This window comes from Chiloscyllium punctatum, chromosome 20, assembly GCF_047496795.1.
Source record: "Chiloscyllium punctatum isolate Juve2018m chromosome 20, sChiPun1.3, whole genome shotgun sequence".
Classification (NCBI taxonomy): Eukaryota; Metazoa; Chordata; class Chondrichthyes; order Orectolobiformes; family Hemiscylliidae; genus Chiloscyllium; species Chiloscyllium punctatum.
In genome coordinates, this window is record NC_092758.1 from 73305239 (window position 1) to 73377327 (window position 72089).

Here is a 72089-nt window from a genome sequence, read left to right on the forward strand (position 1 = left end):
CTCCCCCATTCTCCCCTCCCCCTTGCCCATTCTCCCCTCCCCTACCCCCTCGCCCATTCTCCCCTCCCCTACCCCCTCGCCCATTCTCCCCTCCCCTTTCCCTCGCCCATTCTCCCCTCCCCTTTCACTCGCCCATTCTCCCCTCCCCTTTCCCTCGCCCATTCTCCCCTCCCCTTTCCCTCGCCCATTCTCCCCTCCCCTTTCCCTCGCCCATTCTCCTCTCCCCTTTCCCTCGCTTATTCTCCCCTCCCCTTTCCCTCGCCCATTCTCCTCTCCCCTTTCCCTCGCCCATTCTCCCCTCCCCTTTCCCTCGCCCATTCTCCTCTCCCCTTTCCCTCCCCCATTCTCCCCTCCCCTTTCCCTCGCCCATTCTCCCCTCCCCCTCCCCATTCTCCCCTCCCCCTCCCCCTCCCCCATTCTCCCCTCCCCTCCCCCTCCCCCCCCCTCCCCCTCCCCCATTCTCCCCTCCCCCTCCCCCCATTCTCCCCTCCCACCTTCTCCTCTCCCCCTCCCCCATTCTCCCCTCACCCCATTCTCCCCTCCCCCATTCTCCCCATTTCCCCCTCCCCATTCTCCCCTCCCCCTCCCCCATTCTCCACGCTCCCCCTCCCCATTCTCCACCCCCCTCCCCATTCTCCACCCTACCCCTCCCCATTCTCCCCCCTCCCCCTCCACATTCACCCCCTCCCCATTCTCCCCCCTCCCCCTCCCCAATCTCCCCCCTCCCCCTCCCCCATTCTCACCCTCCCCCCTTCCCATTCTCCCCCCTGCCCATTCTCCCCCTCCCCCATTCTCCCCTCCCCCTCCCCCATTCTCCCCTCCCCCTCCCCCATTCTCCACGCTCCCCCTCCCCATTCTCCACCCCCCCATTCTCCACGCTCCCCCTCCCCATTCTCCCCCTCCCCCTCCCCCTCCCCCTCCCTATTCTCCCCCTCCCCAATCTCCCCCTCCCCCTCCCCATTCTCCACCCCTCCCCCTCCCCATTCTCCACCCCTCCCCCTCCCCATTCTCCACCCCTCCCCCTCCCCATTCTCCCCCTCCCCTTCCCCATTCCCCCCCGCTCCCCCACCCCATTCCCCCCATTCTCCCCCTCCCCATTCTCCCCGCTCCCCCTCCCTATTCTCCCCCTCCCTATTCTCCCCACTCCCCCTCCCTATTCTCCCCCTCCCTATTCTCCCCCTCCCCATTCTCCCCCTCCCCATTCTCCGCCCTCCCCCTCCCCCTCCTCCCCATTCTCCCCCCTCCCCCCCATTCTCCCCCCTCCCCTCCCCATTCTCCCCCCTCCGCATTCTCCCCCTCCCCCTCCCCATTTTCCCCCTCCCCATTTTCCCCCTCCCCATTTTCCCCCTCCCCATTCTCCACCCTCCCCATTCTCCACCCTCCCCATTCTCCGCCCTCCCCATTCGCCCCCTCCCCATTCTCTGCCCTCCCCATTCGCCCCCTCCCCTTCCCTATTTGCCCCCTCCCCCTCCCCATTCTCACCTCCCCCTCCCACCCCACATTCTACCATCCCCTATTCTCCGCTCCCCCACCCCCATTCTCCCATCCCCGCCTCCCCCTCCCCATCCCCCTCGCCCATTCTCCCCTCCCCTCCCTCTCCCCCATTCTCCCCTCCCCCTCCCCCTCCCCCATTCTCCCCTCCCCCTCGCCCATTCTCCCCTCCCCCTCGCCCATTCTCCCCTCCCCCATTCTCCCCTCCCCCTCCCCCTCCCACCCATTCTCCCCTCCCCCTCCCCCCCATTCTCCCCTCCCCCTCCCCCCCATTCTCCCCTCCCCGTCCCCCCCATTCTCCCCTCCCCGTCCCCCCCCATTCTCCTCTCCCCCTCCCCCCCATTCTCCCCTCCCCCCCATTCTCCCCTCCCCCTCCCCCCCATTCTCCACTCCCCCCCCATTCTCCCCTCCCCCTCCCCCCCATTCTCCCCCCCCATTCTCCCCTCCCCCCAATTCTCCCCTCACCCCCATTCTTCCCTTCCCCCCATTCTCCCATCCCCCTCCCCACCATTCTACCCTCCCCCTCCCCACCATTCTACCCTCCCCCTCCCCATTCTCCCCCCTCCCCCTCCCCATGCTCCCCCTCCCCTCCCAATTCTCCACCCTCCCCCTCCCCATTCCCCCTTCCCCTCCCCATTCTCCCCCCTCCCCATCCCCATTCTCCCCCCCTCCCCATCCCCATTCTCCCCCCTCCCCCTCCCCATTCTCCCCCCTCCCCCCTCCCCATTCTCCCCCCTTCCCATTCTCCCCCCTTCCCATTCTCCCCCCTTCCCATTCTCCCCTACTCCATTCTCCCCTTCTCCATTCTCCCTCTCCCCATTCTCCCCCTTCTCCCCCTCCCCATTCTCCCCCTCCCCATTCTCCCCCTCCCCATTCTCCCCACTCCCCCTCCCCATTCTCCCCCTCCGCATTCTCCCCCTCCCCATTCTCCCCCCTCCCCCTCCCAATTCACCTCCCTCCCCCTCCCCATTCTCCCCCCTCCCCATTCTCCCCCCTCCCCATTCTCCCCCCTCCCCATTCTCCCCCCTCCCCATTCTCCCCCCTCCCCATTCTCCCCCTCCCCATTCTCCCCCTCCCCATTCTCCCCCTCCCCATTCTCCCCACTCCCCCTCCCCATTCTCCCCCTCCCCATTCTCCGCCCTCCTCATTCTCCTCCTCCCCATTCTCCCCACTCCCCCTCCCCATTCTCCCCACTCCCCCTCCCTATTCTCCCCCTCCCTATTCTCCCCCTCCCTATTCTCCCCCTCCCTATTTTCCCCCTCCCCATTCTCCGCCCTCCCCATTCTCCGCCCTCCCCATTCTCCGCCCTCCCCATTCTCCGCCCTCCCCATTCTCCGCCCTCCCCATTCTCCGCCCTCCCCATTCTCCGCCCTCCCCATTCTCCGCCCTCCCCATTCTCCCCCCTCCCCATTCTCCCCCCTCCCCATTCTCCCCCCTCCCCATTCTCCCCCTACCCATTCTCCCCCTTCTCCATTCTCCCCTTCTCCATTCTCCCCTTCTCCATTCTCCCCTTCTCCATTCTCCCCCTCCCCAATCTCCCCCTCCGCATTCTCCCCCTCCGCATTCTCCCCCTCCGCATTCTCCCCCTCCGCATTCTCCCCCTCCGCATTCTCCCCCTCCGCATTCTCCTCCCTCCCCCTCCCTATTCTCCCCCCTCCCCATTCTCCCCCTCCCCACTCTCCCCCTCCCCACTCTCCCCCTCCCCATTCTCCCCCTCCCCATTCTCCCCACTCCCCCTCCCCATTCTCCCCACTCCCCCTCCCCATTCTCCCCACTCCCCCTCCCCATTCTCCCCTCCCCCCCCATTCTCCCCTCCCTCCCCATTCTCCCCTCCCTCCCATTCCCCCCTCCCCCACACCCCCATTCCCCCCTCCCCCACACCCACATTCTCCCCTCCCCCTTTCTCCCCACACCCCCATTCTCCCCTCCCCCTTTCTCCCCTCCCCCTCCCCCACCCCCATTCTCCCCTCCCCCTCCCCCACCCCCATTCTCCCCTCCCCCTCCCCCACCCCCATTCTCCCCTCCCCTTCCCCCATTCTTCCCTCCCCCACCCCCATTCTCCCCCCTCCCCCTCCCCTATTCTCCCCTCCCTCCCCCATTCTCCCCCCCCTCCCCCATTCTCCCCCCCTCCCCCATTCTCCCCCCCTCCCCCATTCTCCCCCCCTCCCCCTCCCCTATTCTCCCCCTCCCCCTCCCCTATTCTCCCCCCCCCTATTCTCCCCCCCCTCCCCTATTCTCCCCCCCCTCCCCTATTCTCCCCCCCCTCCCCTATTCTCCCCCCTCCCCTATTCTCCCCCCCTCCCCTATTCTCCCCCCCCTCCCCTATTCTCCCCCCCCTCCCCTATTCTCCCCCCCCTCCCCTATTCTCCCCCCCCTCCCCTATTCTCCCCCCCCCTCCCCTATTCTCCCCCCCCTCCCCTATTCTCCCCCCCCTCCCCTATTCTCCCCCCCCTCCCCTATTCTCCCCCCCTCCCCTATTCTCCCCCCCCTCCCCTATTCTCCCCCCCTCCCCTCCCCTCCCCTCCCCTATTCTCCCCCCCTCCCCCTCCCCTATTCTCCCCCCCTCCCCCTCCCCTATTCTCCCCCCCTCCCCCTCCCCTATTCTCCCCCCCTCCCCCTCCCCTATTCTCCCCCCCTCCCCCTCCCCTATTCTCCCCCCCTCCCCCTCCCCTATTCTCCCCCCCTCCCCCTCCCCTATTCTCCCCTCCCCCTCCCCTATTCTCCCCTCCCCCTCCCCTATTCTCCCCTCCCCCTCCCCTATTCTCCCCTCCCCCTCCCCCTCCCCTATTCTCCCCTCCCCCTCCCCTATTCTCCCCTCCCCCTCCCCTATTCTCCCCTCACCTACACTCCACAATCCTTCGCCCCACCCTCCTGCCCCCGTCCGCTCCTGCGCCCCTCCCCGCCACATTCCTCACCAATACAAACCCCACTCTCCCCTCGCTCTTGTACTGTCTCTACCCTGCAACCCCTCATCTGCCTTCCTTCCTGCACATCGACAAGAGCCCACATTTTCCTCCACTCTCCCCAGCTTCAACCCATTACCACCCACCCCCCGGCCCAGACATTCTGTCTCTGTCTCTGTGTTGGAATTTGGTTGCCCTGCTCCCAGCCGCTGTCTCTTTCCCGTCGGGAAAATAATGATAAAGTCTGCGGCATTTCATGTACACACAAGTCACGGGCTTCCTCCATGTGAGCTATCTCCCACGGGTGAATATCTCCGCCTCTTCACCCTCTGCCCCCACCCGGGGGTCAATCCTCTCTGCCCTGTTGAACTAGTGTGGGACTTGTACCCTTTGTCCGAGGTTGTGTGTGGGTGTCCCCTTGTACCTGGCTGGAGTTATTCCTCCAGCTCACTCACTGAGGCGTTGGGGTCCTCCCCAAACTGTGCGGCCCGCTCCCTGTTCCACCTCGGACAGCACTGTACGGGTTAAAGAGGGTTAATTCAGAGAACCTATATGCACACCTCCAATTCAGAGTGAGGGTTGTTGGTGCGGGTGGGGATGTGAAAGCTCATCGTGCATGAGGAACGATTAAACCTCCAACCCTGTGTTTATTAACCCTCCCATTGCAGTCCTGGGTCTCCCTTCCCTCGCTAACTGCCCTTCGCTCTGTTCCTGCCTAGGGGACTTGCAGACTCTCAGCTGTAGTCAACAGTCAGCCAGGAACCACCATCTGTACAAACAGGAACCTCCTTATAAGGTCAGCAGGAATCTCCAGATAAGGCTCTTCCTGAGCAGACGGAAACTTCCGCCCGGTCTGGTTAATGGAACAGAGTCATCTGACGGAGCTATTTTTAAAGAGAGGGGTGTGTGTGTTGTTTGGACTGACACACCCAGTCTCCCTCAAGGGACGTGTTGACAGTTCTCTCTAATACCGATTGCGAGGCTGTGAGGATTGCGAGAGGAGGAGACAGCGACACAGCGTGGGAGTTAAGTCAGCAGCTTATTCCTGCAGCTTTCCTCGCAGGTCACCCACTCCCCCCCCCCCCCCCCCCCCCCCACCCCACAAGGCTGCAGTGCTGTAGCGGCGAAGCTGTGTTAACGCAGCAGCCGGGGCAACTGACACTCTAACGCGCAGCTTTTTATGAATATTCTGGGAATCACGTCAGAGACACTACGTGCTGGAAGCTCCCAGATACGGGCAACCAGGAAGAGGAGTAATCTAAGACAGACCACCAATCACATTTCTTTGCAGGATCGAAAGACCATTGCATTCCACACAGGCTTATCCCAGGTCACCACCATTCACACCCCAGACACTCACCTCCACACCTGAATGTCACACTTTATAGTATGACATTGCCTGACTGCCCAACCTCTCAATGTTTTACCACTTACACTTGCTAGGAAAACTGGTCTGAAGGTGGTTAAGTGTCCTAGACCAGATGAACTACACCCCAGGGTTCTAAGGGAGATAGCTGAAGAGATAGTGGAGGCACTAATAGTGATCCTTTAGGAATCGCTAGAATCAGGGAGAGTCCCAGGGTGGCTCAGTGGTTAGCACTGCTGCCGCACAGCACCAAAGGCCCAGGCTTGATTCCAGCCTCGGGCGGCTGCCTGTGTGGAGTTTGCACATTCTCCCCATGTCTGCATGAGCTTCCTCCCACAAGGTGACTTGGCCATGCTAAATTGACCAGAGAGTTCAGGGATGTGTAGGTTAGGTGCATTAGTCGGGGGTAAATATAGAGTAATGGGGAATGGGTTTGGTGTGGACTTGTTGGGCTGAAGGGCATGTGTCCACACTGTAGGGAATCTAATTTTACCATGTCTAAGGTTAAGCTAATCAGTCTGTCTCCTCCTTCACCTCTATCCAAGGCCGTAAAGGAGCCTTCCACATCCATCAAAGTTTTACTTGCACATCCACTAATATCATTTATTGTATCCGTTGCTCCCGATGCGGTCCCCCCCTACATCGGGGAGACTGGGCCCCTCCTAGCAGAGCGCTTTAGGAAACATCTCTGAGACACCCGCACCAATCAACCACACCGCCCCGTGGCCCAACATTTCAACTCCCCCTCCCACTCTGCCGAGGACATGGAGGTCCTGGGCCTCCTTCACCGCTGCTCCCTCACCACCAGACGGCTGGAGGAAGACCGCCTCATCTTCCGCCTTATAACACTTCAACCCCAGGGCATCAATGTGGACTTCAACAGCTTCCTCATTTCCCCTTCCCCCACCTCACCCTAGTTCCAAACTTCCAGCTCAGCACTGTCCCCATGACTTGTCCGGACTTATCCTACCTGCCTATCTCCTTTTCCACCTATCCACTCCTCCCTGACCTACCACCTTCATCCCTCCCCCACTCACCCATTGTACTCTATGCTACTTTCTCCCCACCCTCACCCTCCTCTAGCTTATCTCTTCAAGCTCCAGGCTCTCTGCCTTTATTCCTGATGAAGGGGTTTTGCCTGACATGTCAATTTCGCTGCTCCTTGGATGTGCTTGCTGTGCTCTTCCAGCACCACTAATCCAGAGTCTGTAATTTTTGTTTTGCCTTACTCTCTCTTTAAACAGGGGTGCCATGTTCACGATTTTCCAGTCATAGAATCCCTACAGTGTGGAAACAACCCTCTGAAGGGTAAACCACCCAGACCCTATATTTACCCCTGACTAGGCAAGCATGCCTGACAAATCTGGTAAAATGTTTTGAGGATGCAACAAGCAGGTTAGACCAAGCAGAACCAATGGATGTTATCTAATTAGATTTCAAGAAGGCCTTTGACAAGGTGCCACACAGGAGGCTCCTGAGTAAGATAAGGGCTAATGGTGTTAGAGGCAAGTTGCTAGCATGGATAGAAGATTGACTATCTAGCTGGAATTAGAGAGTGGGGAATAAAAGGATGGCAGCCAGTGACAAGTGGTGTTTTGCAAGGCTCAGTGTTGGAACCACAACTTTTCACTTTATACATTAAAGATCTAGACGAAGGAACTGAGGGCATTCTGGCCAAGTTTGCAAATGGTACAAACATAGGTAGGGGGACAGGTAGCATTGAGAGGCAAGGAGGCTGCAGAAGGATTTGGACAGGTTAGGAGAGTGGGCAAAGAAGTGGCAGATGGTAAAACTTTGGTAGGAAGAATAAACGCATGCGCTATTTTCTAATTGAGAAAATTCAGAAATCTGAAGTGCAAAGAGATTTGGGAGTTGTAGTCCAGGATTCTGTCAAGGTAAACTTACAGGTTGAGTCAGTGGTTAGGAAGACAAATGCAATAATGGCATTTTATTTGAGAGGACTTGAATATAAAAGCAGAGATGTATTTCTGAGGCTCTATAAGGCTCTGGTCAGACACATTTGGAGTATTGTGCGCAGTTTTAGGCCCCATATCTCAGGAAGGCTGTACTGGCCTTGGAACATGTTCAGAGGATGTTCATGAGAATGGTTCCAGCAATGAAAAGCTTAATATATGAGGAACGCTTGAGGACTCTGGATCTATGCTCGATGGAAGTTAGAAGGATGAGGGGGGATCTAATTGAAACATATGGAATACTGATAGGCCTGGACAGAGTAGATGTTGGGAAGATGTTTCCATTAGTAGGAGAGAATAGGACAAGAGGACACAAACTTAGAGGAGAGGAAAGACCTTTTAGAACAGAGATAAGGAGATATTTCTTCAGTCAGAGAGTAGTAAATCTATGGAATTCACTGCCATAGAAGGCTGTGGAGGCCAGGTCACTGAGTATATTAAGACTGAGATGGATAGGTTCTTGAGTATCAAGGCCATCCAGGGTTACAGGAAGAAAGCCGGAGAATGGGGTTGAGAAATGTGTCAGTCATGATTGAATGGTGGAGCAGACCCGATCGGCTGAATGGCCTAATGTCTGCTCCTATGTCTTATGGTCTTACAATCACAGTCCTTCATGCCATCCAGATGAATTCCTTTACACTTTCCAATGCCCCATTCCAGATCTGAACTCTCACAGTGGAAGCCCTTGGTCTTCCTTTACCTGTTTTCCTCTCTGTCTACCCTCCCGTATGACCGTCCCTAATACCTATATCTTTCAGCAACTTTCCTAAAATCAGGTGATATGTGTTAGTTTTTATTTGATGTCATTCCTGTGAAGCACGAGCATATTTTAAACATTTTGTAGAAATACAGGTTGTCAGTTATTCAATATATTCTCAGTTTAAAATGCCGTTCTAAGTTCATTAGGTAAAAACAAGGACTGCAGATGCTGGAAACCAGAGTCTAGATTAGAGTGGTGCTGGAAAAACACAGCAATTCAGGCAGCATCCGAGGAGCTGTAAAATCGATGTTTCGGGCAAAAGCCCTTCAACAGGAATACAAGCAGAGTGCCTGAAGGGTGGAGAGATAAGTGCGGTGAGGGTAGGGGTGGGAAGAAAGTAGCATAGAGTACAATAGGTGAGTGGGGGAGGGGATGAAGTTGATAGGTTGGGGGGAGGAGGGGTGAAGTGTTCCAAGGCGGAAGATGAGGTGTTCTTCCTCTCTGGGACATCCGCACCAATCAACCACACCGCCCTGTAGCCCAACATTTCAACTCCCCCTCCCACTCTGCCGAGGACATGGAGGTCCTGGGCCTCCTTCATCGCCGCTCCCTCACCACCCAACGCCTGGAGGAAAAATGCCTCATCTTCCACCTTGGAACACTTCCACCCCCGGGGCATCAATGCGGACTTCAACAGTTTCCTCATTTCCCCTTCCCCACCTCACCCCAGTTCCAAACTTCCAGCTCAGCACTGTCCCCATGACTTGTCCTACCTGCCTATCTTCTTTTCCACCTATCCACTCCACCCTCTTCCCCCCCCGACCTATCACCTTCATCCCTCCCCCACTCACCTATTGTACTCTATGCTACTTTCTCCCCACCCCCACCCTCCTCTCACTTATCTCTCCACCCTTCAGGCTCTCTGCCTGTATTCCTGATGAAGGGCTTTTGCCCAAAACGTCGATTTTACTGCTCCTCGGATCCCCCCTTTCTAAATTCATTCCCAGGAGGCGGTTGTCGCTGGATGGGCCAGCATTCATTTCCTATTTGTAGTTGTCCTTGAAAAGATGCAGGTGAGCTGCCTTCTTGAACCACTGCAACAATTCAATCACTCCACCACTGACTCGGTAACATTAACATGTAGTACCATCAATCTGCACTGCAGAAATTCACCACATGCCTAAAACAGCACCTTCCAAACCTATGATCACTTCTATCTAGAAGGACACGTGCAGCAAATAAATGGGAATAATACCACCTTCAAGTTCCTCTCCAACCCACTCACCATCCTGAGTTGGAAATATGCAGCTGTTACTTCACTGTTGCTGGGTCAAAATCTTGGAAATCCCTCACTATGGGCATTGTGGTTCTACCCATAGCACATGGATTGCAATGATTCAAGAAGGCCTCTTGAATTCCCAAAGTGAGTTAAAAAAGAGAATGTTTGAAGGCCCAGGGTTCAAATCCCATTCTAGAGACAAAACTTGTAAATTAATTAATGCAATGTTGAGGGTTTATTGCAAAGACTGTTGGAGGGTCAATACTGAGGGAGTACTATACTGTTAGAGGATCATTACTGACGGAGTCATGCACTATCAGAAAGTAAGTACTGAGGGAGCACAACACTATCAGAGAGTCTACTGTAAGGTGTGCCACACTATTTGATGGTCAGTACTAATGGGGGAACACTGCACTATCAGAGGTTCAGAACTGAGGGGTATCAGAGCTTCTATACTGAGGGAGTCCTGCATTGTTGGAAGGACAGAATTGAGGGAGTGCTATTTTCTTAAAGGGTCAGGCCTGAAAGAGTACTGTTTTGTCAGAGGGTCAGTATGAAGGTCACCATAAAGGTCCCTCTTTTTCAGATTCACTGATGAGGCATGGAGTCCCTCAGGTTCAATTCACCACCAGTCATCCATCTGTAATGAGAGAGCAGGCTTATGGTTCTGTGGGATTACGGGTATTTTATTTACTGAGGGGAAACATTTAAGGGAGTTATGCATGCAAAGTTCTTTACGCAGAAGGTGGTGGTGCCTGGAACGTATTGCTAGTGGAGGTGGACACAATAGCGTCATTTAAGATGTATCTAGACAAATACATGAATGGACAGGGAGCAGAGGGATACAGATCCCGAGAGAATAGGCAACAGGTTCAGGTAGAGGATCTGAATCAACACAAGCTTGGATGGTCGAAGGGCCTGTTCTTCTGCTGTAATATTTTTTGCTCTTTAAGTGCTCCACTGTTGCTCCACTTGTCCTGAGGGAGTACTCAACTGTCAGAGGGTCAGTACTGACAGAGTATTCCACTGTCAGAGTCACTCCTAAAGGAGTGCTGGATTTTAAGAAGTTCAGCACTTCTTGATTCGTCAAATTAGCAGTCTTGGAAGGTGACAGAGTGGCTGCTTTTCCACAAGACTGGACTGGTGGAATGCTGCATTCTGAAAGGGAGTACTGACAGACTACCACACTCAGAGAGGCAGCACTGAGTGAAGACAAGCAAGAATTTATCTTCATTCAGACTAACATCCCATTAATTTAACTGGGATCTTTGTTTTAAAATGCTAATGTAGAAGATAATGTATCAATGTCCTGGTGCACTTTATGCAAAATATCATAGGTTCCAATTTTACTTCAATGGGAATCAACGGTTCAAATTACAATTAGCTTTCACTCACATTACCCCACCTCTCACACCAGCAGAGGTCTTTTGTGTATCATCAAGCCCTATGTTTGAATTGCAATTTTGTTGAAACCAGTAGCTCAATTGTATTGAAAGTGAGTATAAACATAGAAATAGGAAGCAGAGTAGGCCATTCAGCTATTTGGGCCTGATATGCCATTGAGGCTGACCTTTTATCTCATACCATAATATTCCCACTTTCTCTCCATATCTTATCATGCTTTTAACAGCTACAGATGTATTTACATCCTTCTTGAGTATATTCAGTGACTTATGTTACACAAGTTCACTACACTTTGAGTGAAAATTCCTTTTCTCATTGCAATCCTAGATGGTTGAACTTGTATGCTACATCTGCTTGCCCTGATTTTAAACTCCCCAACCCACAGGAAAACATCCAACACTAAACAAAAAAAAAGCAAAGAACTGGATACTGGAAGTCGGAAACATAAACAGAAATTGTTGGGAAAACTCAACAGTTCCAAAGAACGGTCACAGGACCTGAAATGTTAACTCTGCTTTCTCTCTGCAGACACTGCCAGGTTTGCTGAGTTTTCCAGCAATTTTTCAGGGAAAATATGGTCCCTGCATCTCATCTGTGCAATCTCAGAAATGCAGACACTTGAATCAGATCCCTCATCCTTATAAACTGATGAATACAGGCACAATCAAACCAATTTCTCCACATCAGACTATCCCCAGTCTGAGCCTAGTAAAACTTCACTGCACTCCATTATGGAAAGTACATATTTTCTTAGGTAGCGAGACCAAACCTGCATGCAATGCTCCAGGTGTGGTCCCACCAAAGCACTGAATAAATGCAGTAAGAAATCCTACTTCTGAATTGATATCTTCTTGGAATGAAAGCCAATATACTATTTACCTTTCCAATTGTTTGCTGTACCTGCCCAGCTACTCTCATTGATGCATATACAAGGACACCCAGATTTGTTTGTACATCCACATTCCCCAATAAATCTCTACTTAAAGAATGCTCTTCTGTTGCTCATCAACATATGTAAGTCATTATATCTTTAAGGAGCAATGCAAAAGTTTGGGAAGTGAGTGCACCTATTGGGGAGTCATGAAACCATAGAATGGTTACAGCACAGAAGGAAGCCATTCAGCCCATAATGTTCATAGAATCCCTACAGTGTGAAAACAGACCACTAGGCCCAACAAGTCCACATTGACCAATTCTCCTACACTCTTCCTCTATATTTACCCCTGACTAATGCACCTAATCTACACATCTCTGAACACTAAGGACAATTTAGCCTAGCCAATTCACCTAACTTGTACATCTTTGGATTGTGATGGGAAACTGAAGGACTTGGAGGAAACCCATGCAAACATGTGCAAACTCCACACAGTCAGTCACCTGAGGCTGGAATCGAACCCAGGTCCCTGGTGCTTTGAAACAGCATTGCTAGCCACTGTGTTATTGCCAATTCTCTGCTAGAGCAACTCAACTAGTCCCATTCCCTGACCTTTTTTTCCTGTAGCTCTGCATTTTTTTTCTCTTCAGATAATTTTCCAATTCTACTTTGAAGACCTCAGTTGAAGCAGCATCCTCTGGATTTTTGGGTGATAAAATGAAATTTTAACCACTCATTGCATAAAATGTGTTCCCTACATATCAGTATTGTATTTTTTGGCAATCATCCTAAATGCATGCCGTCTGATTGTGGATCCTTTCATTCTTAAAATTAACTTCTCCCTATCTGTTCTATTCAGATATCTTGTGGTTTGAACATGTCTATCAAATTTCCTACTAATCTCCATGAAGCAACACTGAAACGTCTCCAAACTATCTACATTACTGAAGTACCCTATCCCGAGAGCCATTCTTAAGAATCTTGCCCAATTTTCAATCCCCAACTAGGAACTCTCAACCAAAATAAACACAACTACTCAATGTTCCCTGAATGTACCAATATCATTCTATCTTCTGTAGCTTTCACTTTAGCGTGAATCAGAATCAATGATAATTAAACATGAATTAACAGTAGATAATATTTCAAATACAAAAGTAAATTTCATTTTAAATGTTTTACACAACCACAAACACTCTGATAACTCTCCTTAGAAATGTGGCACCACGAGCAGTTTTAGTTTTCTTTAACTCTGATTCTAGTAAATTGGGTCTCTAAATTGGCTATTCATTTAAGTTAGCCTTTGAGTCACATTCACCAGCAATTTTGTTGCCTCCAAAGTCCCCAGCAATAGGCATTGCCTAAATAGCATACTTCTGCAGAATGTCCCTCGTCAGGTTCATGACAGTCTTGATGGCACAAATTCTGCAGAAATTCCTTTATCTGACCCCATTAAGCACTCTGGATTCCAGCTGTGAAAAAAATTCAGCAAGAGTAGAATTTACCAATTCACAATCCATACTCTAACTTACCTTCTGCTTTCTGTCCTGTTTAACTAATTAGTCAGGTACTGATCTTTGTAAATGTGTGTTTTCTGTTCTCCTTGGTCTACAGCAATCCATTTTGTTCACTCACTTAGCTTCTGTATCTTAATTTCCTTTGTGCTGATAATGCTTCCAGGTAAAATGATCGCCAAGTCACATTGACCAATATTTCTTACTAATCTAAGAAAATTGAAATAGAGTTAAGGTTACTGTTAACCTAACCCTAACCATATCCATTTACAAACGATGCAAGCTCTTAAAAGGTCTTAAAAACTTTTTCTTTAAAATTAGAGATTCTTAAATTAATTACAAATTTTTACTACTGTGGTGTTTCTGGGTGTAAGATAATCATTTCTGTACCTTCTTAAATGTCTTCAGATCCTTCTGGATATCATGCCCAGAAATGAACACAATACTCCAATTTGGGCCATTATTTCATAAAAGTTCTTCATAACTTCATGGCATTTGTATTCCATACCTCATTCAAAAAGCCCAGGATATGTTATGCTTTCTTAATTGCTCACTCAATCTGTTCTGCCGCTTTAAATGATATATTCTTCTGTACTGAGATATCTGCTCCTGTATCCCCTTTAGAAATGAGCCCTTTATTTTATATTGTCTCAAAATTAATCACTTCACATTCCTTTGCATTGTATTTTGCCTGTCCATGTCATCTTGAATTTCATCACTGACTTCCACATAGTTCACAACACTTTCAAGTTTCATTTTATTTGCACATTCTGAAATTGTAACTTGTGGGTCAATGTCAAGGCCATTTAATATATATATATATATATATATATCAGGAACAGCAACAATCCTAACATTGACACTTAGGAAACCTCACTATAATTCATTCGCCTGTTCAAAAACATGTGTTCATCATTACTGTGGTTTCCAGTTATCAATCAATTTTGCATCCATCCTGCTAATGTCCAGTTTAGTCCGTGACTTCTAATTTCACATGACATTTCATCAAAATTCTTCTGGAAGTTCAGATACACCACATCAATGGCAGTGTCCTGATCAACCTTCTCTGTTATTTCATCAAAATTACTATAATTTAGTCAACATGATTCACCCTGAACAAATCCATGCTAGCTTTCCTTAATTGAGGCAGTGTCATTGGTAATTCTTTCTCACATTATTATTTCCAGAAGCTTCCTCATTATCAAGATTAAAGTGACTGTTCTGCTGTTGCTGGTCTTTTCTTTTATTAGCTCAGGTGTAAGAGTTGTAATTCGATAGTTCTCTGCTAACATTCCCTGTTCTGAGAGGGATTTAAAGATAATGGCCAGCGCATCAACTCTGATCACTGTCATGACAATGGATCAGAACTTGAAGTACAATCAGCACTTTTTTTAACCTTTTAATAAAGTACAGACAGTCTGTTTAATATCTCTTTATTTACTTTTGACCCAGCCAGTAACTGAAAGAGTTCCTCTTTCACTTTGACTTGGGAAGCATTTTTCTCCTTGGTAATAGATCTGTGGAGATATAAAGTGTTCTTCAATTCCCTAAACTCCGTTTGTAAAACCTCTTTTAAGTACCTAATCAATTCCACTTTTTCTTTTACCACTGTTACAAGTTCAGTGGAGACCAGTAGCTTTCAAAAAGAAATTCAAATCCTATTTCTGAATGAAAACAAGTACACTATAGGATTGAATATCTTAAACAAAAGCATTTATTGGACGAGTTAAAGCAAGTACTATTAATTTAGGATAGTATTTTACAAATACTAAAATGTTAAACAAGAAAATCATAACAGACTATTCCCATTCTAAATTTTATTACCTTACCAGAGTTCCCTTGCAAATTTCAGGATCTTTGCAAGCTTCTTTCATTTCTCCTGGAACCAAACTATGGTATGCCACAGGTCTTAGGACATCACTTTAATTCTCTTCAGTGGTTCCATTATTCTCTGAGATATGAGATTTTTAGGGCCATGCATCAGCATCCAGCTCAGTGAAAGTGCCAACACTCTCCTTCAACACCATGTGATTGTGAAATCCCCAGTTCAACCATGATCCTTACTGCATTTTTGTTTATTGACTCAAACTCAGGAACACCTCTGGTGCTGATAGACACCCGCTATTGGTTTGAGCTGCTCTGAAGCTCTTGACCCAGACTCCAACTGTATCTTTGTGAGAAATCACACAGATAAAACCAAAATCCAAAATTAAACCCTCTCTGAAGTCTATCCCTGTCGTGTCATGACCTGTATAAATGTCCCAGATAAAATGTTACCTTTATCTTCAAAATGACTTTTTGATTCTGGGACCCACATGAATAATCTACAGTTCTGATAGGGACAACTGCAATATTACCAGAATGACTGGTCCAATAGACAACAAAGAGAGAGTCACCCAATGTTTATTATTTTCACATCACAGACTCTGACTATTGAATTGGCTTTGAATTGTAATTAACTTAGGGCTCTTTCAGTTTCTCAAACTCAGGTTTCTCCATTTTTTTCAGTTTTTGGAACTAAATTTTAAATATGTGGATTCTAAAATTAGATATCCAAAATATATTTTTTAAACATATTTATGTTATTCTAAAGACTTTGGCATTCTCTTTATGTTAGCTGCCAGTGCCAGTGTCTTCTCACATTGTCTCTTTGCTTTTCATTTTTTTATTCATATCCCCACTGAAACTTCAATATCCAGTCTGGTTCTCATTTATCCTAGCCACCTGATATCTGTCATATGCATAACATCAGCTTCATCTCACTCTCTGTCTCTTTGAGCATTTATGTATAGTATTGTTTGTCCACCTTTCTCCTTGGTGGGAACACCCCTTGACTCTTATCTCCTCTCTAAAGGTGACATATTGTCCTGCTATAATTTTGCTTTCCAATCTTAATTTTAATTGAATTGAATGTTTGTCTGTGAATTGATTGCTTCCATTTGAGGAGTGAAAGTGCTTCTCCTTGGGGTGTAATTGTATCTGGCCATGATTCACTTTCAGGGATTCTGTAGTTTACACTCTGAGTCAGGAGCCAAATACACAAATCAGACAAAAATAAGAGATAAATCTTTTGAAGATTTATTTTTTGTTTTTCCTCAAGGATATATTGTACACCAAATATCCAATTGGCAGTAAAGCGCATTCCAATGTGTAAGAAGCGAGAACAGTCAGGCGCTCCGTTTACAAACACTATGTTGAAATGTATCCACCATACAAAACGCATGTTGAGAACATACAAAAAATACACGCCTACTCGGTAGGTAACAGTAACATCTGGGCTCTGAATCTATTTACACTTAGATTACAAAAATATACTTTAGGTTTTTTTGCTTACATTCGAAAGAAATGTTCTTTTGGCATTTCTTCCCTTTTCCCCCTTCCCTCTGATATTCCTTCCATCAGCAAAGTGCCTTCAGTGACCATCTCTCCTCTTTCACCTTTAAGGCTTTAACGCAGTGTATCCACCAACAGACACACGTCAGCAAGCTACACATAGAAGGCACACAGACTTCTTATAGTTTTAAAACCAACTGAGAGACAAAGGAAGTATCTGTCATTTGGCAAGTATCGAGGCGACCTCCACAGAATAACGAACATCTCCTGCACATGCTGGCACCTCATTGCATTCCAGGTACGTTTTTTAGTTTCATTGAAAGGAACCGATGATAGCATTTGCACAATAGAAAGGTTTCCCAAATGTCCCTCCAGCTCCAAATAATACAGGATGGAATATGCAAACATTCCCCCCACCCCCCACCCCTTACCCCATTGAACAATCTTCACATGAATAGCATCTGCAGAATTGTGACGGGGTAATGCTTGGCACACAAGTACACAATAGCTAGGTGAAATTTATTTATATAAAAACAAGTCCAATATTAGAGTCCTGAATAATTTCAGATCTCAATTGTCCTTGGTGTTAGAGTGGGTGCAATCTCAGAGGATGAGGAGGTCACTGATTGGTAACTGTTACTAACGACTGAGGAGTGGTAAGTGTTAGTGACTGGGGACTCAAAGGAGGTGCTCACTTCTGCAGAGGGGTAGGTATTAGTGACTGAAGATTCAAAGGAAGTGCTTAGATTTGTAGAGGGGTAAGTGTTAGTGACTGTGGATTCAAAGGAGGTGCTAACTATTGTAGAGGGGTAAGTGTTAGTGATTGGGGATTCAAAGGAGGTGCTGACTATTGTAGAGGGGTAAGTGTTTGTGACAGGGGATTCAAAGGAACTGCTGACAATTGTAGAGGGGTAAGTGTTAGTGACAGGGGATTCAAAGGAGGTGCTGACTATTGTAGAGGGGTAAGTGTTAGTGACAGGGGATTCAAAGGAGGTGCTGACTATTGTAGAAGGGTAAGTGTTAGTGACAGGGGATTCAAAGGAGGTGCTGACTATTGTAGAGGGGTAAGTGTTAGTGACCGGGGATTCAAAGGAGGTACTGACTATTGTAGAGGGGTAAGTGTTAGTGACAGGGGATTCAAAGGAACTGCTGACTATTGTAGAGGGGTAAGTGTTAGTGACAGGGGATTCAAAGGAGGTGCTGACTATTGTAGAGGGGTAAGTGTTAGTGACAGGGGATTCAAAGGAGGTGCTGACTTCTGCAGAAGGGTAAGTGTTAGTGACAGGGGATTCAAAGGAACTGCTGACTATTGTAGAGGGGTAAGTGTTAGTGACAGGGGATTCAAAGGAGGTGCTGACAATTGTAGAGGGGTAAGTGTTAGTGACAGGGGATTCAAAGGAGGTGCCCACGATTGTGGAGGGGTAAGTGTTAGAGAGCGGGGAGGGGAAGGAGATTGCCGGCGGGCTGGAGATACACAGGGCTTTGTCGACTTTCTTCTCCTTCTGCCTCAGGTGGATCTTGGTGTGCCTTTTGCGCTCGTCGCTGCGGGCGAATTTCCTGCCGCAGACCTCGCAGGCGAACGGTTTCTCGCCGGTGTGGGTGCGAATGTGGGTGGTGAGGTGGTCGCTCCGGCTGAAGTTCCTCATGCAGATGCGGCACTGGAACGGCTTCTGGCCGGTATGGATGCGGATGTGGCGGGTCAGCTCGTCCGAGCGGGAGAAGCGGCGGTCGCAGGTCTCCACCGGGCAGGCGTACGGCCGCTCGTGTGGAGGGGTCTTGCTGGGTCGGTTCGGGTACTTCCTCAGCCTGCAAGGCTTGGTCAGCTGCGAGGTGTAAGTGACTGTGTTCTTGGCCTCAGGACCGCTGCTCTGGTCGGCTATGGCTTTGATGGTGGACAGGGGGATGAGAGAGGGCTGGCTTCTGGGTTCCACGCTCTGGAAAGGTTTCTGTTCGGAACTCTCCAGGTTCAGATCGTCCGCCTGCGAGAACAGATAGTCCGGGATCATCGGCAGCTGGAAGCCCTTTGGGTTGGTACAAGCCGGGTACTGGATGGAGCTGGGACCGCTGGGGAAGCCGTCCGACTGTCCCGGGAACATCTCCGAGCCGGAGCCGCCGAAACCGGCCGAGGCGGCGGGGCACATCGCCTCGGAGTCGCTGTCCGGGTTGGCCGGAGGCGGGTTGCTGCCGCCGCCGCCGCTGCTCATACTGACGATGCCGCTGACCAGGCTGAAGAGGGGCTCCGGCCATAGGCTGTTACAGCTGGAAGCCGGCTCCAGGGAGAAGCGGCCCGTGTAGGCGATGGATGGGAGGCGGCAGCTCTGCGCCGAATACGGCGGCTCCATCAGGTTCTTCTCGGCTCCAGGGGAGATGTCTGTGAACGTGTCTGCGAACGAGAAAACAAGAGTTCGCTTAATAAAGGACAACCACAGGGCGAGAGAACCTCTCACAGACACGACCCCCATTCTAACTATGTTGCTTCGGATAAAAAAAACCGAATGTGTGCGCTTTTTGCACGTGTCTGCTCGGGGCAACTTGTCAGCGACTCTATGGGTGTCCCTGTGTGGCTGGTCCAGTCTCTCCCTGTGTGTGTGTGTCTGTGTGTCTATGTGTGTGTGTGTCTGTGTGTGTGTGTGTCTGTGTGTGTTTCACAGTAAATGCGGTTTAATTTTTGCCAATAATTTTGTAAATGCATGCTGGCGACTGTCTGTATCTGTATCTGTGTATCTGTCTACCTCTGTGGATACCTGAGTAATTGTGTGTGTGCGTGTTTGGACTTTCCTGTGCATGTGTGGGAGGGAGGGGTGATTCCCGTGTGTGTGGGCAGCTCCGGTCTGCTCCCTCTCGGTATTCCCTGCTAGGGTGCTCGCTGGCGGCTGGTGTTTCCTGACGCTGTATCCTCATAAATAATGCAGAACACAAGAGATCCCAACGCCCTGTCAATCCCAAAGCCAGAGCGGGTCTGCGGCACACACAAGGCTGTGGGGTCAGCGGACACAGTTAACACCGACGGGACCGAGCGAGTGGGGGGGGGGGGGGGGGGGGAGTAGGCATTCTGGAGACTCCCCTCCGGGGACGGGGGACGGAGTGGGTGAGGGAGACTCACCTGCTGACAGATGCTCAAACTGCTGCAGGGGTTCCCCGTAAAACGGCTGGTCGGTGGAGGCTGTCACCAAGGTGCCGGTCATCATCACCTCCTCCAGCTTCTGGTAGGTGTCCACCGACTGGTAGAGCGGCTCCGTCAACAGGGGAGGCAGGACCTCGGCTTTAGTCACCATCTCAGCGTCCGATAGAGAGAGAGTGAGAGTGTGTGGTAGAGGGGGAGCAGTGAGGGTGCCCAGAGCTGGGGTGTTGGTGGGGTGGGGTGGGGGAGAGACACAGAATCCCGGAGTCCCGGGCAGGGTGCAGGGACCTGGCCTGGCTTGAGTTGCGGGGATGCCAGGCTGCTGGTGCGGATCCGCTATGCAGGGGCTGTCCGCGGCGGTGTTGGTGCTGGTGCTGGTGCTGGCGGCCCGGGCCCAGGCTCTCTGCCTCTGCCTCTGCCTGTCTCACTGAGTAATTTCCACGCCGGCACGGGGGGAGCGCCTCCTATTTAACAGGTTCCGCTCAGCCCAGCTGCTGACGTACATGCCCATATAAGGAGCCGCGGAAGCCCATGTTTGGGCAGCTCCCCGGCCGGCAATCCGTGACGTCACGGGAGCGGGGGACACCCCTCCCTCTGAAGGCAGGAGAAGGAGGCTTCCCCCCCTCCATCCCCCACACCTCCCCACCCCACACACAGGCAGCTACAGGGTAGGGGGCTCACACACTGTATCCCCTCTGTGGCGGGATTCCTACCCCCACTCCCCCCATCCCCGTCCCAGAGCGGGGACATCCCGCCCTCCCCTTCCCCCGGAAGATCGCAGGATCGCCACTCCATATTTGGGCACGCTCCACCCCTCCTTCCACTGCCCATGTTTGGGCATCCGCCGGGCAAGGATCGCTGCCCAAATAAGGAGCTTCCGGCGACACGGGGCTGAAAGTGCTGGAGCAGCAGAGCCGAGAGGAGCCGAACGGGTCCGAAAACACACACACCGACATACACACAGAGACACACACACAGGCATACACAGATACACACACGAGACATACACACAGAAACACACACACAGGCATACACACGAGACATACACACAGAAACACGCACGCACACAGACATACACACAGAGACACACACACAGACGGACACACAGAGACATACATAGAGACACACGCACACAGAGACATACACACAGACATACACACAGAGACACACACCTGCATACACACAGTCAGACACACACGCACACAGACATACACACAGAGACACACACACGGGCACACACAGATACACACACACAGGCATACACAGATACACACAGAGACACACGAGACATACACACAGAAACACGCACGCACACAGACATACACACAGAGACACACACACAGACGGACACACAGAGACACACAAAGGCACACACGCACACAGAGACACACAGACACACACAGAGCCAAGTGCTGGTGCGTTTCCTGCAGAAATCTAAAATGTTTCCGATCAGCATTCGGGGAGGGGACGGGACGTTAAGCTGCCTCACAGTACCAGGGGATCGATCCGGTCTTGGATAACTCCAGTGTGGAGTTTGCACATTATCCCGTGTCTGTTCTGGGTATGCTCTGGTTTCCTCCCACAGTCCAAAGGTTAGCCATGGGAAATGCGGGGCTGCCGGGTTTAAAATGAGGCGAGCCCGTCAGAGTGCAGACTCGAGAGGGCGCTTTCCGCTCTGTAGGGATTCTGTAATTCCATGTTTGGTTACCACATTCCCCAAAACAAATCCAACAATCCACAGCACAGCTGGAATATTTCCCAGTTCAGCTCCTACATCTCTAATATTCTCCAGTATATCTCCAACATGCTCTAGCACATTTGCAACATTCCCCAACTCAGCTCCCACATCTTAACATTCTGAACACAAATCCAACAATTCACAGCATAGCGGGAACATTCCCCAGTGCAGATCCCACATTTCCCAGCAGGTCCCACGGGTCTCACACTATCCAATACTGCTCCAACATTCACACCACAGCTCCCACATTCCCCAGCTCCCACATTCCCCAGCTCCCACATTCTCCAGACCACCTCTAATGTTCCTCAGCACATTTGCCAGAATCCCCAGCTCAGCTCCCTCAGCTCTAACATGCCTCAGCACTTCTCTCCAAAATTCCCCAGCACAACTCCAATCATGTGCAGCACGGCTGTTACATTCTCCAGCAAAGTTCCAACATTCCCAGCATAGCTACAACAATTCCTACACAGATCCAGCATTCCCCAGCACAATTCCAACTATCCCTACAGAGGTCCCACATTCCTCAACACAGCTCCAACTATCCCAACACAGCCCCCACATTCCCCAGCACAGCTCCAACTATCCCTACACAGGTTCCACATTCCCCAGCACAGCCTCAACTATACCTACACAGGTTCCACATTCCCCAGTACAGCTCTGACAATCTTTACACAGGTCCCACATTCCCCAGCACAACTCCAACAATCCCTACACAGGTCCCACATTCCCCAGCACAGCTCCAACAATCTCTACACAGGTCCCACGTGCCCAGCACAGCTCCAACAATCTCTACACAGGTCCCACGTGCCCAGCACAACTCCAACAATCCCTACACAGGTCCCACATTCCCCAGCACAGCTCCAACAATCTCTACATAGGTCCCACGTGCCCAGCACAACTCCAACTATACCTACACAAGCCCCACATTCCCCAGCACAATCTCAACTATCACAACACAAGTCCCACATTCCCCAGCACTGCTCTGACAATCCCTACACAGGTCCCACATTCCCCAGCACAGCTTCAACAATCCCAACATAGGTCCAACATTCCCTACACAGGCCCCACATTCCCCAGCACAGCCTCAACTATACCTACACAGGCCCCACATTCCCCAGCATAGTTCCAGCAAACCCTACACAGGTCCTACATTTCCCAGCACAGATCCAACTATCCCTACACAGGTCCAACATTCCCCAGCACAGTTTCAACAATCCCAACAGAGGTCCAACATTCCCTACACAGGTCCCACATTCCCCAGCACAGCCTCAACTATACCTACACAGGTCCCACATTCCCCAGCATAGTTCCAGCAAACCCTACACAGGTCCTACATTTCCCAGCACAGATCCAACTATCCCTACACAGGTCCAACATTCCCCAGCACAGTTTCAACAATCCCAATAGAGGTCCAACAATCCCTACACAGGTCCCATGTTCCCCAGCGCAGCTCCAACTATCCCAACACAGGTCCCAATTTCACCAGTATAGCTCCAACAATCTCTAAACAGGTCCCACATTCCCCAGCACATCCTCAACTATATCTACACAGGTCCCACGTTCCCCAGCACAGATCCAATTATCCCTACACAGGTCCCACATTCCCCAGCACAGCTTCAACAATCCCAACAGAGGTCCAACATTCCCAACACAGGTCCCATGTTCCCCCGCACAGCTCCAACATTCCCTACACAGGCTCCACATTCACCAGCACAGCTCCAACAATCTCCACACAGGTCCTACATTCCCCAGCACACCCTCAACTATCCCAACACAGGTCCCACATTCCCCAGCACACCCTCAACTATCCCAACACAGGTCCCACATTCCCCAGCATAGTTCCAGCAATCCCTACACAGGTCCTACATTTCCCAGCACAGATCCAACTATCCCTACACAGGTCCAACATTCCCCAGCACAGTTTCAACAATCCCAACAGAGGTCCAACATTCCCTACACAGGTCCCACATGCCCAGCACAGCTCCAACAATCTCTACACAGGTCCCACGTGCCCAGCACAACTCCAACTATACCTACACAAGCCCCACATTCCCCAGCACAACCCCAACTATCACAACACAGGTCCCACATTCCACAGCACAGCTTCAATTATACCTACACAGGTCCTACATTCCACAGCACAGCTTCAACAATCCCAACAGAGGTCCAACATTCCCTACACAGGTCCCATGTTCCCCGGTACAGCTCCAACAAACCCTACACAGGCTCCACATTCACCAGCACAGCTCCAACAATCCCTACACAGGTCCCACATTTCCCAGCAGAGCTCTAACAATCCCTACACAGGTCCCACATTCCCCAGCACAGCTCCAGCAATCCCTACACAGGCTCCACATTCACCAGCACAGCTCCAACAATCCCTACACAGGTCCCACATTCCCCAGCACAACTCCAACTATACCTTCACAGGTCCCACATTCCCCAGCACAGCTTCACCTATCCCAACACAGGTCCCACATTCACCAGCACATCCTCAACTATCCCTACACAGGTCCCACATTCCCCAGCACAGTTTCAACAATCCCAACATAGGTCCAACTATCCCTACACAGGTCCCACATTCCCCAGCACAGTTTCAACAATCCCAACATAGGTCCAACTATCCCTACACAGGTCCCATGTTCCACAACCCAGCTCCAACAATCCCTACACATGTCTCACATTCTTCAGCAGACCTCCAACAATCCCTACACAGGGCCCACATTCCCCAGCATAGCTCCAACAATTCCTGCACATAGGTCCCACGTTCCCCAGCACAACTCCAACTATCCCTACCCAGGTCTCATATGCCCAGCACAGCTCCAACTATCCCTACACAGGTCCCACATTCCCCAGCAGAGCTCCAACAATCCCTGCACAAGTCCCACATTCCCTGGCCCAGCTCCAACAATCCCTATACATTCCCTGGTGCAGCCCTAGCATTCACCAGCACAGTTCCCACAGCTTCAATATTACATAGCACAGCTGAAAAATTCACTAGCACATGTCCCACATTCCCCAGCACAGTTCTGACATGCTCCAGCTGAGCTCTCATACGTCCAACACTTCCCAGTACAGCTCTAACATTTAGAAGCACAACTCTAAGACTCCCCAGCACCACTCTAGCTAAATAACGCAGCTTCAACTTTCTTCAGCCTCGTTCCAACATTCACCAGCATAGCTTCACAATTCGCCATCTCAACTTCAACCTCCCCAGCATAACTTCAACATTCCATGTACAGACTGTGTCTTTTTATATTTGTGTTTTCTCAATTGTGTACTGAACTGAGAAAAGAACATGTCTTGAAACCTGTGTTTGTAAAGATTACAGCATCTTCTTATAGTATGCAACTTGATACGTGAGTACTATTTGTTCTCTTCAGTAAGCCATTTTAAATCAGAAGAATCTCAGATTATCTTTCGCTCAGCAGTTGCTGTGAGCTGTGAGTTCTAATTAATAAGAAACCTTTCATAAGCGAGCTAGCCAGCATGTGCCTCTGGAAAAACAACGGAAGCATCCAGAGAAGGCTAACTGAGAAGTAACTTTCTGACCAACATGAGGATGTTAAGAATCATCTCATTTCAGTAACCCTTGTGAACAGAAACCAGCGAACAGCTTTATCTCCATCCATAACCATGCTTTTTCTTCCCTTTCCATGTTCTGTGCATGTGTAAAAGGATGTGTATACGTTAATTACAATTTTAATTAGTGGTGTCATGTGTCGATACTTCTGAATTTTACCTGTACCTTGAGTCTAATTACTTGTAATAAGAAGTAATTTTTGTGAAGTGCAGAAGCCTGGTCCTTATTTTCTGTCAACCTGGGCCTAAAAGGCAGGTGAATTGAGGATACTTTGTGTACATTTAAAAATCCTTAACTTTTGTGATGACTCCAGGAATAATGAGCCTTGATTTCCGGTGCACTACCCCAATAAATTGTAACAATCTTTGGGAGCTTTTCAGGGACTAGATTTGAAACTGAGGCAATGAGGATGTGTTTGTTGTATAGGTGAAGGAAAACACTAGGTCTGTGCTGCATTTAAGACAAGGCTTTAGAAATGCCAAAAGGATTTCCTGCAGGTGTCAAAGTTGTCCCTTGCGGTTTTAAGGAAATTTCAAAGACCATGTTGATTGACTTGATGGGTAAACTGGAAGTAGCATTGCTTGACAGAGCTAGAAAGGCAGAGATGATTGAGGGATTAGCATAGCACTTATGTTAAAGGAAATTACAAGAGAGGCTGGGTATCCAGACATGAAACATCAGAATTGGTTGATATTCAGTGACAGTTAAAGCAGCTTGAGCATAAAAAGAGAATTTTAAAAACGCTATAAATTGAAATTAGAATATTAGGATTAGAATTGCAACGAGAAAGTAAAGAAAGAAAACATGAATATAAACTGAAAATTATAGAGAATGAAATAAGGGATGCAGGCCCCTGGTAGTAGTGGGAGAGTCTGACTCATAATTTGAAGTCTAGTTTAATTTTGCACAGGTCCTATCAAAATTTGGGATAATAATGTGGAGGCATTCTTTGTTAGATTTGTAGAAAGTGACTAGGCAAGTGAATTAGGCAAAAGAAGACGGAACATTCTTTAAACAATGTAAATTGCAAGAAATCAATGCTTTATTGTCAGAAGAGGTTTCTTGAGAATACTATGCAGAAGACTATATTGGCTGCATACAATTTAACACCTGAGGCAAATAGAGAAAGGTCCCAGAATTTGATGAAGCAATATGGACAAACTTACATTGGATTTGAAAGATTAAGCAGAGTAGTTTTGGCAGATGGTTATGAACCTTATACGGTGAAACCATGTCTGAAACTCTTAGGGAGGTTATCCTCTTTCAGGAATTTAAAACAGGCAGGAAAAATGGCTGATGATTATAAACTAATCCACAAAATTAAACCTTTTCTATCACCTTCAGATGTTTGAAAGGGATACAAATTGAGGAGCAGCATGGTGGCTCAGTGGTTAGCACTGCTGCCCTCATGGTGACAGGGACCTGGATTTGAACCCAGCCTCAGGTGACTGTCTGTGTGGAGTTTGCACATTCTCCCTGTGTCTGTGTGGGTTTCCTCCAGATGCTCCAATTTTCACCCACAATCCAAAGATGTGCAGGCTAGGTGAAATGGCCATGCTAAATTGCCCGTAGCGTTAGGTGAAGGGGTAAATGTAGGGGAATGGGTCAGGGTGGGTTGCACTTCGGCGGGTCGGTGTGGACTTGTTGGGCCGAAGGGCCTGTTTCCACACTGTAAATAATCTAATCTAATCTAATCTAATCTAATCCAATCTAATCTAAATTGCCCATAGTGTCCAGGGATGTGTGGGATAAGTACATTAGTCAGGGTAAGTGTAGAGTAATAGGGTAAGGGAATGGGTCTGGGTGGGTTACTCTTCAGAGGGTTGGTTGGGCTGAAGGGCTTGTTTCCACACTATAGGGATTCTATGATTCTATGAAAGTTGGGAATGCCTCAAGATCAAGAACGAGAAGAACTGAGGGTGGAGGTGAGAATTGGAAGCCAAGGTGTTTTCATTGTAGCAAGGTGGGACATGTTTATTCAGAATACTGAAAGTTGAGAGGGATACGCATGAGACTTAGAAGTTTGTATGAATGAGTCCAAAACAGAAACTCAAAAGGAGAAGACCATTGATCAGATTATAGATTTAACTACAACTAAGAGACCAGAATTAGACACTGCAGTGAGTGCAGAAGAAATACAATGGGTAGATGAGAGTCACGGAAGGGAAGATGAAAGTCACTGAAGGGAAGACAACACCTTTTTTTTCCAAAGGAAGAATAAAAGCCCATAACAGTAGTAAGAGATGTAGGGATTACTCGAGTTTTCTTTCTGGAGAAGGATTTCTCTTTCCTTCAGAAAGTTAATTGAAAACCAAAGTTTTGACAAATGGACTTGGTAGAGAGTATATCCAGGGTTCCATTGCACAAAGTCCAATTGGAATGTAATTTGTTGTCTGGACTCATGGTAGTTGGGTTAATTAAGAAATCACCTGTGGATGGAATTGATTTATTTCTGGCGAATCATGTGGCAGGACTGAAAAATCATAGGTTCACTGATTTTTACAACAAGACCAGTTGAGATAAAAGACTTGCAACATTTGCAGGATCGGGCTTTGGGTATTTTTCCATCATGTGTGGTGACCATCAGAGATCACAGTAATATCACAAGCAGATGTTAGGGTAACTGAAACTCTATGTACAAATAAGGGTAGTTCAAAAGAGGTTAGATTAGACTACTTACAGTGTGGAAACAGGCCCTTTGGCCTAACACTGACTCACAACCCACTCAATACCCCTATATTTACCCCTTCACCTAACATTACAGGCAATTTAGCATGGCCAATTCACCTAACCTGCACATCTTTGGACTGTGGGAGGAAACCGGAGCACCCGGAGGAAACCCACGCAGACACGGGGAGAATGTGCAAACTCCACATAGTCAGTCACCTGAGGCAGGAATTGAACCCAGGTCTCTGGCACTGTGAGGCAGCAGTGCTAACCACTGTGCCACCGTGCTGCCCACTACCACTACCTCGGGATCAGGAAGCAGATCCTGAGTTATTTTTGTTAGCACTGAGAGATGTGGCTGAAGAGGTTCCAGACCTGTGACCAAAGAACAGATCATTGTTCATCAGACAATTGTACTGCACAGATATCAAAAGGAAGTATTGTGAGTTGCTTATGCAGTTCTGTAAAATATGTCACTTTAGTTAGTTAGTTAGTAGGAAAACCTCAAAAGGTAATCAGATTAGCTTTGAATATGCATCGGTTTGTGAAGCACCATGTTGATTGCTAATAGATTATGTTGGCAATTGCCAAAAATGAAAGGAGGATATCAGTATATATTTAGAATTATGGATACAACAACCTAATCCCACAAGCTATTCCTTTCATTACAGCAAGGGTTATAGTGAAAACGTTAACTGTTTTCACTTGTTATAGAGTCGTAAAGATGTACGGCATGGAAACAGACCCTTCGGTCCAACCTGTCCACGCCGACCACATATCCTAACCCAATCTAGTCCCACCTGCCAGCACCCGGCCCATATCCCTCCAAACCCTTCCTATTCATATACCCATCCAAATGACTCTTAAATGTTGCAATTGTACCAGCCTCCACCACATCCTCTGCCAGCTCATTCCATACACGTACCACCCTCTGTGTGAAAAAGTTGCCCCTTAGGTCTCTTTTATATCTTTCCCGTCTCACCCTAAACCTATGCCCTCTAATTCTGGATTCCCCGATCCCAGGGAAAAGACTTTGTCTATTTTTCCTATCCATGCCCCTCATACTTTTGTAAACCTCTCAGCCTCCGACGCTCCGGGGAAAACAGCCCCAGCCTGTTCAGCCTCTCCCTACAGCTCAAATCCTCCAACCCTGATAACATCCTTGTAAACCTTTTCTGGACCCTTTCAAGTTTCACAACATCTTTCCAATAGGAGGAGACCAGAATTGCACGCAATATTCCAATAGTGGCCTAACCAAGCCGCAACATGACCTCCCAACTCCTGTACTCAATACTCTGTCCAATAAAGGAAAGCATACCAAAAGCCTTCTGCACTATCCTATCTACCTGCAACTCCACTTTCAAGGAGCTATGAACCTGCACTCCAAGGTGTCTTTGTTCAGCAACACTCCCTCGGACCTTAACATTAAGTGTATAAGTCCTGCTAAGATTTGCTTTCCCAAAATGCAGCACCTTTCCATTTATCTGAATTAAACTCCATCTGCCACTTCTCAGCCCATTGGCCCATCTGGTTCAGATCCTGTTGTAATCTGAGGTAACCCTCTTTGCTGTCCACTACACCTCCAATTTTAGTGTCATCTGCAAACTTACTAACTGTACCTCTTATGCTCACATCCAAATCATTTATATAAATGACAAAAAGTAGAGGACCCAGCACCGATCCTTGTGGCACTCCACTGGTCACAAGCCTCCAGTCTGAAAAACAACCCTCCACCACCACCTTTGAGCCAGTTCTGTATCCAAGTGGCTAGTTCTCCCTGTATTCCATGAGATCTAACCTTGTTAATCAGTCTCCCATAGGGAACCTCATCGAACGCCTTACTGATTAGATTAGATTAGATTACTTTTTTTAGATTAGATTAGATTACTTACAGTGTGGAAACAGGCCCTTCGGCCCAACAAGTCCACACCGCCCGGCCGAAGCGTAACCCACCCATACCCCTACATCTACATTTACCCCTTACCTAACACTATGGGCAATTTAGCATGGCCAATTCACCTGGCCTGCACATCTTTGGACTGTGGGAGGAAACCGGAGCACGCGGAGGAAACCCACGCAGACACGGGGAGAACGTGCAAACTCCACACAGTCAGTCGCCTGAGGCGGGAATTGAACCTGGGTCTCAGGCGCTGTGAGACAGCAGTGCTAACCACTGTGCCACCGTGCTGCCCACTGAAGTCCATATAGATCACATCTACTGCTCTGCCCTCATCAATCTTCTTTGTTACTTCTTCAAAAAACTCAATCATGGACTATCAATTGATCTACGGTCTGATCAGGGTTCTAATTTTATGTTTAAAGTTTTCCAAGAAATCTGTAGGATTTTCAGGAAAAGTTAATCTGCAAACACAGTGAGGTTTGGAGAGGTACGATCAGATCCTGAAATCCCTGATCCAGATTTACTGCAACAAATACTCACAGCATTAGAATAAAGGATGAGATTTCTTATTCAAAGCAAAAACAAAAATTGTTGGAGAAGCTCAGCAGGTCCGGCAGCATTTCTGGAGAGAAAGCAGAGCTAATGTTTCAGGTCCAGTGACCCTTCCTCAGTTCTGACTCAAAATGTTAACTCTAATTTTTATCCACAGACGTTGCCAGACCTGGTGAGCTTTTCCAGTGATTTCTGTCTTTGTTTCTGATTTACAGCATCTGCAGTTCTTTCAGTTTTTATTTAGATTTCATATTATTTGTCACGAGCGATTCCATAAATAATCTATTGGGTGACATGGTGGCTCAGTGGTTAGCACTGCTGCCTCACAGTGCCAGGGGCCTGGGTTTAATTCCAGCCTTGAGTGACAGTCTGTGTGGAGCTTGCCCATTCTCCCTGTGTCTGCATGGGTTTCTTTCAGGTGCTCCAGTTTCCTCTCACAGTCTAAAGATGTCAAGTTAGGTGGATTCGCCATGCTAAATTGCCCATAGTTTCCAGGCTACGTGGATTAGTCACGGGAAATGCAGGGTTACTGGGTGGGATGCTCTTTGGACGGTCAATGTGACTTGGTGGGCTGAATGGCTTGCTATCGCACTGTAGGGATTCTACGATTCTACTAAATCTAGCCCATTTGAATTGGTTTACAGTCATGAGATTGCAGTTCCATTAAAACTGATTAAAACCTCAACACCAGTGCCCCGCAAGAATGCATACTCATCTCCCTATTGTACTCCCTGTACTCTCATGATTGCATGACTAAATTCCACCTAAACGGCATCTATAAGTTTGCTGCCAACACCACCTTTGTAGGGCAAGTATCAAAGCAAGGATGAATCAGAATACAGGAAGGAGATAGAATGCTTGGTCTTGTGTTGCAAAGATAACAATCCCATAGCAAGTTGAAAGAACTGATCATTGACTTTAGGAAGAATGGAGGGGAACATGCTCCCACATCTCCATCAACGGAGCTGAGGTGGAGAGGATTGAGAGCATCAAATTCCTAGGGGTGACAATAATCAATAGTCTGTCCTGATGCCCCCAAGTGTAGATGTGATGGTCAAGAAGGCACAACAACACCTTTTCTTCCTCTGGAGGCTCAGCAAATTTATCATGTTCACCAGGACCCTCACCAACCTTTCCAGATAAATAGATTCAGTTGTCACATAAATAATACTGAAAAGATATGATTGTGGGGAAGAGGGTAAGGAGGAATAGAATAGTCATTTATTGTCATTTGTATTTTTACAAAAAAAGTGAAACATCTTTAAATCACATTATCATGGCACCAATACTAATAATAGAAGGTATAGATAAGAAAAAATAGAAGAAATTTAGACAAAGTCCATCTTAGTTCAATTCACAGCTTCTGGGTTTGGAAAAAGACAGTATCACTGTAAGAGCGCCATGCTGGACCACTAGAATACCAGGCTGGAAGCTGCAACTGAAGTAGGCCATCCATGCTGGATCACTGGAATCCTGGGACTGCAAGACTTCACAGAATCCCAAAGCCACCCCAAGGACCAGTCTTGGGAAGGAAGACTTCACAAAAACCAACCAAAGGAATCCTAGGCCGTTGGATGCCAAACTGAAACCACCTCATTGCCGAAGCTGCGCCCAAGCCATCCAATGGAATCCTGGGCCATGCTGCTGAAGACTCCAAAAGCAGACCAACACCCAATGTGGCCACAATGAGGAACCACCATCACTGCTATAGCAGCCGCCCAAAACATCCCTCCTCCACCTTGCCAACTTTGCCTCCACCCAGCCAATACTGGGTAGCCCAAGCTCACCCTTCCACCAGCTGCATTGATAGGATTGGGAGTGTCTCATTTTTTTTCTAACATTAATCTATTGAAGGGCACTAGCAAGTTCCATTGACATAAAAGGTGAAAGATATATCCAGTTTTGTTATACCAAATCACTTATCTCAATATTGCATGATGTCAGTTGAGTTAAAGAAAGCCCCAGCTACATTCCAATGGATTATGAATTAAATCATAACTGGATTTCGTAACCATGTAGTGTAATTGGATGATGTTTTATTATATATTATACCATTTGGAAAGAACACATAAGACACATCAAAGACCTGTTAAAGCAATTAGAGTTTGTTGGCTACATAATACATTTAGACAAGCTTGAATTTGAAATTCAAGTGTGACTTACTTGGGACATATGGTTGAACAAGGGCAGTAAAAGTGAAGGCTAATATAGAATTAAAACAAAGAACTGCAGTTGCTGGAAATCTGAAACAAAAACACAAATTACTGATGAAACTCAGCAGATCAGGCAGCATTTGTGGAGAGAAAGCAGAGGTTATGTTTTGAGTCTGGTATGTCTTCATCAGCTTCGTCCCTATATGCAGCCAGATCTGCAGCCAGAGTTCCACTAGCAATTTCTGTTATGACTCTAATAGAATTCTCTGTTCTGAAAAGTAAATCAGAAATCATAACGTTTTTAGGGATATGTGGATTTTAATGGAAATTTGTGCATAATTTCAGTACATTAGCTGTACCTTTAATAAATTAGTTTTTTTTTAAAAGCGAAAGTTTTATGGCCAGCGAAATCCAGGCAGTCTTTGAGAAGCCGAAGGTAACCTTAAGAACTGAGCCATTGTTGGTTGCCCTTGATATTGTTAAATGGTGATTGCTGTAAGTGACTGAAAGGTGAGTGGTGTCTCGTTACAGGATGAGGAGTTAAGAATAGAGAAGCCAATGGGGCATTTCTCTAAGAAACCAAACTATTATCAGACGTACTTTAGCACAGAAAATGAGACTTTGGGATAGTTGTTAGTTCTTCAACACGCTGAGGTTTACGTCCGACACAGAAACAAGGAAACACTCATTTGCACTGATCATAATCCGTGGCCTTCATTGAAAAGTTTAAAAACCAGGACGTGAGGTTATTCAAATGGAGACTGACTTCTTTTCCAAGTTTTATCTCAATTTGTAATTTTTTTATATAACCGGTGAGGGGTATTTTAAAGGGGAATGAGCATTTTAATTGGTAGTGTTCTCTACTAATGATTCATAATGGTTTACCTGTAACTGGAGACTTATTATTTGTAATACATTGTAATTTGTGCTAAGTACAGAAACATTGCCCATGCTTTTGGTCAACCAGTGGGGGAATCTTAGAATGCTTAGTTTTTAAAATTTATGTGATGAGATGGGAATAGCAGGACTTGATCTCAGTAAGAACTGACGCCAACGCAGCTCCCAAACCTTCTAGCAGAACTGCAACATTCCCGGCTGCAGCTCCAACATTTTCCAACACAGCTCCAATATTCACCAGCATTGCTCCGATATTTTTCAACACAGCTCCAATATTCGCCAGCACTGCTCCAACGTTCCCCAGCGTAGTTCCACAATTCGCCAAGACAACTCCAATCTTCCTCAACACCACTCCACAACTCCCCAACACAGTCCTAACATTCCCCAGCACCACTCCAACATTGCTCCTCCATCAGCACAGCCCACCAGAACTCTGGCCCTAGATCCTATAACAGCCTCTGGGTTCCAAAATGAGCTGTGGGAGATTTCCCCAATATTGGAACGGTGTCTCTGTTTGAGCTGTAGGCCACAAACTGGACTTGCCATGTCCTTCTGTGAGTTGCTTTGTCAGATTTAACTTGCTACATGAATGATTTTTATTTGTAAAATGGATTCCTGCCATCACTGTCTGTTTGTAGTTTGCAGGCACGTTATGTAATACTTCCTGTTCCTTGTGCTTTGCAGTGCTCCCTTCCTTTCTCCCCCTACCTCCACCCCCCCACTCCCCCCTTTCTTTCTGGTCTCCGTCTTGTTATTTCCTGCGGAGATTTCCCTCGCAGTATGTCACTTTCTCCCCAGGAGCCGGGGCTCGGTTTGTTTTCTCCCTGGGCTCACGGCTGCTATTTGCTTGGAGAGTCAGGCCGGTGTGTACCGGGGATGGGGGGGGGGGGGGAGACAGTGGAAGTTACTGCAGTGAATGGTGACGCGGGCTGGCTATGAAAGGGGGGGGGGCGGGGGGAGCTCCAGACCAACGCTGGGATTTTCAGCAGAGAATCTAACGCCAGCTTCCTACGAACGGGATCCCTGCTGTTGCGGGGGTGTTCTGTTGCAGCTCACAGCCGTGTGATGAAAGCTTGGGCGGGGTTACTGTGTCCTCCATTTCAATCCCAGGGACTGCAGAACTCCGAGTTTCACTCAGCATTGTCTAACAGCGACAAAACACAGACCTGTTCCAGAGAGCCGACTCTGTGACTGAGGAAGTCGGGACACACACAGATAAGGGGAGAGAAGGGTTTGGGGCGCTGTAAGGGGACAGTCCCACAGTTTGAGCTCAGGCAGCCCCCGCGTTTCCCCAGGAAAACTACAAACACCAGTCATTCCCTCAGCTCCAGCCCTCTTCCAGAGAGAATAGGCTGCAGAAAACATCTGCCAATCTTAGCAGGCTGGTTCATTGTCAAACTGCCTACTGTAAAAAGCAAGCCTTCATTTCCACACATTGTCTCAGTTTGCACAGCTCCAATTTGACATGACATCAAATTCAGCAGAGAATGAATCCTGTCAATTCGTGGCCCAAGCTTTACTCCGACTCTATTTACAATGTACAGTTCATGTCAAGCATTGGTCGCTCTCAGCCTGAGGCGGAAAGGCCTTAGACCTTTCCCCATTGTACCTATACAGTAGTGGCTGCTTCAAACATCCCTTGGCATATGATCCTGAAGCCACGGCTGTGCCAGTCTGTAACAGTTGTTCAGACAGGTTTCCGATCTACACCCACAGTAGAAGCACACTCCTTCCTGCTGTCCCCAACAGACAGCGGGCTCCCAGATAAAAGACTGTGGCCAAGAGAGATAGACTGCCCCCCAAACCATTGGAGAGCGAATGTTCCCCACACCCCAGTACAGAGAGACTGTCCCCAGTGGAGAGAGAAGGTCCCCTTCACCAGTACAGAGAGACGGTCCCTAGGGAAGAGTGGATCTCCGCCCTCCCCAGCACAGAGAGACTGCCCTCAATGGAGAGAGAATGTCCACCCCTCAGTACAGAGAGACTGCCCCCAGTGGAGAGAGAATGCTCCCCAACCCCCACCCCTCAGTACAGAGAGACTGTCCATAGTGGAGAGAGAATGTCCCGCACCCCCATCCCCCTCCTCCAGGACAGAGAGACTGTCCCCAGTGGAGGGCGGATAGCCCCCCACCCCACCAGCACAGAAAGACTGTCGCCAGTGGAGAGAGAATGTTCCACCCCCCCCCCCCCAATACCAAGAGACTGTCCCCAGTGGAAAGAGGATGTCCCCACCCCAACCCAGCACAGAGAGACTGTCTCCAGTGGAGAGAGAATGTCCCCCCCCACAGTACAGAGAGACTGTCTCCAGTGGAGAGAGAATGTTCAACCTCCCACCCAATACTGAGAGACTGTCCCCAGTGGAAAGAGAATGTTCCCCCCCCCCCCCCCACCCAGCAGAGAGAGACTGTCCCCAGTGGAGAGAGAATGCTCTCCCCCAGTAGAGAAAGACTGTCTCCAGTGGAGAGAGAATGTCCCCCCCCCCAAAGTACAGAGAGACTGTCTCCAGTGGAGAGAGAATGTCCCCCCCCACAGTACAGAGAGACTGTTCCCAGTGGAGAGAGAATGCCCCTCCCCTGCCCCGTACAGAGACACTGTCCCCAATGGAGAGACAATGTTCCCCTCCCCCCAGCACAGAGAGACTGTCCCCAGTGGAGAGAGAATGTCCCCCCCAGTACAGAGAGACTGTCTCCAGTGGAGAGAGAATGTCCCCCAACCCGCCCCATACAGACAGACTGTCCCCAGTAGAGAGAGAATGTTCCCCCCCCACCACCCCAGTACAGAGAGACTGTCCCCATGGAGAGAGAATTTTGCCCCCCTCCCCCAGTGCAGAATGTCTGTCCCCAGTGGAGAGAGAATGGTCCCCCCAGCACAGAGAGACTATCCCCAGTGGAGAGAGAATGTCCCCCCCCCCCCCGACCCCACTCCAGTACAGAGAGACTGTCCCCAATGGAGAGAACATGCCCACCCATCCCAGTACAGAGTGACTGTCCCCAGTGGAGAGCGGATACCCCTCCCCCCAGCACAGATAGACTGCCCCCAGTGGAGACAGAATGTCCCCCCCCAGCACAGAGAGACTGTCCCCAGTAGAGAATGTCCCCCCCCCTCCCACAGTACTGGGGTGGGGACATTCTCTCTCCACTGGCGACAGTCTCTTTGTACGGGAGGGGGGGGGAATCCACTCTCCACTGGGGACAGTTGCTCTGTACTGGGGGGGGGGAACATTCTCTCTGCACAGGGGACAGTCTCTCTGTGCTGGGGGAGACATTCTCTCCCCACTAGAAACACTCTCTCTGTGCTGGGCGGGGGGGTGGACATTCTCTCTCCACTGGGGGCAGTCTCTCTGTGCTGGGGGAGGGGGGCAAAATTCTCCACTGGGGATCGTCTCTCTGTACCGGGGGGGGGGGGGCATTCTCTCTCCACTGGGGACAGTCTTTCTGTACTGGGGGTGGGGGATCCACTCTCCACTGGGGAAAGTCTCTCTGTACCGGGGGGGGCATTCTCTCTCCACTGGGGACAGTCTTTCTGTACTGGGGGTGGGGGATCCACTCTCCACTGGGGAAAGTCTCTCTGTACTGGGGGAGGGGGACATTCTCTCTCCACTGGGGACAGTCTTTCTGTACTGGGGGTGGGGGATCCACTCTCCACTGGGGAAAGTCTCTCTGTACTGGGGGGGTGACATTCTCTCTCCACTAGGGACCGTCTCTGTATGGGGCGGGGTGGGGGGCATTTTCTCTCCACTGGAGACAGTCTCCCTGTACTGGGGGGGGTCATTCTTTCTCCACTGGGTCAATCTGTCTCTACTGGGGGGGGGGGGGGAGGGAGCATTCTCTCTCCACTGGCGACAATCTCTCTGTACTGGGGGTGGGATGGGGACACTCTCTTTCCACTGGGGACAGTCTCTCTGTACTGGGGGTGGGATCCGCTCTCCGCTGGGAACAGTCTCTCTGTACGGGGTCGGGGGGCATTCTCTCTCCACTGGAGACAGTCTCTCTGTGATGGGGGATGGGGGGATCTGCTCTCCACTGGGGTTAGTCTGTCTGTACTGGGGGGGGACATTCTCTCTCCACTGGGGACAGTCTCTCTCTGTGGGGTGGGGGGTGAACATTCTCTCTCCACTGGAGACAGTCTCTCTGTACTGGGGAGGGGGGAGTCCACTCTCCACTGGGGACAGTCTCTCTGTACTTGTGGGGTGGGGGAATATTCTCTCTCCGCTGGGGACAGTCTCTCTGTATTGGGGTGGGGACATTCTCTTTCCACTGGGGACAGTCTCTCGGTACTTGGGGGGGATATTCTCTCTCCGCTGGAGACAGTCTCTCTGTATTGGGGTGGGTGGGGGGTGAAACATTCTCTCTCCACTGGGGACAGTCTCTCTGTATGGGGGGTAGGGGGGGAACATTCTCCCTCCACTGGGGCGGTCTCTCTCTACTAGGGGTGGGGGGAACATTCTCTCTCCACTGGGGTCAGTTTCTCTGTACTCGGGGAGGGGGGCAAAATTCTCTCTCCACTAAGGACAGTCTCTCTGTACTTGGTGCGGGGCGGACCATTCTCTCTCTACTGGGGACAGTCTTTCTATGCTGGTGGGGGTGGGGGTGGGGATCCGCTCTTGACTGGGGACTGTCTCTCTGTACTGTGTGGGGGACATTCTCTCTCCACCCCCCAACACAGAGAGACTGTCCCCAGTGGAGAGAGAATGCTCACCCCCCCCCCCCCCCCAAGCACAGAGAGACTGTCTCCAGTGGAGAGACAATTCCCCCCCCCCCCACCCCCACCCCCCCACGCCAGTATAGAGAGACTGTCTGCAGTGGAGAGAGAATGCCTCCCTCCCCCCCCCCCCAGTACAGAGAGACTGTCCCCAGTGGAGAGAATGTCTCTCCCCCCCCCCCCCCCACATCCAATACCGAGAGACTGTCGCCAGTAGATAGAAAATGTTCCACCCCCCACCCACCCCACCCCACCCCAGTACAGAGAGACTGTCCGCAGTGGAGAGAGAATGTCCCCCTCCTCCCCCAGCACAGAGAGACTGTCCCCAATGGAGAGAGAATGCCCCCCCCCCCCAGCACAGAGAGACTGTCCCCAGTGGAGAGAGAATGTTTCACCCCCCCACCCACCCCCAGCACAGAGAGACTGTCCCCAATGGAGAGAGAATGTCCCCCTCCTCCCCCAGCACAGAGAGACTGTCCCCAATGGAGAGAGAATGCCCCCCCCCCCCAGCACAGAGAGACTGTCCCCAGTGGAGAGAGAATGTTTCACCCCCCACCCACCCCAGCACAGAGAGACTGTCCCCAGTGGAGAGAGAATGTCCCCCTCCTCCCCCAGCACAGAGAGACTGTCCCCAATGGAGAGAGAATGCCCCCCCCCCCCAGCACAGAGAGACTGTCCCCAGTGGAGAGAGAATGCCCACCCCCCCCCCCCCCCACCCCAGTACAGAGAGACTGTCCGCAGTGGAGAGAGAATGTCCCCCTCCTCCCCCAGCACAGAGAGACTGTCCCCAATGGAGAGCGGATGCCCCCCCCCCCCAGCACAGAGAGACTGTCCCCAGTGGAGAGAGAATGCCCACCCCCCCCACCCCAGTACAGAGAGACTGTCCGCAGTGGAGAGAGAATGTCCCCCTCCTCCCCCAGCACAGAGAGACTGTCCCCAATGGAGAGCGGATGCCCCCCCCCCCCCCCAGCACAGAGAGACTGTCCCCAGTGGAGAGAGAATGCCCACCCCCCCCCCACCCCACCCCAGTACAGAGAGACTGTCTCCAATGCAGAGAGAATTTTGCCCCCCTCCCCCAGTACAGAGAAACTGACCCCAGTGAAGAGAGAATGTTCCATCCCCCCCCCCCCCCAGTACAGAGAGACGGTCCCCAGTGAAGAGAAAATGTCCCCCCCCCCCCCCCTCCCTCAGTACAGAGAGACTGTCCCCAGTGGAGAGATGGAGAGGGACTATTAGAAAGTCACTGTCCCCAGCAGTGGAGTGTATGAGAGAGAGAGCAACGCCCAGGTATTGAATGATCGTTCGAAGAACTGACAGACTGTTCCCAGATGGAGAGAGATTCCCCCAGTCCGGAGAGGCTTGTCCCTGTGCTGACAGGTTAGATTTACACTACCCCTCCTCCGACACTCTCCCTGTTCTGGGCTGATTGCCAGCTCAGACATTTTCAGACGCAGTCAGATTGCAGTGCGGATGCGCGGCCCAGCCTCAAGCTTCAGCTCTTTGCTGCGATGTACATTCAAATTTGAAGTTTTGGCGTCATTCTGTTTAAGGCAGGGTCTCCCAAAGAGGATGCTCCCCCCCTCCCCCTCTCTGCAGAACCAGCTCTGCATCCAGCTCTAGCAACTATTGACGCACACACAAGAATGGCCCATCAGCATAGCCAAAAACAAGGCATCCCCAATCACAGAGAATCCTCAGCAAGTCAAAACAACCGACCAGTATTATTGACAGGAACAGAAGCTGGGTGAGAGTGAGAAGCAGCCAAACACTGCATCAAGTTCTCAGAGTATCTGTATGTAACATGCACCACGCTGTCGCAATAATTAATATTTATGTAAAGGTACCTCTCCGAGAATGTGCTAACACGCACCACAGGAGATTTCTACATCATAATATCACACTGAGTCATATACTATTTCAAATAACCCAAAGGTTAAAAGGTAGGTTTTGAAGATTGTGTAAAGGAGAAAAATGACAAGAAATAGAGAATTTGTGGGAGAGAATTCCATATCTCAGGACCTGGGGGAACTGAAGACACAGTCGTCAATGGTGGAGCAATTAAAATCGAGAGGACAGAGTTCAACAGGCAGAGATAACTCCGAGGGGTGTTTGCTTGAAAGATGTTACACAGATAGGGAATCAGTGGACCAGTAATCCAGAAACTCAGACTATTGTTCTGGGGATGGAGGCTCAAGTCCAGTCCTGGCAGATGCAACATTTGTAGAATTAAAAGCTAGCCAAATGGCAACTATGAAAGTAGTCAATTGTAGTAAAAATAAATCTATCTGGTTCATTAATGCTCTTTAGGGAATTAAATCTGCTGTCCTTACATAGTCTGACCTTCAGAACCTCAGCAATATAGTCAACTCTGTGCAATTATGGTGAAGGTTGGCAGATCCAGCAACACCCACATCTCACAAAAGTGAGGCTGAGAAAGGGTTAGGAAATGATAATGAGGATTTTAAAATCACACACAGCTTGTCTCTGAGCCAGTTAAGGTTAGTGAGCACTGGGGTGAGAGGGGAATGGGATTGGCTGTGACTTTGAACATGGGGGAGGGGGGCAATGAGTTTTGGTAATGTCAAGTTTGTGTGCAGTGGAATATGGGAGAGCAGGAGGTTTGGAGGTAACAAAGGCATGGATGAGAGTTTTAGCAACCTGTGAGCTGTGACAGTGATGAAATTGGGTGATATTCTCGAGGTGGGAATGAATGGGCTTGGTGATGGTCTAAAATGAAATCCAAGTTCATTTCAGTGTCGAGTGTTAGACCAACATGGAGAAACTCAGCAGGTCTAAAAGCATCTGCGGAGAGAGAAACAGAATTAACGCTTCAAATCCAGTATGAGTCAGAACAATTCTGAGGAAGAGTTATACAGGACTGAAAATGTTAACTCTATTTCTCTCTCTACAAATACAGCCAGACCTGCTGAGTTTCTCCAGCATTCTGTATGGTTGATTCAGACTTTCAGCATCTGCTGTATTTTGCTTTTATTTCAATCAGACTGAATTTTTCCAGCCTCTGATAGACATGGACAATGGCAAGTTGGGAAAATGTAGCATGATCAGAAAAATTAGGTTCTTGATATCAAAGAAAAAAGTAAAATTCTGCAGCTCTGCAAGAACGACAAGTTACTAAGTGGCAAGAGGCCTATTTGGGTTCATTTGCATACATTTACATGTTGTTCGTACTGAATCGTGCCTTATTGATTCTCTCATGCTGGAGAGAAACTAAGAGCACCGGTTCCTGTTCAGAAAGTCAGAGTCGGTCTCTGGTGACTCCAGTTCACCACTTGCTCATCCAGGACTGCGTCTTGCTCAGCAGTCACCAGTGTCTCAGAGCATGCTCCATGTGACTGCCCACATCTATTGTCCATGGAGATTGACATCAATAAAATACAAACCTCTCACATACTCAACTACATCTCTGCCCCACTTACAATACAGTCGAGAGTGTGGTGCTAGAAAAGCCCAGCAGGCAAGGCAGCATCCGATGTGCAGGAGAATCGCATAAGCCCTTCCATCATTTCTTCGGCTCCTCGGATGCTGCCTGACCTGTGATATTTTTCCAGCACCATACTCTAGTCTCTGAACTCCAGCATCTGCAGTCCTCATTTTCTCCCACTTTCAATATAGTTCTGCACTTCAATACTGCACTCTGTAGCACACCAACATCTGACAATCAAGCCTGCTGTGCCATCCAGTAAGATCAAGGCTGATCTGAGTTTAACCTTAGATCCACATTCCCACCTACCTCTGATAATCTTTTACATCCTCCAAACTAACCCTCCTAACCCTGCACCTTGCTCAACAAGAATTTATCTACCATGTCGATATGGACAAGTTGGACCAAAGGGTCTGTTCCTGTGCTGTACATCTCTAAGACACTATGACTTTATGACTCTAGCTTATGAATAATCAAGAGCTCTGCTTCCATCACTTTCGCTGCAAGGTTTCCAAAGACTAAATGCTATGCTTTGCTTTAAATAGTGATTTTTAAACAGTAACCCCCCTCAGTTCTAGATTCTCCCACAGGGGGAAACAACTTTTCCACATCTTCTGTATCAAGCTCCCTCAGGATTTTATATGTCATAATCAAGTTGCATGTTACTTGCTTGTATATCTTTTCCTCATGAGACAAACTGCCCATTCCAAGTATTTTAAACCTTCTTTAAAGTGACTCTAATACATTCGCATCTTTCTGTAAGTACAACGGTGAGTACTGTACACAGTGATGTGCTCTCACCAATGCTCTGTATACTTGAAGCATAACCTTCCTAACCTTCCATTCAATTCACCTCGCAATGAAACATTACATACTATGAGCTTTCCTAATGACTTATTGTATCTGCATACTAGCCTTTTCCAATTCATGCACTGGGACACTCAGATTTCTCTGCATCTCAGAGCTTGAAAACCTCTCACTATTTAAAAATCACACAACACCAGGTTATAGTCCAACAGGTTTATTTGGAAGCACCAGCTTTCAGAGCGCTACTCCTTCATCATCTCACTAGTTAGGATTATGTTTTTTTATTCTTCCTGTCAAAATGGGCAATTTTACATTTTCCTACATTATACATCATTCTCCAGAATTTTGTCCACTCACATATATCCCTTTGTTCTCCCTACAACTTACATTCCCACCATCTTTATATCATCAGCAAATCTGGGGACTGTTTCTTCCCTCTTGTCATCCAAATCCTTTATATAAACTGTAAAGTGTTGAGGATCCTGCACTGATCCCTGTGGCACACCACCCAAGATATTGTGCCAATCTGAAAAAGACCTATTTATTCCTACCCTCTGCTTCCTCTTCACCAGCCAATCTTCTAACATGCCAAAATGTTAACACCAACACTATGGTCTTTTAGGTTCCACAATAGCCTTTGATGTGTTACTTTATCAAATACCTTCTGGAAATCTAAAAACAATATTCATTGGTTTATCTTCTATCTACAACACAAGTTACTTCTTCAAACAACTGCAATATACTGCTCAAACAAGTGGATAAGGTGGTAAAGAAGGCATACAGCATGTTAGCCTTCATCAGTCAGGGCTTTGAGTGTAAAAGTTGGCAAGTCATGTCTGTGTACGACTTTGTTCAGGCCACATTTGGAGTACAGTGTGGTTTCTGGTCACCATGCTATAGGAAGGATGGGGAGACTTTGAAAAGAGTGCAGAAGAGGTTTAGCAGGATGTTGTCTGGATTGGGGATAGTTATAAGGGGAGTTTGGACAAACTTGGATTGTTTTCGCTAGAGAGTCAGAGAATGAGGTAAAGGTATATAAAAAATGAGGGGCATGGATAGGGTGAATATAAATCAATCATAGAATCCCTACAGTGTAGAAACAGGTCCTTTAGCCCAACAAGTCCATACCAACCAACCCACTCAGACCCATTCCCCTATATTTACCCCTGACTAATGTACCTAACCTACACATTCATGAACGCTATGGGCACTTTAGTATGGCTAATTCACCTAACTTGCACATCTTTGGACTGTGGGAGGAAACCGGAGCACCCAGAGAAAATTCACACAGACATGGGGAGAATGTATAAACTCCAAACAGACAGTCACCCGAGGCTGGAATCAAACCTGGGTCCCTGGCACTGTGAGGCAGCAGTGCTAACCACTGAGCCACCGAGTTGGAATCTCTTACCCAGGATGAAAATGTCAAATACTAGAGGGGCATAAGTTTAAGGTGAGAGGAGAAAAGTTCAAAGGAGATATGTGATGAGTTCATTTATGCAGAGGAGGTATGCAGGGAGGTGGTAGATGCAAATACAATAGTTTAATAGTTCAGACAAACTCATGAACAGGCAGAGAATAGAGGGATACAGAGTATGTGCAGAGAGGTGGGATTAGTTTAGAATACCATCATGGTTGGTACACCATGGTAGGCAGAAGGGCCTATTCCTAAGCTGTACTGTTCTATGTTCTAAACATGATTTAATTTCCTTTCACAAAACTATGTTCACTCTGCTTGATTATTGTGAATTTATCTATATATGTGATACAAATCTTTAATAATAAGTTTGAATATTTTACTTACGATAGATGTTAAGCCAACTGTCCTTTACTTACGATAGATGTTAAGCCAACTGTCCTGCAGTTTCCTGGTTTTTATCTCCCTCCATTTTTGAGTAAAAGAATTACATTTGCCATCTCCCAAACTAATGAGACCATCTCTAAGTCAAGGGAGATATGGAAAATTACAACCAATGCATCGACTATCTCACTAGCTGCATTAAGGATCAAGGGTGAAATTCATCAAGATTCAGGCACTTGTCAGTCCACAGCTCCAACAGATGACTCAGTATCACTTCTCTAGTGATTGTGATTTTCCTGAGTTCCTCCCTCCCTCCCTTCCATGTCGTGATTTATTGCTACACCTGAGATGTTACTTCTATCCGCTAGAGGTGAAGACTGATGCAAAACACCTGTTCAATTCACCTGCCATATGCTTACTTTCCTGAATTAATTCTTCAATCTCACTTTCTAAACTACCAATTATTACTTTGTTAACTATTTCCTTCTTTATGCATTTTTACAAACTCTTCATAGCTCTTTGTAAAGACAGCCAACTTTCTTTGGTACTCCAATTATTCCCTTTTCGTTTTGTTTTGTTTTTCTTTGCAGTCATTTACATTGGTACAATATTCTGACCTGCCACCTGCCTTTATGCAAATCTATGCTTTTTCTTTTAGGTTGGTATTTTCTTTAACATCGTCGAGTTGAAAAGTGTGGCACTGGAAAAGCACAGCAGGTTACGCAGCATTCAAGGACCAGGAGAATCGATGTTTCGGGCATAACCCCTTCATCAGGAATGTGGGGTGGGGGGGGAAGGGGACTGAGAGATAAATAGGAGGATGGGGTGGGGCTGGGGGAAGGTAGCTAGGACGGTGATAGGTAGATGCAGGTGGGGGAGGGGGTGTGATTGTCATAGGTCAGAGGGGAGGGTGGAGTGGATTGGTGGGAAGGAAAATGGACAGATAGGAGTGCTTTGCTTTTCCAGCACCACACTTTTCGACTCTGATCTCCAACATCTGCAGTCCTCACTTTCTCCATCACCTTTAACTTTTCTAGTGAACACAGGTGGTGAGTCTGCTCCTTAGACGTCTTCTTGCTCATTGAAATGTATCTATCTTGTGTTGGGAGTCATTTAGACATGGAGTCCTACAGCACAGAGACAGGCCCTTAAACCCAAACTGGTCCATTCCGACCAAAATATCCATCCACGCTAACCCCATTTCCCTGCACTTGTCCCATATCCTTTTAATCCTTTCCTGTCCATGTATTTGTCCAAATGCCTTTTAAATGTTGTTAATGTGCCCACCTCAACCACTTCCACTGACAGTTCATTTCATATGCGTACCACGCTTTGTGTAAAAAAGTTGGCCCTCAGGTTCCCTTTTATTCTTTCCCCTCCATGGAAAGTTTAAGTAAACTGATGGCCTCCAGTCCTAGATTCACCAACCCTGGGAAAAAGACTGAGTGAATTCACCCTATCCATGCCTCTCATGACATATACACTTCTATAAGATTCCGCCCCCCCCCCCCCCCCCCCCCCAAGTCTCCTATGCTCTAAAGAAAAAAGTCCTAGCTTGTCCAACCTCTCCCTATAACTCAGACCCTTGAGTCCTGTCAACAGGACTCTTCTGCACTCTCTCCAGTTTAATAACAATTTAATAGCAAGGTGACCAAAACTGAACACAATACTCCAAGTGCAGCCTCACCAATGTCTTGTACAACTGCAACATAATTTCCCAACTTCTATATTTAATGCCCTGAGTGATGAAGGCCAGTGTGCTAAAAGCCTTCTTCACTGGCCTGTCAACCTGTGACTCCACTTTCAGAGAACCATGCACCTGAACTCCAAGTTTGGTCTGTTTCACCATACTCCTCAAGGCCCTATCATTCACCATGAAACTCTTACCTTGATTTGAGTTTCCAAAACACAAGACCTTACACTTGCTGCATTAAACACCATTTGCCATTTCTTGGCCCACTTCCCCAGCTGATCAAGGTCCTGCTGCAATTTCTGATAACTTTCCTTACTGTCCATGATACTGCCTATTTCAGTGTCATCAGCTAACTTATTAATCATGCCTTGTACATTCTCATCTAAGTCAATGATATAGATAACTAAAAGCAATGGAATGGGCCCCGCACCAACCCCTGAGATATCCCACTAATCACAGGCCTCCAGTCTGACAAGCATCCTTCCACTATTACCCTCTGCCAGCAAGCCAATTGTATATCCAATTTGCCAACTCGCCTTGGATTCCTGTGATCTAACCATCCAGAGCAGCATACCATGTGGAACTTTATCAAAGGCCTTATTGAAATCCATATAGACTACGTCTACCGCCCTGTCCTCATCAACCTTCCTGGTCACTTCATCAAAGAATTGCATCTCAATTGATCTATCCTTTAGCCTAATTTCCTAATGAATGATAGCTAGTTCTGCTGTAATGCCCTTATTTAAACTTTTAAAAAAGTCTAGAACCTACTCCTCTCTCAGGTCTCTGCTACCTAGGTGTGCTTTCACTCTGCCCATTAATAAATTGATTCACTCTCCAATTCTAGCATAGCCTGCTTTTAACTGTAATACTATGTTAATGATTAATAAACACAGCTGCACTTGTACAAACATCACTCCTATATCACAAAAACTCAACAAATAACTTATGTCCACTACTTTTGGTCCTGAACAGTGCCTAGTCTACTTCGGGTTACCCGAAAGGGAACAAGACTTGAAAGTTTGATCAACAGGCTGTCTCACTTTAATACTGTCCAATAAACCACAAGTGATTTTGCCTCCCACACAAATGAATCATATGATACATGAGTTACAGTGCTGGTGTGAGTCTGGTTTTATAGGCTGCATGTCCCAAATGACTAGTGGACTATATCGATTTATATGTCCCATTAACCATTCACAGTGGCAGCTTGCTGATTGTGTTCAACCAGTTTCTGCTTTCAAGCCTCTGAACATCATGTCCAACATTAGACATGATTTTGCTATTGGAGAAAATTTGCTAAATAAAATTGTACCGAGAACTACACTGGAAATCAAATTCAAGATTCAGTTAGACCCGCAATGTGAAACATTTGTCTGGGATACAGGCTCCATATGTTTTGTTGAGGTAAGACCAATTCACACATCCATTGCAGCTTTTTAGTTGAGTTAGCAAATGGTCACTGAGATTGCTGTATTCCCATGGCAACATCCTGACCAATCAGAATCTACCTGCCTGCTCTGAGACTGAAGATTGACAGAACTTTAGCACCCTCTTCTCATTCTGCATAAAGTTGTGTCTTTTTCGTCAAGTCTGTTTCTTGTGTCCTAGTTCTGAAGAGAACAAGATGAAAAGATTCAATTTCTAGTCTCCTTTTACCAAGGTTCCAGAATACAGGATTAGTAAAAGGACAGAAGAAAAAGTGTTAAAATAAATGGGACAATTTCAAATAGATAGACTGGGCCCTTCGAGTAGTATAAAGGGAGTGGTCTAGTATCTGACCTTTTTATAATTCAATGTTCAGTTCTTAATCATTAATAATGGTGATAGATTGTCATCTGCCTGAGCTTGCTGATGAAGCATTTGTTTCACTTATTCATTTTTTTTGTGGGATGTGGGATTCGCTGGCAGGGCCCAGCATTTCATGCCTGTCCCTAGTTGCCCCTTGACAAGTGAGCTGCCTTCCTAAACTGCTGTGGGTTGTTCCACAATTCCGTGAGGGAGGGAATTCCAGGATTTTGACCCAGCAATAGTGAAGGAACAACAATATGTCTCCAAGTAAGTGTAGTTTGGAGTGGCAATTGAAGGTGGTGGTGTTCTCATATATCTGCTAGGTAAATTACCCTTGTCCTTCTACATGGAAATTGTCGTAGGTTTAGAAGGTGCTGTCACAGAATCTTTGGTAAATTTCTACAGTGCATCTTGTAGATAGTACACACTGCTGCTACTGAGTGTTGGTGGCGGAGGAAATGGATGCTTATAGATGTCGTGCCAATCAAGCAGGCTGCTTTGTCCTGGATGGTGTCAAGCTTCTTGAGGGGTTGCTGGGTCTGCACCCATCCAGGCAAGTGGGGAGTGTTCCATCACACTCCTGACTTGTGCCGTGTAGGTGGTGGACAGGCTTTGGGGAGTCAGGAGGTGAGGTATCCTAGCCTCTGACCTGCTCTTGTGGCCATTGTATTTATGTGGTGACTCCTTTTGTATTTCTAATCAATGATACCTTCCCCCGCCACCCCCCCCCCCCCCCCCCCACCGTCCCCCCCCAGGATGTTGATAGTGGGGGTTTCAGTGATGATAACACAATTGAATGTCAAGGTTCTTTGGTTGATTGTATGTTATTAGTGATGGTAATAGCCTGGCATTTGTGTGGCACAAATGTTACTTGCTACTCGTCAGCCCAAGCCTGGATATTGTCCAGATCTTGTTACATTTGAACATGGACTGCTTCAGTATCTGAGGAGTTGTGAATGGTGCTGAACATGGTGCAATCATCAGCAAACATCCCTGCTTTTGACCTTATGCTAGATTGGGGGGAAGGTCATTGATGAAGCAGCTGAAGATGTTTACGCCCAGTACACTACCCTGAGAGCTTCTTATAGAGATGACCTGCAACTGAGATGACTGACCTCCAAGGATCATGACCATCTTCCCATATGTCAGGTATGACTCCAATCAGCAGAGAGTTTGTCCCCAACAACCAGAGATTCAAGTTTTGCTTGGGTTCCTTGATGCCACACTCATGTGAATGCAGCTTTCGTGTCAAGGGCTGTCACTCTCATCCCACTTCACCTCTGGAATTCCACTCTTTTATCCATGTTTGAACCTGTACTGAAGTCAGGAGCTGAGTGCCTCTGGTGGAATGCAAACTGGGTATCACTGAACAGGCTATTGCTGAGCAGGTGCTGTCTGATAGCACTGCTGATGACACCATCCACCACTTTATTGAGAGTAGACTGATGGGTCAATAATTCACTGGTTTGGATTTGTCCTGCTTTTGATGTATAGGACATACCTGGGCAACTTTCCATATTGTTGGGTAGTTGCCAGTGTAGTAACTGTATTGGAACAGCTTGGCAAGGGGAGCAGCAATTTCTGGAGCACTAGTCTTCAGTACTATTGCCGGAATGTTGTCAGGGTCCATTGCCTTTGCAGTATGCAGTGCCTCCAGCCATTTATTGATATCACATGGAGTGAATTGAATTGGCTGAAGACTGGTATCTGTATTGCTGGGGACCACTGAAGGAGGCCAAGATGGATCATCCACTCAGCACGTCTGGTTGGAGATTGCTGCAAAAGCTTCAGCCTTATCTTTTGAACTGATGTGCTGGGCTCTTCCATCATTGAGGATCAGGATATTTGTGGAGCCTCCTCCTCCAATAATTTGTTTAATTGTCTGCCATCATTCACGATGAGATGTGGCAGGACTGCAGAGCTTAAATCTGATCCATTGGTTGTGGGATCACTTAGCTCTGTCTATCACTTACTGCTTATGCTGTATGGCATGTAAGGAGTCCTGTTTGGTGGCTTCACCAGGTTGACACCTCATTTTCAGGTATGCCTAGTGCTGCTCCTGGCATGCCCTCCTGCACTCTCCATTGAATCAGGATTGATCCCCTGACTTAATGGTAATGGTTGAGTGGGGGATGTGCTGGGCCATGAGGTTACAGATTGTGCAGTTTTACTGGTGTTAATGGCCCACAGCGCCTCATGGATGCCCAGTCTTGAGTTACTAGATCTGAATGAAGTTTGTCCTATTTACTGCGGTGAATATGAATATGTGGGAAAGTAAAGTGTGAGGGGTTATGCAAAGAGGTTACAGAGGAGTACATACATGCTGGATCATTTGATAAGATTGGAATATAATGCAGGGAAGTGTAAAGCTATACACTTAGGGACAGAATGCAAGATTCTCAGACAACTTGGCAGAGTAGATGGGAAAAGGTTGTTTCCCCTTGTGGGTGAGTCTCAGACCAGAGGGCAACATCTCAGAATAAGATGTCACCCATTGAAGACAGATAGGAGGAGGAATATCCGAGGGCAGTGAATCCATAAACTTCTTCACAGCAGAGGGCTGTAGAGACTGGGTCATTAATTATGTTCAAGACTGATAAATAGGTTTTAGTAACTAAAGGAATTGAGAGTAATGGGGAAAAAGCAGGAGAGTAGAGTTGAGGTATGTCAGATCAGCCTTAATCTCATTGAATAGTGGAGCAGACTCAATGGGGCTGAATGGCTTAGTTCTGCTCAAATGTCTGTGGTTTTATGAAAAATAAAGCAGCAGAATCACTTTTGATTGTTGAGAAACAGAGAATTCATTCAGAAGGTTCTAGGTGTCATAGAGTCATAGCCATACAGCATGGGAACAGATCTTAGTCCCACTTGCTTGTGCTTGGCCATATCTATTTGTCCTTCCTATTCTTGAGCTTATCCAAATGTCCTTTAAACATTGTAACTATACCTGCATCCACCACTTTCCCTGGCAGTTCATTGTACACACAAAGTACTCTGTGTAAAGAATGTTGCCTTTCATGTCCTTTTTAAATCTTTCTCCTCTCACCTTTAAAAATATGACCCCTAGATTTGAATTCCCTTGCCCTAGGAAAAAAACCCATGTCATTCATCTGAGAAAGTTGACATATAGGTACAGCAAGTCACTATGAAGAAAATGGGCAGTTAGTTTTTGTTATAAAGGGTTTGGAGTATAAAAGCGAAGAAGTCTGTACAATTAAACAGGCCACTGAGGAGACCACAGCTGTCACACTGCACATGGTGGGTCTCCTCACTCAAGAATATACACGTCTCAGAGAGGAGGAAAGACTCGACTGGTTTCTGCAGTGAGTTTGTCCTTAGTAAGGGTGAGATTTATCAAGAGGGTCATGGCGAGATTGAGCCAGGGAGTATTTCAGGGCTCGGACTGCTTGCTGCAGTGACTGAGCTTGCTGGGTCTGGTGAAGCTTCATCACAGCCAGCGGAATTCTCAGATGAAGGTGAGAGTCAGTGGTCAACTGGGAAACTGGGCCCACTGCATTCAAGAACGGGTGTGCATTAATATTGCACCTCTCATCATGTTCATTCTAAAACATTTTATGGCCAGTGAGGTATGATTGAAGTATTGGCTCTGTTCAGAGCAGAAATATTAACAGCCAGCAGTAGCACAGATGCTCCTGAGCAGCAACACCCCCTGGCTGAGCGTTTTAGCTGATGATGAAATCCCTGCTCCACAGCACATCAGTGGATTAGGAACTTGCCCCAATCTCTATCTGAAACCACTGGGTATTGATCCTGCTGCTGCTCCACAGCGCCACACCCGGCCATTCCCAGGAAGGGACTTCGACTGGTCATGGTTTGTAGCGCCACCCGATGACCAAGGCGGGAACGGCAGCAGCGTAAGCAGAGTGAGCAGCATTGACTTGCATTTCCACTGTACTACAGTATACACAACCACCAGACAGTATTCTGAAACATTGCTTTATCGCTGGTGAATTACTTTTGAAAGTTAGTCACTGCTGTAATGTTGGAACAACAACAGCTAACATGTGTACAGCAACATTCCATAGTTTGTGATATTGACTGAGGCTGAATAATGTCCAGGACTCTTGGAATAACTCCCCTGTTCCTATTGGGTATGGTGCCTTGGGAGCTTTTTGCATTGACCTAGGAGCAGGCAAATGTCTAGTCTGAAACATCTCTGACAGTGTAGCACTTTCTTGCAGAGTGATGGAGATCAACAACAGAGAGAAAGGCTCTTCAGCCCATCATGTCAAAACCAACTACTAACTATTCAAAGCGAAAGTGAGGACTGCAGATGCTGGAGATTAGAGTCAAGACTACAGTGGTGCTGGAAAACCACAGCAGGTCAGGCAGCATCCAAGGAGCAGGAAAAACACTGCTTCAGGCAGGAGCCCTTATAATCCCATTTTCGAGCTCTGTCTGCCTTGGCATTGCAAGTGCACATCTAAATACTTTTAAATGTTATGAGGGTTTCTGCTTCTTCCACATTTATATGCAGTGAGTTCCAAATTCCTACCATCCTCTGGGTTACAATGCTTTTTCTCACATCAGAAAAGATTTACAATGATGTTGTCAGGATTGGAGTGTTTGAGCTATAGGGAGATGCTGAATAGGCTGGGGCTGTTGTCCCTGGAAGGTTGGAGGCTGAGGGGTGACCTTATAGAGGTTTATAAAATTATGAGGGGCATGGATAGTGGTGGAGGTTTGTACAATTGTAACATTTAAAAGGATGGCTATATGAATAGGAAGGGTTTAGAGGGACACAGGCCAATTGCTGGCAAATGGGACTAGATTAGTTAAGGATACCTGGTTGGCATGGACGAGTTGGACCGGAAGGTCTGTTTCAGTGCTGTAGATTAGATTAGATTATTTACAGTGTGGAAACAGGCCCTTCGGCCCAACAAGTCCACACCGACCCGCCGAAGCACAACCCACCCATACCCCTACATCTACCCCTTACCTAACACTATGGGCAATTTAGCATGGCCAATTCACCTGACCTGCACATCTTTGTGATTGTGGGAGGAAACCGGAGCACCCGGAGGAAACCCACGCAGACACGGGGAGAATGTGCAAACTCCACACAGTCAGTCGCCTGAGGCGGGAATTGAACCCGGGTCTCTGGCGCTGTGAGGTAGCAGTGCTAACCACTGTGCCACCGTGCTGCCCCCTATAGCTGTATATCTCTGTGACTCTATGATAAAGCCAATTATCCCATATGTCCCTTAACCACTTTATCCACATGTCCTGAAATCTTAAGGGACTAGCGTATGTGCACACCAAGGTCCCTTGATCCTTGATGCCTTCCAGGATCCTACCATCATCGTGTAATCTTTTGTCTTGGTGTCCTGCCCAAGTATATCACCTCACATTCAATCAGATTGAATTCCATTTGTCACTGATCAGCCCATCTGACCAGCCCATTTACAGTATATCCTCTTGTCGTCTAAGGCTATCATCCTCACTGTTTACCATCCCACCAATTTTCTTATCATCTGTGAACTTACGGATCACCCCTGTTCATTCAAGTCTAAATCCTTTCTATAAACCACAAACAGCAAAGGTCCCAACACTGACCCCTGTGGGACCCCACTGGGCACAGCCTTCCAGTTGGAAAACGCCGCCCAAACATTATCCTCAGACTCCCATCACTCAGCCAATTCTGGACCCAATCTGCCCAATATCCTTTGATGCCCTGGGTTCTCACCTTCGCTATCAGTCTCCCATGTGAGACCTTATCAAACGCCTTGCTGAAGTCTAAGTAAATTATATCAAAAGCATTGCCCTCATCTACAAATTGGTCAGACTTGACCTCCTCTTAACAAAACCAAGCTGACTATTCTAATTAATCCCTGCCTCTCCAAATGCAGATTAATTTTGTCCCTCAGAACTGCTCACAAAAATTTTCCCAGCACTGAAGTTAGACTGATTGGCCTGTAATTTTCGGGTTTATTCCTTGCTCCATTTCTGAATAATGGTACCACGCTGGCTGCCTGTCTGTGATCAGAGAGGAATTGAACATTTTTGCAAGGCCTCTGTTATTTCCTCCCTTGCTTCACTCGACAACCTGGGATATATTCATCCAGCCCTGGCAATTTATCTAGTTTTAAACCTGCCAGACCACTCAGAACCTTCTCTATGTCTATGCTAACTTCTTTAATTGTTAAAAATCACACAACACCAAGTTATAGTCCAACAGGTTTATTTGGAAGCACTAGCGTTTGGAGTGGGGCTGCTCCTTTATCAGGTGGTTGTGGAGTACATCCTTCTCCCTGATTTCTTTACTCATATCATCTCTCTCATAGAGTCATAGAGATGTACAGCACGGAAACAGACCCTTCGGTCCAACTCGTCCATTCTGACTAGATATCTGAAATTAATCCATAGAATCCCTATACTGTGGAAACAGGCCTTTTGGACCAACAAGTCCACACTGACCCTCTGAAAAGTATCCCACTCAAACCTATTCCCCTAACTTATTACTCTACATTTACCCCTGACTAATGCACTTAACTTACACATTCCTGAATTCTATAGGCAATTTAGCATGGCCAATTCACCTGACCTGCACATCTTTGGATTGTGGGAGGAAACCGGAGCAACCAGAGGAAACCCACACAGACACAGGGAGAATGTGCAAACTCCAGACAGTCGCATGAGGATGGAATCCAACCTGGGTCTCTGGCGCTGTGAGGCAGCAGTGCTAACCACTGAGCCACTGTGCTTCCCCTAAATCTAGTCCCATTTTCCAGCATTTGGCCCATATCCCTTTCACATACCATCCAGATGCCTTTTAAATGTTGTAATTGTTCCAGCCTCCACCACTTCCTCGGGCAGCTCATTCCATACACGTACACCCTCTACGTGGACAGGCTGCCCCTTAGGTCTCTTTTAAAATTTTCCTGTCTCACCCTAACCTTGTGCTCTCTAGTTCTGGACTCCCCCACCCCAGGGAAAAGACCTTGTCTATATACCTTAGCCATGTACCTCATAATTTTATAAACGTCTAACACCGACTCAAAGCATTCTTTAGAATCTCATCTACATCCTCTGGTTCCACACACACATTGCTGCTGTTGTCTTTAATAGGCCCTATTCTTTCCCTCATTACCTTTTTGTCCTTAATGTACCTGTAAAACAATGTAGGATTTTCTTTATTTTATCTACTAGTATCCTTTCATATCCTCCTTTAGTTCTCCTAATCTCACTTTTAAGTTCCATCTTGCACATTCTATCGTCTTCTAGGGTTTCTGCTGCATTGAGGCTGTTATCTGTCATAAGCCTCCCTTTCTCCCTCCATCCAATCTTGTATATCCCTTGGTGTATAGTGCTCACAGGGTTTAGAATCATAGAGTCATAGAGATGTACAGCATGGAAACAAACCCTTCAGTCTAACCCGTCCATGCCGATCAGATATCCCAACCCAATCTAGTCCCACCTGCCAGCACCCGGCCCATATCCCTCCAAACCCTTCCTATTCATATACCCATCCAAATTTGTTGGATCAAATGGTGTGCTTCTATGCCATAAACAACACTGTGATTTTGTAGAGTCAGAGGGTCATAGAGATGTACAGCACGGAAATAGACCCTTCAGTCCAACTCATTCATGCTGACCAGATATCCCAACACAATCTAGTCCCACCTACCAGTACCTCGCCCATATCCCTCCAAACCCTTCCTATTCATATACCCATCCAAATGCCTCTTAAATGTTGCAATTGTACCTGCCTCCACCACATCCTCTGGCAGCTCATTCCATACACGTACCACCCTCTGTGTGAAAAAGTTGCCCCTTAGGTCTCTTTTATATCTTTCTCCTCTCACCCTAAACCTATGCCCTCTAGTTCTGGACTCCCTGACCCCAGGGAAAAGACTTTGTCTATTTACCCTATCCATGTCCCTCATAATTTTGTAAACCTCTATAAGGTCACCCCTCAGCCTCCGACGGTACAGGGAAAACAGCCCCAGCCTGTTCAGCCTCTCCCTTCAGGTCAAATCCCCCAACCCTGGCAACATCCTTGTAAATCTTTTCTGAACTATTTCAAGTTTCACAACATCTTTCCAATAGGAAGGAGACCAGAATTACATGCAATATTCCAACAGTGGCCTAACCAATGTCCTGTACAGCCGCAACATGACCTCCCAACTCCTGTACTCAATACTCTGACCAATAAAGGAAAACATACCAAACGCCTTCTTCACTATCCTATCTACCTGTGACTCCACTTTCAAGGAGCTATAAACCTGCACTCCAAGGTCTCTTTGTTCACCAACACTCCCCAGGATCTTACCATTAAGTGTATAAGCCCTGCCTTTCCAAAACTGCAGCACCTCACACATTTATCTAAATTAATCTTTTCCATAACAATCTTATATCTAATGGATTTATGATTGCTGTCTGCAAAATGCCACCCTGCCCACTGATTCTTCAACCACCTACCTTCATTATCAAAAATTAAGCCCAGAAGCACACTTTCTCTTGTAGGACCTTCCAACATATTGGCTTAAAAGCTATCTTGGATGCATTTTAAAAATTCTGATTCCTCGAAACATTTCACACTATGATTATCCCCCAGTTCATGTTGGGGAAGTTGAAATCTTCTACTATCATGACTGTATTACATTTACACTTCCCTGAAATATGCCTATATTATTGCTCTTCTAGTTCTCTTGCACTGTTCGGGAACTTATAGTCCACTCCTAGCAATGTCCTGGAGGCAGATCTTTGTGCTAAAGCCTGTGATTGAGATTCAAACCAAGAACCTTGTTGCTCAGAGATGAAGATGTTATAAGTCAAGCCCACGGGAGGCAATCAAGGGGGAGATTTAAGAGGTTTAGAGTAACCTTAGTTCCATAGACAAAAGATATCGCGACAGCCAAATCTAGAGACTCCTTAATGTTAAAGAGTTTGCAAGGTAAAGCTTGAGTCCAAACTCAAGAGGAATATAGAAGGTGTAAGGATGGAAATAAAAGAGGAGATTAAGAAAAGCAAAGGCGGGGATGAAAGAGTATTGGAAAGTAACATCAAAGCGAAATAATGTTTTGATGTATTATGAGTAAGACAATAAATATGGGAAGAGCAGGAGCTAAAAAAGAGCACAAAGGTCACATATATGCAGAGGCAGGAGATGGGGGTCTGGTCCTGAATGGATATTTTGTGCCCAACTTTATAAGAGAAGGAGACAATGCAACCATTAGAATATCACAGCACTGAAGGAGGCCATACCGGTTCCTGAACCAGCTGGCCACGTTCTCCAGCCCTATCTCCAGAGCCCTCTAAATTCATCACTTTCAAGTTAATGGCCTAATTTTTCACGTTATAGTTAATGAGGAGTATTGTGAAGTATTGGATTTGTGATAAGCATGGGGAGTATTAATGGGATCAGCATCCCTGAAAGTGGATAAATCCCGAGGGCCAGATATAGATGCATTTATTGAGGGAAGATTGTGCCCGTTGTAATTGAATGTTAGAGAGATTTTAGCAAAGCTTTTGACAAAGCTCAGTAAGACAGATGACTGTAAAATATAAAAGTCCATGGGATCCAGAGAAATGGAGCAAGCTAGTTACAGTGACAGGAAACAAAGAGGAATTGATGATGGGTGTTTTTGCAAATGGAAAGCTCTGTCCAATGGGGTTCAGGGCACAGTGCTAGGTCCCCTACCTTTTATGGTACAGATTATTGATTAGAATACAAGAACTGGCTGCATAAACAGGAATTGCTAGAAAAGTTCAGCAGGTCTGCTAGCATAGAACATAGAACATTACAGCGCAGTACAGGCCCTTAGGCTCTCGATGTTTATTCCTTTGTCTGGTTCGACCTCCACACCAGGTTGAATTCCATTTACTACCTTTCGGCCTACTTGGCCAGTTAATTGATATGAGCCTGTAGCCCAGAGCTATCCATCTCACTATCAACAACACAGCCAATTCTTGTAAAAATCAGAAGAACTGTGGATGCTGTCAATCAAAAACAAAATAAAAAGGAATTTCTGGAAAAGCTCGGCAGGTCTGGTAACATCTATGAAGAGAAATTAGAGTTGACGTATTGGGTCCGGTGACCTTTCCTCAGAACTGTGGAAGTTTTAAGAAAGGGTCAGTGGACCCAAAACATTAACTCTTATTTCTCACCACAGATAGGTAGACAAACCGAGACACAGAATGGTAGATAGAGAGACAGGGAGAGGGCGATAGGTAGACAGACAGACAGAGAGAGCAACAGGTTGACAACCAGGTACAGCGAGAGAATGAAAGACTGTAGACATAAAGACAGACAGGCAGAGAGAGGGATGGACAGAGAACGACAGAAAGAGAGAGAGAGAGAGAGAGATTAACAGGGAGAGATCAACAGGCAGGCAGACAGATACAGAAAGATAGCGACAGACAGCTATGATTTGGAGATACTGGTGTTAGACTGGAGTGTACAAAGTTAAAAATCACACAACACCAGGTTATAGTCCAACAGGTTTAATTGGAAGCACTAGTTTTCAGAGCGCTGCTCCTTCATCAGGTGGTTGTGGAGGACACAATTGTAAGACACAGGACTCCACAACCACCTGATGAAGGAGCAGCACCCAAAACATCAACTCTTCTGCTCCTCAGATGCTGTCTGACCTGCTGTGCTTTTCCAGTGCCACACTTTTCGACTGACTTTCTGCAGTTCACACTGTCTCCCAGAGAGAGAGAGAGATCAGAAGGTGAACAGACAGACAGATACAGGCAGAGGTATAGAATAGAATAGCCTTTTTTGTCATATATACTCAATGGGCTTCGTGAAAAGCTAATATGCTGCCAATTATAGTCCCGACTTTGATACAAAAGTACCTAGGCACAGCTTCTTTAGTTACAAGATTTAGGCAATACAGAAATAAAATGTCCGGCGTTGCAGAAATAGAAGTTCAGTACAGCAGATCACGTTGGCATCTAACTTCCAGTCTGTGCCAGTGACATACCAGGCTGGGAGTTCACTATGCCAATGCTGGGAAACCTCATGGGAGGAAGCCACTGTGACAGGCCGGGGGATTGCAACGGCAGGCCAGGAGGATGTCACACCAGCCTAGAGGACGCTGCTCCAAATGGGCGGCTGCTATTGGAGACTGCTGCACGAGGACAGGAGGCTATTGTAGGCCACTGTTCCAGGCTGGGAGGCTGCTATTGGAGACCTCTGCTCCAGACTGGCAGGCTGTTATTATTGAGCACTGCTCCAGGCTGGGAGGCTGTTACTGGAGACTCTGCAGCGGGCCGGGAGGCTACGATTGGAGGCCACTGTTCCAGGTCGGGAGGCTGCTATTGTAGGCTGTGCACCAGGCCAGGAGACTGCTGTTGTAGTCCGCTGCATCTGGCCGGGAGGCTGCTGTTGGAGGCCTCTGCTCCAGGCCAGGAGGCTGCTATTGGAGGCCGCTGCACTAGGCGGGGAGACAATAGACAATAGACAATAGGTGCAGGAGTAGGCCATTCTGCCCTTCGAGCCTGCACCACCATTCAATATGACATGGCTGATCATCCTTAATCAGTATCCTGTTTCTGCCTTATCTCCATAACCCTTGATTCCACTATCCTTGAGAGCTCTATCCAACTCTTTCTTAAATGAATCCAGAGACTGGGCCTCCACTGCCCTCTGGGGCAGAGCATTCCACACAGCCACCACTCTCTGGGTGAAGTAGTTTCTCCTCATCTCTGTCCTAAATGGTCTACCCCGTATTTTTAAGCTGTGTCCTCTGGTTCAGCACTCACCCATCAGCGGAAACATGTTTCCTGCCTCAAGAGTGTCTAATCCTTTAATAATCTTATATGTCTCAATCAGATCCCCTCTCAGTCTTCTAAACTCAAGGGTATACAAGCCCAGTCGCTCCAGTCTTTCAGCGTAAGGTAGTCCCGCCATTCCAGGAATTGACCTCGTGAACCTACGCTGCACTCCGTCAATAGCCAGAATGTCTTTCCTCAAATTTGGAGACCAGAACTGCACACAATACTCCAGATGTGGTCTCACCAGGGCCCTGTACAGCTGCAGAAGAACCTCTTTGCTTCTATACTCAATCCCTCTTGTTATGAAGGCCAGCATGCTATTAGCCTTCTTCACTACCTGCTGTACCTGCATGCTTACCTTCATTGACTGGTGTACAAGAACACCCAGATCTCTTTGTACTGCCCCTTTACCTAAATTGATTCCATTTCGGTAGTAATCTGCCTTCCTGTTCTTGCCACCATAGTGGATAACCATACATTTATCCACATTAAACTGCATCTGCCGTGCATCTGACCACTCACCTAACCTGTCCAGGCCACCGTGTAATCTCCTAACATCCTCCTCACATTTCACCCTGCCATCCAGCTTAGTATCATCAGCAAATTTGCTAATGTTATTACTAATATCATCTTCTATATCATTAATATATATTGTAAAAAGCTGCAGTCCCAGTACTGATCCCTGCGGTACCCCACTGGTCACTCCATTCCGAAATGGAGCCGTTTATCACTACTCTTTGTTTCCTGTCAGCCAACCAACTTTCAATCCAAGTTAGTACTTTGCCCCCAATACCATGCGCCCTAATTTTGCTCACTAACCTCCTATGTGGGACTTTATCAAAAGCTTTCTGAAAGTCCAGGTACACTGCATCTACTGGATCTCCCTCGTCCATCTTCAAAGTTACATCCTCAAAAAATTCCAGAAGATTAGTCAAGCATGATTTCCCCTTCACAAATCCATGCTGACTCTGACCTATCCTATTACGACTATCCCGATGTGTCATAATTTCATCCTTTATAATAGACTCCAGCATCTTTCCCACCACTGAGGTCAGACTAACTGGTCTATAATTTCCTGCTTTCTCTCTCCCATCTTTCTTAAAAAGTGGTACAACATTAGCCACCCTCCAATCTGCAGGAACTGATTCCGAATCTATCGAACTCTGGGAAATAATCACCAACGCATCCACGATTTCTCGAGCCACCTCCTTCAGTACCCTGGGATGTAGACCATCAGGCCCCGGGGACTTATCAACCTTCAGACCTAACAGTCTCTCCAACACCAATCCCTGGCAAATATAAATTCCCTTAAGTTCAGGTGCTTTAGCCACTGTTACCTCAGGGATGCTGTGATTGGAGACCACTGCACTAGGCCGGAGGCTGCCGGGAGGCTGCTATTGTAGTCTGCTGCACCAGGCCGGGAGGCTGCTGTTGGAGGCCGCTGCTCCAGGCCGGGAGGCTGCTATTGGAGGCTGCTGCTCCAGGCTGGCAGGCTGCTATTGGAGGCCGCTGCTCCAGGTCGGGAAGCTGCTATTGGAGGCTGCTGCACCAGTGGGGACAGGGAATCATCGCCGGAAGCTGTGAATTGTCACTTGCTGAAGACTGGGAAATGTTACCGATGGTGAGAATTGTCACTTGCTGCAGACCAGGAATTGATGCTGAAGGCTGGGAGTCAAAGAGAAGAGAAAAAAGGATAAGAAAAGAAAAGCACTGAGAAGAAGGAAAAGGGAGGATAAAGAAGAAAAGAAGAATGAGCGGAGAGGACAAGCTCTGCCTGGAATGTGCTACTACGTCGCCATCTTGGGCTTGACAGAGACAGAATGACAGAAACATAGACAGATAGACAGTCAGAGAATGATGGTGAGGCAGAATGAGAGAGATAGTGAGGGAGAGAGTGAGGTAGAGACAAAAAGACGGGGAGAGAGACAGAGGAGGACAGGCTGAGAGAGAGAGCAGCAGGGAGAGGGGAAGTGAGAGGCAGGGAGCGAGAGAGAGAGAGACAGGGACAGGCAGAGAGAGAGAAGGGTGGAGAGAGAGGGAAGACAGAGGTAGAAGGACAGAGGCAGAGAGATGGCGAGGGGCAGACAGAAAGAAAGAGAGGATCAGGGAGGGAGAGAGAGAGGCAGAGAGAGGGAGATAGACAGACAAGCTGACAGACAGGGATACAAAGAGCAGCAGACAGAGAGATTGACAGGTAGACAGATGGCCAGAGAGACAGGGTGGGAGATATAGAGATATAGATAGACAGACAGACAGAAAGAGAAATATACACACACACACACACAATGCCAGGGAAGGAAAGAATGACAGACAGAAAGTGTGCAATTGACAGATAGACAGAGGCAGAGAGCGAGAGAGAGACAGTGAAAGACAGTGAGGTAAAAACAATGACTGCAGATGCTGGAAACCACATTCTGGATTAGTGGTGCTGGAAGAGCACAGCAGTTCAGGCAGCATCCAACGCGCAGCGAAATCGACATTTTGGGCAAAAGCCCTTCATCAGGATTAAAGGCAGTGAGCCTGAAGCATGGAGAGATAAGCTAGAGGAGGGTGGGGGTGGGGAGAGAGTAGCATAGAGTACAATGGGTAAGTGGGGGAGGAGATGAAGGTGATAGGTCAGGGAGGGGACGGTGGAGTGGATAGGTGGAAAAGAAGATAGGCAGGTCAGACAAGTCCGGACAAGTCATGGGGACAGTGCTGAACTGGAAGTTTGAAACTAGGGTGAGGTGGGGGAAGGGGAAATGAGGAACCTGTTGAAGTCCACATTGATGCCCTGGGGTTGAAGTGTTCCGAGGCGGAAGATGAGGCGTTCTTCCTCCAGGCGTCTGGTGGTGAGGGAGCAGCGGTGAAGGAGGCCCAGGACCTCCATGTCCTCGGCAGAGTGGGAGGGGGAGTTGAAATGTTGGGCCACGGGGTGGTGTGGTTGATTGGTGCGGGTGTCCCAGAGATGTTCCCTAAAGAGCTCTGCTAGGAGGCGTCCAGTCTCTCCAATGTAGAGGAGACCGCATCGGGAGCAACGGATACAATAAATGATATTAGTGGATGTGCAGGTAAAACTTTGATAGATGTGGAAGGCTCCTTTAGGGCCTTGGATAGAGGTGAAGGAGGAGGTGTGGGCGCAGGTTTTACAGTTCCTGCGGTGGCAGGGGAAGGTGCCAGAATGGGAGGGTGGGCCGTAGGGGGGTGTGGACCTGACCAGGTAGTCACGGAGGGAACGGTCTTTGCGGAAGGCGGAAAGGGGTGGGGAGGGAAATATATCCCTGGTAGTGGGGTCTTTTTGGAGGTGGCGGAAATGTTGGCGGATGATTTGGTTTATGCGAAGGTTGGTAGGGTGGAAGGTGAGCACCAGGGGCGTTCTGTCCTTGTTACGGTTGGAGGGGTGGGGTCTGAGGGCGGAGGTGCGGGATGTGGACGAGCTGCATTGGAGGGCATCTTTAACCACGTGGGAAGGGAAATTGCAGTCTCTAAAGAAGGAGGCCATCTGGTGTGTTCTATGGTGGAACTGGTCCTCCTGGGAGCAGATCCGGTGGAGGCGGAGGAATTGGGAATATGGGATGGCATTTTTGCAAGAGATAGGGTGGGAAGAGGTGTAATCCAGGTAGCTGTGGGAGTCGGTGGGTTTGTAAAAAATGTCAGTGTCAAGTCGGTCATCACTAATGGAGATGGAGAGGTCCAGGAAGGGGAGCGAGGTGTCAGAGATGGTCCAGGTAAATTTAAGGTCAGGGTGGAATGTGTTGGTGAAGTTGATGAATTGCTCAACCTCCTCCCGGGAGCATGAGGTGGCGCCAATGCAGTCATCAATGTAGTGGAGGAAGAGGTGGGGAATGGTGCCGGTGTAATTACGGAAGATCAACTGCTCGACATAGCCAACAATGAGACAGGCATAGCTGGGGCCCATATGTGTGCCCATGGCTACCCCTTTGGTCTGGAGGAAGTGGGAGGATTCAAAGGAGAAATTGTTAAGGGTGAGGACCAGTTCGGCCAAACGAATGAGAGTGTCAGTGGGCTTGGAGGCCCTGGTCATGGCGGATGGAGGTGTAGAGGGATTGGATATCCATGGTGAAGATGAGGTGTTGGGGGCCGGGGAATCGGAAGTCTTGGAGGAGGTGGAGGGCGTGGGTGGTGTCTCGAACGTATGTGGGGTGTTCCTGGACTAGGGGGGATAGGACAGTGTCGAGGTAGGTAGAGATGAGTTCAGTGGGGCAGGAGCATGCTGAGACAATGGGTCGGCCAGGGTGGTCAGGCTTGTGGATCTTGGGAAGGAGGTAGAACCGGGCAGTGCGGGGTTCCCCGACTATGAGGTTGGAAGCTGTGGGTGGGAGATCTCCTGAGATGATGAGATTCTGTATGGTCTGGGAGATGATGGTTTGGTGATGGGGGGTGGGGTCATGGTCGAGGGGGCAGTAGGAAGAGGTGTCCTCGAGTTGGCATTTGGCTTCAGCGGTGTAGAGGTCAGTGTGCCAGACTACCACTGCGCCCCCTTTATCCGCTGGCTTGATGGTGAGGTTGGGATTGGAGCAGAGGGATTGGAGGGCTGCGCGTTGTGAGGGTGAGAGGTTGGAGTGGGGGAGGGGGGTCGACAGGTTGAGGCGGTTAATGTCCCGGCGGCAGTTGGAAATAAAGAGTTCGAGGGCAGGTAATAGGCCAGCGCGGGGTGTCCAGGTGGATGCAGTGTGTTGGAGGTGGGCGAAGGGGTCCTCGGAAGGTGGGTGGGAATCCTGATTGTGAAAGTAAGCTCGGAGGCGGAGGCGACGGAAGAATTGTTCGATGTCACATCGTGTTTTAAATTCATTGATGCGTGGACGGAGGGGGATGAAGGTGAGTCCTTTGCTGAGGACTGATCGTTCGTCCTCAGTGAGTGGGAGGTCTGGGGGGATGGTGAAAACTCGGCAGGGTCGGGAGCTGGGATCTGGCGTTGGTGTGGAGCTGGGAGTGGGGTCGGAGCCAGTGCCTGGAGTGGGTGTGATGGTGGGGGGAATGGGGGTGCAGGCATGAGCAGGGGTAATGTTCCCCTCGGGGTTCTGGGGGGTGGGGATGGTGACAGTGGGGTCTGTGGGGGGCGTGTCAGCAGAATTCAGGTGAGTGGCGCTGGTGGAGGCGGAAGTGGTGGTGATCATGGCAGTAGGGGTGGCGGAAGTCACTGAGCGTGTGGCATCAGCGATGATGTGAGGGCCAGAAGTGGCTGTGGGAGCGGCCATGATGGGGGCGGGAGTGACATCATCACTCAGCGTGGGGGTGGTAGCTGCATCAGCCGCATGGCTAATGGCGTTTCCGAGGCCAGGGGAATCTTCTGGAATGTTTGAGGAGCGCTGGTTATGGAGGTGGGTGGATAAAAGTTTGTTGTACTTACAGTTTTTGATGTTTGAGATGGAATTGAAATACTGTTTGTTGAGAATATGAATTCACCTGAGGATGTAGTACAGAGTGGGTCCTTTGCAATTCTGAGAGAGTATGGCCCTCAGCTGAGGCAGGGCTGACTGGAGAGAGGTTAGGTGCCGGTGCATTGCTGCAAGCGTGGAGCGGAGGATCTTGAAGGAGAACTGTTGCTGGTGTTTTTGAATCTGTAGTCTGTGCTGTTTGTCCTGTTCGGGTCCGAACTCTGCTGGTTTAAAGGTGGTCTGGAGTCCGTGTGGGATGAGTTGGTTACGGAGTCATGCACTGAGGAAGCAAATGTGGCTGTGGTAGCGAGTTTGTTTCACGACATGGTTGAAGAGCTTCAGGGCAGAGGAAATGACCTGGGAGTTGCAGTGGGAGAGGGACTCCCTGAGATTCTTGTAGAGAGAGGAGGAAAACTTCTTCAAGGCAAGCATCCTTGCAAGAGGATTTGCAGTAGGGTTAAAATCACCGAGGTTAAAAACAATAACTGCAGATGCTGGAAACCAAATTCTGGATTAGTGGTGCTGGAAGAGCACAGCAGTTCAGGCAGCATCCAACGAGCAGCGAAATCGACGTTTCGGGCAAAAGCCCTTCATCAGGAATAATGGCACTGAGCCTGAAGCATGGAGAGATAAGCTAGAGGAGGGTGGGAGTGGGGAGAGAGTAGCATAGAGTACAATGGGTGAGTGGAGGAGGAGATGAAGGTGATAGGTCAGGGAGGGGAGGGTGGAGTGGATAGGTGGAAAAGGAGCTAGGCAGGTTGGACAAGTCCGGACATCTCAAGGGGACAGTGCTGAACTGGAAGTTTGAAACTAGGATGAGGTGGGAGAAGGGGAAATGAGGAAGCTGTTGAAGTCCACATTGATGCCCTGGGGTTGAAGTGTTAGAACCTTTGTTAATATTTCATTATTTCTAGTATTATTCTTTTTGGATTACAGTTTGTAACTGGGAATTGCGAGCTGAAGATGACTTGTGGTAATTGGGAAATTGCCTTTGTAAAAGTAGAGACTATTAAGGTTTTTGGATCCAAGTCTGGATCTTAATTGCAGGCTGATTTGTGATTCAAAGAGTTCCTACTGATGCAGTGCCCCTGGGTGAAGCACTGTGTTTAATCAAATGACAGAAATTTTGTACTAATGAGGTCAGTACTTAGGAATTAGTTCCAGCAAGTCTGGAAGAGACCCTATATTCAAGCATATGGCAGATCTTAAATGGTAATTGAGGCCTCAGTTGAATGTGGTCAGTATGTCAGGGTGGAATCTTAGCTGAGGTTTTTTTTAAAATTGTATTTTCTAGGGAGATGTGCTTGATTGCTAGTGTCACAGCATAAAGATTTGAAAGGTTTCTGCTTAACCTCTTTCATCAGCGCAGAGTGTAGAAAGCTGTGTTAGAAGTATTATACCTATACCTGTGTGAACTGAATAAAAAGGTGACCCCCAATCTACACTTTCAGAAGAACAACCAAGGACTCTGGAACAAGAGGGCATAGGTTTCAGGAGAGGAAAAATATTAAAAGGACCTAAAGGGCACCATTTTCACACAGAGGGTGGTGCATGCATGGAATGAGCTGCCAGAGGAAGTGATGGAGGCTGGTACACTTACGACATTTAACAGGCATCTGGATGGGTACAGGTATGCCCCATTTGTCGAACATTCACTTTATACAATTTTGCTCTTACGAAAGACCTACATTAGTACCTGTTTTCGCAAATCTGAAGAAAATTCTCGCTTTTGCGAAAAGTAGCGCTACTTTATTCCCATATAAATCACGCACTTTTGCTTTATGCAATTTCTGGCTTATGAAAGGTTTCCTGGGAGCACTTTACTTTTGAATAGCAGGGCTACCTGAATCTGGATCTGAAGGGTTTAGAGGGAGATGAGCCAAGCGCTGGCAAATGGGAATAAATTAATTTAGAATCTGGTTGATATGGACGAGTTGGACCTAAGGGTCTGTTTCTATACATCTGCACATCTCAATGAGTTTATCTTTACCTAATGAACAATGCATTGTGAAAACCATGTAAGTGATCTGGCCAATGTATCATTGTTTTTATTTATCCGTTAATCGTGCTTGTTTGCCTGCCTGGTTTTTGTGTAAAAGGAAACTGAAAAACAAATGCTTTGGGTTTAAAGCAGAGCAATTAACGAGATCACCTCAGTGTTTAATTCTCTCTTTGCTAAAGGTTAAAAATCACACAACACCAGGTTATAGTCCAACAGGTTTAATTGGAAGCACACTAGCTTTCGGAGCTCCGCTCCTTCATCAGGTGGTATCATCAGGAGTGACACTCCGAAAGCTAGTGTGTTTCCAATTAAATCTATTGGACTATAATGTGGTGCTGTGTGATTTTTTATTTTGTAACCCCAGTCCAACACCGGCATCTCCAAATCGGGACTCTTTGCTAAAGTTATTGTGTTTTTAATAGATCAGTAAGTCCAAGGTAAAAAACCTGTGTCTGGAATTATTTATTTGTAAAGTCTGAGATTGGTTATTGAAAAGTCTGGTTTGGAACCACTAGTGTAAATATTGAGCGTCTTTGAAGGTTTTAATTTGACTGTATTGTGAGGACAGAGGGAGAAAAGCTGATTTGGTTCAGCTGTCTGTCTCCGTGTTGTAACAGAATTGGGGATTGGATCCTGGCAGTCGGACAGTCAGATCATAAATAGATAGAGAGCTTGGAAGTTAGGTAGATAGATGAATAAATAGATAGAAAGATTAATAGATGCATTGATAGATTAATAAGTACATAACTAAACAGATTTACATGTGGATAAATAGATGTTAGATAGGCAGATGGATTGAATAATTTACAAAATTATGGCTTTGAACCTGCAATAAAAATCTTGCCTAACGATGACTGATTAGTTGTAAAACCTACCTGCTTCTTTACAAAAGGAAATCTGCCTTCAGGTCTGACAAAGGAAATCAAACAGCTCCGGACTTTTGTTCTAATTTTCAGTGTGCTGGTAGTCGCCTGGTATAGAGAAAGCAGCTGTGGAGAATCTGAGAGCTATTCTGGTGACTGAAGCACCTCTGGCAGACCTGACTTTGGGAAAATATTCACAGTTGCTGCAGCCTGTGATTAAGGAGCACCATGTCCCAGGCAGTGAGTCTGGAATCGAGTGTCCTATACGGCTATTTCTCAAAAAGAAACCCCACTCCTTCTCCCCTCAGAAAAAGTGTCCCACTGTGGAGGAGGGAACCTTTGCTCTCCTCCGAGCTCTCCAGCATTTTGAAATTGATGTCCACCACAGGTACCAGGAGCCTGATCGCTGATCTTTTGGGAAAAATTCGAAACCACTAACATGTAGCCAAAAAGAGCCATCTTGACATTAGCTTGCTCTCTCTCCAAAGATGCTGCCTGACCCACCGTGATTTCCAACATGTTGTGTTTCCTTTATTTTCACATTTATGTCAAGATTGAAGGCCAGGGACATGAAGAGAAATGGTAAAAGAAGGATGGATTCTCTTCTTTATTTTCCTGTTTAAATTCTGCTTCTTTTAGAAACGGACAATTTTTAAAGCTACCAGAGCTGGAAACAGCTGGACTCATAAGATAGTCAAAGCTGACGTATGATCATACTTCCAGAATCTTGAATGAACATTCCAGTTAAAGCTGACTCAAAGGATTTGGACAGCCATCTCTGGGAAGAGGAATGTGTCAGGATGTTAAGATTGTTGCTAATGCTTCTATAGCTATTTCTTTGCCTTGTAATGAACATTGTAATGGGGAGGGAAAATAACCCTGTTATCCTGACAACCTTCCAATTAGGCCACTGAGATGGGACATCCTTCCTATAATGTGGAGTCCAGAATTGCGTAGAATACTCGAGCTGGGGTCTAACCAACATTTTATACAATACCAGCATCACCTCCTTGCTCTTGAACTGAAATGTCTGTTTAATATATCACATGACTGACTTTGGAGCTTGTTGAATTAAAATCCAGAAATTCTGAGTCAGTCACTGTCTGACTTCCAGAAGGAGAACAAGCCTCTAGGCAGAGATGATAGCTCGTCCAGAACCTTCCATCTCTATCTCCACCTTGTTGGCTTCAAAGATGTTGATTGCAAGAAGGAAAACTGCTGGCCCCAGCTCACTGAAGAAGCTAACATTGGATGCTGACCTCTGGGAAGCTGTAACGAATGCGAACTGATTTTTTATACTTCCATATTGACAACTTTTGAAATTTATAACACCATCTCCTCTCCTGTCCCAGCTTCCTTACTTTCCTGAGTACCTGTATGTGTGGATGGAGGAGCAAAGCAATTCGTCAACATTTTCAATGTTTTGTTTGAAAATCCCGACTTTTGATTTCACCTTACAGGTTTTTGCTGTGGGTTTATTAAAATATTGGAATCGAGAAAACATCATTGTGGAAAATGCTTTTGGCCCACCTCAGTAAAGGAGGGTTATAAAAAGGAAAGAGATAAAGTAAACAATGCATCACTGTCTCAGGTGAAAGAGAAGGGAAACAACCCAAACTAAATTCCCTCCCATTCCCTCTTTGCTGAAAATAGCAGTCACTGCAGAGTTCGGAGTAGCCTGACTCTACTCCTGGAACGAGGGACTTGGAAGACCAGGGAAGGAATAATGAAGAATCAAGGCATGTTTGAGAAAACGTTGGATTGTTAAGTTTCTATTATTTAATCCAATCATATAAATAGTTTTCTTGAGTTGCCCATTCTTGCTGCTGCATTTTTGTCTTTTCAGTTACTTATTCATAGAGGAAAGGGCAGGAATTACATAGAACATAGAACATAGAACAATACAGCACAGAACAGGCCCGTCGGCCCACGATGTTGTGCCGAACTTCTATCCTAGATTAAGCACCCATCCATGTACCTATCCAAATGCCGCTTAAAGGTCGCCAATGATTCTGACTCTACCACTCCCACGGGCAGCGCATTCCATGCCCTCACCACTCTCTGGGTAAAGAACCCACCCCTGACATCTCCCCTATACCTTCCACCCTTCACCTTAAATTTATGTCCCCTTGTAACACTCTGTTGTACCCGGGGAAAAAGTTTCTGACTGTCTACTCTATCTATTCCTCTGATCATCTTATAAACCTCTATCAAGTCACCCCTCATCCTTCGCCGTTCCAACGAGAAAAGGCCGAGAACTCTCAACCTATCCTCGTACGACCTAGTCTCCATTCCAGGCAACATCCTGGTAAATCTTCTCTGCACCCTCTCCAAAGCTTCCACATCTTTCCTAAAGTGAGGCGACCAGAACTGCACACAGTACTCCAACTGTGGCCTAACCAAAGTCCTGTACAGCTGCAACATCACTTCACGACTCTTGAATTCAATCCCTCTGCTAATGAACGATAATACTCCATAGGCCTTCTTACAAACTCTATCCACCTGAGTGGCAACCTTCAAAGATCTATGTACATAGACCCCAAGATCCCTCTGTTCTTCCACCTGACCAAGAACCCTACCATTAACCCTGTATTCCGCATTCTTATTTGTTCTTCCAAAATGGACAACCTCACACTTGGTAGGGTTGAACTCCATCTGCCACTCCTCAGCCCAGCTCTGCATCATATCTAAGTCCCTCTGCAGCCGACAACAGCCCTCCTCACTGTCCACAACTCCACCTATCTTTGTATCATCTGCAAATTTACTGACCCACCCTTCAACTCCCTCATCTAAGTCATTAATAAAAATTACAAACAGCAGAGGACCCAGAACTGATCCCTGTGGAACTCCACTTGTAACTGGGCTCCATGCTGAATATTTACCATCTACCACCACTCTCTGACTTCGACCGGTTAGCCAGTTTTCTATCCAACTGGCCAAATTTCCCTCTATCCCATGCCTCCTGACTTTCCGCATAAGCCTACCATGGGGAACCTTATCAAATGCCTTACTAAAATCCATGTACACTACATCCACTGCTCTACCCTCATCCACATGCTTGGTCACCTCCTCGAAGAATTCAATAAGACTTGTAAGGCAAGACCTACCCTTCACAAATCCGTGCTGGCTGTCCCTAATCAAGCAGTGTCTTTCCAGATACTCGTAAATCCTATCCCTCAGTACCCTTTCCATTACTTTGCCTACCACAGAAGTAAGACTAACTGGCCTGTAATTCCCGGGGTTATCCCTATTCCCTTTTTTGAACAGGGGCACAACATTCGCTACTCTCCAGTCCCCTGGTACCACCCCCGTTGCCAGTGAAGACGAGAAGATCATTGCCAACGGTACTGCAATTTCCTCTCTTGCTTCCCACATAATCCTAGGATATATCCCGTCAGGCCCGGGAGACTTGTCTATCCTCAAGTTGTTCAAAATGTCCAACACATCTTCCTTCCTAACAGGTATCTCTTCTAGCTTATCAGTCCGTTTCACACTCTCCTCTTCAACAATATGGTCCCTCTCGTTCGTAAATACTGAAGAGAAGTACTTGTTCAAGACCTCTCCTATCTCTTCCGACTCAATATACAGTCTCCCACTACTGTCCTTGATCGGATCTACCCTCGTTCTTGTCATTCTCAGGTTTCTCACATACGCATAGAATGCCTTGGGGTTATCCTTGATCCTATCCGCCAAGGATTTTTCATGCCCTCTCTTAGCTCTCCTAATCCCTTTCTTCAGGTCCCTTCTGGCTATCCTGTATCCCTCCACTGCTCTGTCTGAACCCTGTTTCCTCAACCTTATGTAAACCTCCTTCTTCCTCTTTACTAGACATTCAACCTCCCTCGTCAACCAAGGCTCCCTCACACGACCATTTCTTTCCTTCCTGATCGGTACATACATATCAAGGACACGTCGTATCTGCTCCTTGAAAATGTTCCACATTTCCACCACATCCTTCCCTGACAGCCTATGCTCCCAACGTATGCTCCTCAAATCCTGTCTTACAGCATCGTAGTTTCCCTTCCCCCAATTGTAAAATCTTCCTTGTTGTGCGCACCTATCTCTCTCCATAACCAAGGTGAAAGTCACAGAATTGTGGTCACCATCACCAAAATGTTCACCCACTAACAAGCCCACCACTTGTCCCGGTTCATTACCGAGTACCAAATCCAATATGGCCTCCCCTCTGGTTGGACAATCTACATACTGCGTTAGAAAAGCTTCCTGGACACACTGCACAAACACCGCCCCATCCAATCTACTTGATCTAAAGAGCTTCCAATCAATATTTGGGAAGTTGAAGTCGCCCATGACTACGACCCTGTGGCTTCTGCACCTTTCCAAAATCTGTTTCCCAATCTGTTTCTCCACATCTCTGCTGCTATTGGGGGGCCTATAATAAACACCCAACAAGGTGACTG

The 72089-nt window shown here is 47.7% G+C and overlaps 1 protein-coding gene across 1 annotated transcript; it reads right to left on the bottom strand.

Annotated features, from left to right (window-relative positions):
- Positions 1 to 17257: 17257 nt before the first annotated feature.
- Positions 17258 to 20405, bottom strand: LOC140492193 (early growth response protein 1-like). Its single transcript, XM_072591064.1, has 2 exons — positions 19938 to 20405; positions 17258 to 19217 (listed from the first exon to the last, which is right to left on the bottom strand). Exons 1-2 carry the CDS (start codon positions 20107 to 20109, stop codon positions 17398 to 17400), a joined length of 1992 nt encoding a protein of 663 aa, XP_072447165.1. The 5' UTR covers positions 20110 to 20405; the 3' UTR covers positions 17258 to 17397.
- Between the last annotated feature and the right edge of the window lie 51684 nt (positions 20406 to 72089).

What these genes read in the sequence shown, in the direction of transcription:
- LOC140492193 (XM_072591064.1), bottom strand. Translation starts at nt 20,109, where the DNA reads ATGGTGACTAAAGCCGAGGTCCTGCCTCCCCTGTTGACGGAGCCGCTC. An exon ending in GTTTGAGCATCTGTCAGCAG is followed by an intron (nt 19,218 to 19,937) that starts GTGAGTCTCCCT and finishes TCTCGTTCGCAG; the next exon opens with ACACGTTCACAGACATCTCC.